The sequence below is a fragment of the Verticillium nonalfalfae genome (assembly GCF_003724135.2).
Source record: "Verticillium nonalfalfae strain VnAa140/NRRL 66861 chromosome Unknown scaffold_67, whole genome shotgun sequence".
NCBI classification, from domain to species: domain Eukaryota; kingdom Fungi; phylum Ascomycota; class Sordariomycetes; order Glomerellales; family Plectosphaerellaceae; genus Verticillium; species Verticillium nonalfalfae.
In genome coordinates, this window is record NW_021167292.1 from 1 (window position 1) to 66,768 (window position 66,768).

The following is a 66,768-nucleotide window of genomic DNA, read 5'->3' on the forward strand; positions in this document are numbered from 1 at the left end:
GTTGGGCGGTGGGTTGGTGTATGTACGGGGACACGGGAGACGCGGCACGTCGGTTTGGCGGGAACGACTCGAGCGAGAGCGCGCGAGAGGGCGAGAAGAACACAAGCTAGATAGAGGAAATGTGGTGGTGTGTGGGGGCGAGCCTCGCTTTCTTCCCAGGGTTCCCCAAGGATGAGAGGCGGTCCGAGGGTGTCGTATGTTCGACGTTGACGAGGAAAAAACCTTCCGTGTCTGTACCTGTTGGTGGCTTGACGGGATTCGCATCGCATTCCATCACATCAGAGGGGGTAGTGAAGGGGGGGGGGAGGGCCTCGGCGCTGCCTCCTCGTGTTGGAGAATCAGGGGCCGGGCTTTTGACAGTTCGGGCTTCGTCCCGCACCGTGACCGATGCTACCGTCCCATTGCAGGGCCACATACCCAACTACCATATGTACATACACGACAGTAATCGTCATTTGGACACGCAGCTTCGGTGACCAGCCCACGAGTCAAGCACCTCAAATGGAAGCGCTCGTCTTCACAGGCAATGCCTAAAAATGGCACCATGACGACGGGCATTCAAATTCAACAGTGAAAATGGGTTGCGGTAATGGAGGTGAATAAATCGTCATCCCAAGAACCAGAAGAATAAATATGGGTAAAAAAAAAACGGAATGGTCTCATCCCTCCGGGCGCCCTTCAAACCGTACATGCTTCGACTTGTCCACGTGGCGCGCATACATCCAAGGCACCTCCAAATCGGTAGCTCCTCCTTCCATTGAGACGGCCAAAACAAGAGAGCCCTTTCCCCTTTCATTGGGATAAGATATATGCAGGCTGTCAGTCCCCCATCCGTCTATACTCTCTAGATCGTACCGGACAGTGAGCCACGCGGATGGATATCCTGCTAGGAGCAGGCAAGCACAGAACCAAAGAAGAGCCCTTTCCAAGCCGTGGAATAAGAAGCCCCCTTTGCGCAACTGCCACAAAGATGTTCCCCTCACCGAGTCCAGCCCTCCTGTCGCCAACGACCGCCTCGCCCGCTTTCGTCGGCCGAGGCTATGGCATGCGATTCCCAGGTGAACAATAGTGACATTGTCCGGTACGTTCATCTTCCGGCACGTGAACTGCTGGCTAGGTCCCAGGACGCTTAAATGATGCCTCCTGGAGGATCATACGGCGTACCGCCCCTTGACGACCCTGTGCCGAGGCCTGCACTCCCAGGTTGGTCGCCGTCAGCTTGTGCGTTGTTTGTCTTGCGCAGCATGAACATGGGCTTTTTGCCCTCCTTATCGAGCTGCTTGAAGAGGATTAGGGGTTTCTCGTCGAGGGCGAGGCATCGTTCCTGGTCGCCGTAGACAATGTAGAGCGCGTACTGGTCCCATGGTGCGTTGATCTGGTACTTTTTCAGAGCGGCGGGCAGGACCTTGTAGCAGGGATCGTCCATGCTGACGCGGAAAGATTTGAAGATCTCGACCGAGGCATTACTCGTGCTTGGCGTGTCCGGGGCCGGGGTCGGCCCACGCCGCGGTACGGACACGGGCTGCTCGCGGCCCTTGTGGCCGTAGTCGCTTTCGGAAAAGGTGGTGCGGGATGAGGGTGTCGGGGCTTCCGAACGGTAGGAGCGGGAGCCCAGGGTCGTGCCGCCCATGACGGGTGGTGACGTTGGCGAGGGCATGTTGGGCGAGTTGTGGTATATCGGCGACGTGGCGTTGGGACCGGAGCCGTTCATGGCGGAGAGGTGGGAGGAGGAGAGCAGCGCCCTCTCGACGGCAGGGGACGGGTCTAGCGTCTGCTCGGCTATGGAGCGTTCGTGTTGCGTCTGTAGGGGGGAGGGCGAGGGGTTCTTGGGCGGCAGGGTGCCGAGCATGATCTTCTTGGTCGAGTATTGCCGCATGAGGCCAGCGTTGGACTGTGCCGATGATGGCGTCGGCGCTGGTGGTGAAATGGTCGTCTCGTAGCCGTAGGTTGGTGTGGGGTTATTGCTGACATTGGGCAGGGGTTGCGAGGTGTCCTTGGCCATGCGTAGCGCCGGCAGCATGTCCTCGCGTAACCGCCGAAAATCTTCGCTTAGGCGCCGCAGGTCCTGCTCGACCATGCTGACGCGTTCGTCTCGTAGTCGCAGCTGCTCGACAAGGTGCTTGATGTCTTTGAGGGTGGCCGTGGCGTACTGGGCCTCGGCGTCGGCGGCTGGCCAGAAGACTCGTTAGTAAAAGCCATCACGCCTCGTCGGGCGAAAGGGCAAGAGCAGCCAGGACAACAACTTACATAGGGGCACGTAGTGATCGCTCTCTGTGGGCACATCCTGCGCTCTCTTCACATCGTAGACGTTCTTCAGGATAGTCAGGCGGTGTCCGACGCTGGTGATGCCCATAGACTTGAGGTCGTCGTGGAGGAGGGCGACGAGCGCCTCGCCGACGATTTCGTTATCTGTCCCACACGGCGTCAGTACATCCACTGCGAGGTTGCTGGCATTCGCCTTGGCCTTCATGAGACGCACCCAAAAAGTGATCAGCATATTGCGGCAGGCCAATGGTGCCGATAAAGTCGGCGCACTCGTCAGCGGTCCATTCCGAGATGATAGTTTCGGGCAGACGGTCGGCGCTGCTGCGGTGGCCGTAGGTGGTGGGCGTGTGTTCGTTGGAGGAGGGCAGCTCTGAGTCAATGGGCGAGGTCTCGCTGTCGGTGGCCAGGACGGGCGAGCTGGCGGCGACGCTGCGCTCGTACTCGTCGTCGGCGTCCGACTCGGCATAGGCAGTGCCGGAGTCAAAATTCATTTTGCTCCGGTAGCTGGTCGCGCTGAGAGTCGCCACGGTGGCGGTTGGTGACGGGGGAACTTGCGGGTGGCTCTGGTATAGGTTGATGGGGAGGGGGCGGGGACGGAGGTCGAGACAGTTGCTCGACGTCGTCGTCCTCGTCGTCGGCGGAGCGCTTCTTCAGCGCGAGATGGTCGGGCCAGCGGTTGTGATCGGGACAGGTCGGTTAGACAGCGATCGTCAATGTGCGGCGAGACGAGACGCGCTGTTGGGTTGGTGGTTTGGGCGGTTTGGGTGGTTGGGGGGAGAGAGCGGAAGGGGGGGGGGGGGGGCGTGGTGGAGGGATCCGTGGTGGAGGAGAAGATCAGGAGAGCGACGGACGGCGGGGGAGAGACGGCATCGGATCCGGGGATGGTGCGAGGTGGTTGGCAGGTGGAAAATTGTCGATGGAAATGCGATGCCTCAGGGGAGCGAGCTCAATTGAACCGAGTTGTCTGTGGAGAGGGGTGTGAGATGTCGGTCGAGTTGTGGTCAAGAGGTGTGCAGCAGTCTGGTCCTTGCGAGGTGTTTCTCGGGATCAGGCTCGATGGAGGGACGTGGAGTCTTGGACGTGTGGACCACTGGTCCATCCGTGGAGTGGAGTGGAGGCGAAGCCCCAGCCTGAGGTGAACCTGCCTCTGCCTGCCTGAGGTGAGCGTGCCTGCCTGAGCCTGAGCCGGAGCCTGAGCCTGAGAACGAAGCAGGCAGGGCCGGCGACCGCAGTGGCAGGAGCATGGGATGCACCAAAGAGCCAGTGACAGGTGAGTATGGCGCGGTGGGAGGCGAGTGGATCTCAGACGGAATGAGGCGCCGTGCCCCGTGCGTCCGACAGGCGAGGGCACGGGCCAGCTCTGCATGCCATTTTGACCTGCCCAGGGACTCAAGGGACCTAGGGGCCCCTAGGAGACTGCTGGCTGCTCGATCACAGGGGCGAGATCGACACCACTGGACCCCCCTAAGCACACAGCGGACTTTGCCCTTCTCCAGCAGACAGCCCGCGCTACAGCGGCCAGAAGCCTTCTAGCGTTGCAGCGACAGGCTCCCCTGCCCCCCTGACATGCCAAGCCTCGATGGACTCGCCTCTTTCCCTTCTCCTGGCTATCGGTTCCTCAATTAATCTTGAAGAGATTGATTGGTCTCCCCTCGTGGCCCTCGAGAGACCTGTCTGGCAGGTGCACAACCTGGGTACTTTCAGGCTTGACAGGCCTGCGTTCGTTTACAGGGACTGTCACGGGTATCTTCCAAGTAGAACCTGGGTACGTTAGGAGGTACACCTACCTACGTCAGGAGGTACCTGCCTCGGTGTTGGCAACCACACCAGTCTCATGCTGACCCCTGAGTTCACCTCGATACGCTTGGCATCCCAGGTCTACTTCGCATCACCAATCCACACCCCTAACAAGAGGGAGAGAGAACGAGAGAGAGAGAGAGCCTCCTTCCAAGCTCCCGACGGCATGATCGACGGGCCAGACCTTTCCCCCTCTCATCCCCCACCCCAAGCCGACAAGGTCTCTCCAAGCACTCATCAACCACATCTTCAGGGAACATACCTCGAAAACCAAGCTATGATCCTGACGATGACCACCTCATTGGCAGCTCCTCCACCAAACGGAACATTCCCCTCCTTGAATGTTATCCTAGTCCACGCTCATCCAGTCGTCATGCATTCATGCACTTGCCTCGATCGACATCAAGTGCCGAGAGCGTTCACCAACTGATCCACGATGATATGAAAACAAGGAAGAAGGAAGAAAACAAATCTTTCGAGCTTGCCCAGACTACACATCCCGCCGTCGTCACACATGAATTGAGCGGCTTTCATTCTCCGGAGTCGTTTACCGCCGGACCCAACCTCATGAAACATGGCAGCATCATCGTAGCCTCTGTGGCCGTCGGGACAGACCGAGAGACCAGGCACGAGAGAGGCACAACGAGAGAGCCCGCAGCTTTGTAAGGGGTTTCAGTATCCCGCTGGAATGCAGCTGATACCCGCCCACCAGACCACTCTGCCCTGGGATCTCAAGTTCACGAGAGCCGAGGGCGAGGGGAGAGGAACAGACAGGAGAGTGACGACTTGGTCTCCATCCCCCTCCCTCCATCTAGCCACCCCAAAATTCCTCCAAGGTCTGCTCTGCCGCACCATGATCCCTCCTGCGCCGTTCAGATGATCCGAAACAACCACACCCACAGGCTTGCGGCCTCCCCCCTCCCTCTTCCCCCTCCCGTCGCAAGAGAGCGTGTCTCTGCTTCTTGTTCTTTCTTCATCTTGTTCCTGTCCACCTTTAAGCCAACCCATTCGCACGCCGAAACGCCACGCCAAACCCGCCCTGCTCCTGTCTCGAAAAAGGTTCATCTCAAAAATTCCACTTCCTAAACGCTGTGCCACGCCCACCCTCCATGTGACCTCGTGCTTTCCCCCATCGCCTCCGTTTGCGCAAAGGCTAGAAATCACTGCATCCTACTCTGTATTGCATAGCCTCTTTGCCGCCTCCCCAACGCAGAGTGTGCGAACAGGCCCCCCTCCCCCTCCAGTGAAGATATCCCGTACCGCGTGCCGCACATATTGTAGCGCATGTGTGCCTCAATCCCAAACACCCGGGTCTCGAACCAAGGCAAATGAAGAAGCAAAGAACAAAAACATTCCTCCGAACCCGACTCGCCCGGAAGCCAAACACCGGGGACCCGCAGCGCAGCGCCCCGCACCCCACTCATGCCGCAGCAGCGGCTTTTTTCGGCAGAGAGCGTTTTTTTCCCCCTTCGACGCGAATCGCCGTACTGGCAGTCTGACACAACTGCATGCCATCTTGAGCTGTGAGCTCACCCTCTCACAATGGGCAGGGATTTCGTCGTCAGACCTGGATTAGACCCTCTACTCCCTTCCGCCACGGGGACCAGCCAAATTTTTTCCAGAACGCCTCGTTGAGACGACAGAAGAATGTTCCTTTCGGGGGTCCGACGACGTGAAATCGACCCTGCCGTATCATACACCAGTATGCATCTCTACCCCGGCTCCGCCATAAAACTCCGGCACCTGCGGTTTGGGAGTTTGAAGATCTGTCGACGATGATATGCAACGTCAGCACGACAAGGGACGAGGGCCCATGCCTTGCATAAAAGGAAGAAATAACCGTGGACAGACTCGTGTGCGCCTTCCCGATGTATTCTGCATACCCGGAACGATAATGTCCGTTGTGCCGCCTTGCTTTCGCTCCGGCTGCTGGCCTGATTGTCACACTGCTTGTCCTCACTCGGCTGTGCAGCCCCAGGACTGATGTGACGTGATTCATATCAAAAAAAAAAATATACGCTTTGCTTTCCCTGATATTTACAACATGGTATAATCTTTGCCCTCACAGGCAGCGAGCCTCGATCAATTCGCGCTCGCGTCGCACCGACCGCCCCATGCGGCTCCCGTGTGCGGCGGCAAACCCCACAAAGCGGGCCGCCAACCCCCTAAGTAGTCAAGGGCGCGGCAGGCCTGACCCTCACCGCGAGACAGATAACCCGGCAATACAGCCCGGCCATGTCTGTTTTCCTCCTTACACCCGATTGTCCAATTTGTTCTGTTTGTACAAAAATAACGCAGACATTGACCAACGTCACTTACAGCCTGGCCTGAGCCTTCTCAGCGTTCAGAGCCTCAGCCTCCTCGAGGATCAGCTCGGCGCAGCGCTCACCGACACCAAGCACCGTCAACATGGGGTTGATGGAGGGAATGGTGGGGAAGACACCAGCGTCGGCGATACGCACGCCGCGCAGACCACGGAGCTTGAGATGCTCGTCAACGACAGCCATGCCGTCCTTGTGAACGTCACCCATCTTGGTGGTGCCGCACGGGTGGTAGACGGTGTGGGCGGCGCGGCGGGCGTACTCGGACAGGGCCTCGTCGGTCTGAATATCAGGGCCGGGAGCAACCTCCTTGGCGATCCAGTCCTTGAAGGGAGCCTGCTCGGCAACCTTGCGGGCAGCGCGCATGCCGTAGACGAGAGTGGCGGCATCGTAGCCCTCGGGGTCGGTGAAGTAGCGGAAGTCAAGCGCGGGCTTGACCTTGGGGTCGGCGGAGGTCAGGTAGATGCGACCACGCGAGCGGGGACGAGGAATGTTAGGGGTCATGCAGAACGTGTAACCGTCCTTCATCTCGGGGTAACCGAGACGGCCGGTGTTCAGAGTGAAGGGGATCTGGTAGCAGTGCATCATGACGTCGGCAATCTGGCCTTCGGCGAGACCTTGGGGGTTGGCGGCGCTCTGAGTGGCACCAGCGTTGGGAGCCTCACGGCGCAGGAAGATGCCGGCGTCGGAGTCCATGGTAGTCTGGTTTTCAGGCACCTTCTTGTTGAGCTCCCAGAGAATGATGCTCTCAGGGTGATCCTGAAGGTTCTCGCCAACGCCGGGGATGTCACGCACCACCTCAATACCGAGATCGCGGAGTTGCTGAGCAGGACCGAGACCAGAGTGCAGCATAAGACGCGGTGTGTCAACGGCACCGGCGCAGAGGATGGTCTCGGCCTTGGCGTTGACGGTGTGGCTGGTACCGTCCTTGAGAGTCAGGTTGATACCAGTCACGGCGTCATCCTTGACGTTGATGCGCGAGACCCAAGCGTTCGTCAGGACAGTCAGGTTGGGACGCTTCTCCTCGCCGCGGAGGATGGGGTGAATGTACGCCACCGAGGCCGAGGAGCGCTGGCCATTGTCGGGGTTGTAGGAGACGGAGAAGAAACCAACACCCTCGGTCAGCGAACCGGTGTCCTTGATGTGACGGTTGAAGTCGGGAATGACGGGGACGTTGAGAGCAGAGGAGCAGGCGAGGACCCAATCCTTGCACAGCTGGTTGCGATGGCGGGCGTGAACGGGCTGGACGGTGTTGCGGAGGCGGTCGAGGACGCGCATGAAGACCGGGAAGGTCCAACCCTTGGCACCGAGCGACTGCCAGATGTCGAGATCATGCTCAAACGGGCGGAATGAGATTAGGGTGTTGTGAGAAGAGCAGCCACCGAGCACCTTAGCGCGGGAGTGACGGATGTGTGAGTTGCCTGTGCGTGTGAGAGAGAGAGGGGCCGCTGTTAGCTTGCGGCAGTGAGGGTGAAAGATAAGGGATAGCACATACCCATGGGCTGCTCGGTAGTGGGGTAGTCGTAATCAAGCTCGCCGCCAAGCAGACCCAACCACTTGCGCAGATCGAGAACGCGATCGTCAGTGAAATCGCTGGGACCGGCCTCGATCAGGAGGATGTTCTTGCGAGGGAGATACTCGGCGAGGCGAGCAGCAATGACACAGCCGGCCGTACCACCGCCAACAATGACATAGTCGTACTTGTTGACGTCGGCTGCGGGAAGGTTATCGGTGGTAGCCATGGTGATGGTGTCTGGCGTGGACCAGTGATCAGATGCTGGTGGCCGGGGCGAGGGTGGTCAATGGCGATCGTCAAGTCGTCAATGGAGAGGGGAGGGGGGGGGTATCTCAGATGGTAGACGACGACGCTAGGAGAAGAAGTTGGAGAAGTGAGAGCAATGGGCAAGAAGAAGGGGGGGGGGGAGAGAAGAAAGAGATGATGGCGGAATGTTCAGCTTTTTATCTAATACGGTGTCCATGAGTGGTCGACACCAAAGGCGAGCTGACAGACCGATTGACTGATCGATCAGACCAGGGGCCAGCTAGCTGGGTGCTGGTGTCTGTCCGTCCGATGCATGAAGCCAGTACCGCCAGCTACCAGCACCGGCATGCCGAAGCAGCAACAAGGCGGGGTGACATGATGGTCCATGTTCGCCGTCTCATGGCCCACAAAAGCCATGGCGCCAACGCGGGCAATCGGGTGAAAAGAGAGATGGCCGGGGGCGTAACAGGGCGGCGAAAACGGCGCAGTCTCGTGATCTTGACTCGCGGGCGGGCACTCGATTAGAGGCCGGCGCTGTGGAAAATCAAGGATGATGATGTTTTGCTCGATGCTTGGTGGTTTGGACCATGGAGTTGAGGGTAAAGAGCGGGGGTGGGAGAGGGCCGGGCATTTCGGGGAACCCTGGATATGACGGCGACTCTTTTTCTTCTTGTTGCTGTCAGTCGACGACCCTGATTTCATCCCTCACCGGGAAAAGGGTCGCGATCGACGGCCACCATGGTGAACAGTTCTCTGGGCGTTTCCGTCGACAAGAAGGCTTCCATGGTCAATCAAGGGGACGGGACTTCGGGTTTGGCCTGTAGAAAGCCTGTGCCGGCAAGCCCGAGCTTGGTGGTGCCTTGGTCTTGGTACTAAGGAGCCACTGGGATTGAGGAAGTGACAGTGGAGCAGAGGTAGCAGATCGATGCAGCAGGAGCGGAGCACCACACAGCAGGAGGTCCCCACAATCTTACGAGGCTACCAAAAATGTCCCTGCATGTCGTGACGTAGTGGTTGCTCCGCTATGTGGGCTGCCGAATGACAGGCAGAAGGAAAAAAATCTGCAAAGAGACTGGGCACTTGCACTGACACCAAGTTTCGTTCTCTCTCCACCTGGAACCATCGCTGTGCTGACCATTGCCAGCCATTGGTTGCTTGTCTGACGGGCTGCAACGCTTGCTGCCAAGCACCCGTTTCCAGCCTTTCCACTGGGGAGACTCCCAAGGCTCGAGAGCTCCACGAGCGAGGTATGTGCGGTCTGTAGCGTGTAGGGTGGCGCCATTAGCTTGAGGTAAGAGCAGCAAGAACAACGGTACGTATCCTTTACGTGGGCGGGCAAGTGCAGCCCACACAGCCCAGAGCAGGAAGCTGCAGCCAACAATAAGACACCAGAGCAAGGCAGCGTCGGCAGGCACGACTCATGGCCGAGCGGGGCCCGCCAGGTGCTTGTCGTCTTCGATATCGACTAGCTGCAATCGAGTACTCAACTCGGCTCACCATCTGACAATCACTTCTGCATCTCCAAAGACAAACTCGGCTCCTCCGTACCGTCGTGCGTCACACGCAATCTTTGTCTTCGTCCACCCTGTCTGACCCTGGAACCCCAAGACCCAGTTTGACACATGCACCCCTGCTTACTCGAAGCCATCTCGGGCATCTGATATCGGAGGAAGAGCTCTCTCTCTCGTCAACACCACACCACGACTTGGCCCCAACCATCATCTCAAGATCGGCCGGCAGCTCCACCGCCTTGACAGCTTCACCCGACTCCCTCGGCTTTACCTTGCCATACATTGCCTTGTCTGTCCGTCTCACCTGCGATTCTTCCCTCTTCACCTCTCCACACATCAGCCCACACGCCAGACATCGACTTCCTGTACCGCCCGCCCACCATGGTCACAATCACCAAGCAGGCCGACCGCCATACCATCTACAACGGCCGCCCCCAGCCCGCCAGTGATTCCCCCGCCTCCATTCCCTCCATCGATCCCTCCACCGCTCGTCCCGTCTGCAACGTGCACACCTCCTCCAAGACCTCCATCGACGCCGCTATTCGTTCCGCACAAGCCGCTTTCCCCTCATGGGCGGCGACGCCACCTCTTGAGCGCTCGCGTATCTTGCAACGTGCCGTCTCACTGCTTCGCACGAGAAACGATGAACTCGCCCGCACCGAGACGCTCGACACGGGCAAGCCCTTCTCCGAGACGCAGGCTGTCGACGTTGTCACAGGCGCCGACGTCCTCGAGTTCTATGCCAATCTCGCTGCCGCTGGTGGTCTTGCAGGCGAGGCCTTCCGTTTGAGGCCCTCGGCCCTCGTGTACACGGCCAAGGAGCCCCTCGGCGTGTGCGCTGCCATTGGAGCTTGGAACTATCCCATCCAGATTGCTCTATGGAAGTCGGCCCCTGCTCTCGCTGCTGGCAACTGTCTCGTCTACAAGCCGTCCGAGTTTACGCCTCTGCACGCCGAGCCTCTCGCCGCTCTCTTCGCTGAGGCGGGCGTGCCGCCCGGTGTCTTCAACGTTGTCTACGGTGCCGGCGAGGTCGGTGCTGCCCTGACGGCCCACCCCGCCATTGCAAAGGTCAGCTTCACCGGCCAGGTATCCACCGGCAAGAAGGTCGCCGGTGCCGCGGCCGGCAGCATGAAGTACGCCACGATGGAGCTCGGCGGCAAGTCACCTCTTGTCGTGCTTCCCGACGCCGACCCGGCCAAGGCTGCCGACGTCGCCATGCTCGCCAACTTTTTCTCCTCTGGCCAGGTCTGCACCAACGGCACGCGTGTCTTCGTGCCCAAGGCCATGAAGCCCGCATTTGAGGCCTCGCTCAAGGAGAAGATGCCCCATGTTCGCGCTGGTGATCTCTTCGACCCTGCCACGAACTTTGGTCCCCTCAGCAGCGGCCCTCACCGGGAGAAGGTCCTTTCATACATTCGCGCTGGCATCAACGACGACAAGGCCACACTGCTCGCCGGTGGCGCCGACCCCATTCCCAGCAGCGAGCTTCCCGCGGGCCTCAAGAACGGCTATTGGGTCCGCCCCACTGTCTTCACCGACTGCACCGACGACATGCTCATTACGCGCGAGGAGATTTTCGGACCTGTCATGACCATCCTGTACTACTCGACCGTCGACGAGGCTGTCACCCGCGCCAACACGACCGAGCTCGGCTTGGCCGCTGGCGTGGTCGGCAAGGATATCAACCTCTGCCACGATGTTGTCGCGCGCCTCGAGGCCGGCATCACCTGGATCAACACATGGGGCGAGTCGCCCGCCGAAATGTCCGTAGGCGGCTGGAAGCAGAGCGGTCTCGGCGTCGAGAACGGAAAGAAGGGTCTCGAGGCCTGGGTGCGCAACAAGAGCACGCTTGTGGACATGAGCGGCGAGGTCGGCACGCCCTTTACCAAGCTGTAGAAAAAGGGAGAAAAAGAGAATGAATGTTTTTGATGCTTGATGATTTGGGTCGGAGCCTAGGTGTATCTGTTGGATTGGCTGGATCGGAGTACATACCAAATTTGAATGTCTATGCAATGAATTCTGTGCTGCGAGGAAACGACGGATGCACACTGCCTGACCGGATTGCGAAAAGCCAAGCTTGTTGATTCAGACATCACCTGAACATCACAAAGGGGTACATGAGGCGCACTCAGTATGTACATTCATGCTATTCTATATAAGCCAGCTCATGTGGCCCCACAAGCCTACCAGGCAGTTGAAACCGAATACCCAGCCGTCAAAGCGGGTGAGCAAGGGAGGAGGAGGATTCGGGATCCTTCAATGAGGAGGGGAAAAAAAGAAGACAGAAAAAAAGACCAATATCAAAACGACAGTGATACTCCATGACGGAAGGGGAGGAAGATTCGTCCCAACCCAAGTACCTCCCAGTAAGCCGGAGCAAGTCCCCCCTTCCCCGATTACATTTGGTTCCCATGACTCCGAGTTTCAAAATGCGTGTTTCTTCTCCCCTTCTCTCATTCGTTGTGCCTTCTCATCTTTGCTTTGCAAACGGGGGTTTGTTTTTCACACAACTTCAGCAACATGGTCTTTTAACGCCGTAGCACCGCCCAGACAATCTCGTGCAAAATCCGCCACCGCCTTCCGCCATCGTCGTCGTCAGATTGTACACGCACACGCACACGCACACGCCCGCGCACCAGGTCGCGCCTGCGTCTGGGCTGGCGAGCCTAGCGCAAGCGCATCTTGGAATCTTGCACGCCGTGCGCGAGAATATCCTTCATATTCCAGCGTGGCGGTTTGACGACGGCCTCGATGCCGTTGGCGCGGCGCCACTCCTTCTCGCCCTCGGGGGTTACGCCCTCAGGTAAGGGCTCAGCGCCGCCGGCGATGCCCGTGGCGAACTTGAGCTGCAGAATGTCGCCGACCTCGTCGCAAGCTTGCAGCAGGCGGTCCATGTCGTCCTTGTTGTGGGCGGATGAAACGCAGAAACGGGCGCGGGAGCTGATGAGGGGCGTGGCGGGGTAGCCGACGACGACGACGGCGATCTTGCGCTTGAGCATCTCGTGGCTGAAGGCCGACATCTTGCCGGGGTGGTACAGGGCGATGGGGATGATGGGGGAGTCGTCGTGGCCGTACACGATGAAGCCGAGACGCTTCAATCCGAGGCGGAGATAGCGGGAGTTGAAAGCGATACGCTGGAGACGCTCGTCGCCCTGGCCGAGGCAGAGCTCCCCAGTGATCATCCTGAGAGAAGAAAGAATTTGCATGAGGACAGAGGGTGTCGGGGCTTCACCGAGCATCGTCGCGGCATTGGTACTCCTCAGCTTGTCAATGATGTTCTTGTTCGCGGCGACGTAGCCACCGTTGGCACCGAACGACTTGGTCAGGGTTCCCATAAGGATGTCAACGCGGGCAGGGTCGACGCCAAAGTAGTCGCACACACCACGGCCGCGAGGACCGAGGGCACCAACACTGTGGGCCTCGTCGATAAAGAGGTAGAACTTGTACTTGTCCTTGAGCTCGAGGATACCGGGGAGATCGCACATGGTGCCCTCCATGGAGTAGAGGCCCTCGACGACGACGAGAATCTTCTTCCACGGGCGGTGGGTACGGGGCTGGCCCTGCGAGATGGCCTCACGGAGCTTCTTCTCGAGATCGTGCATGTCGTTGTGCTTGAAGGCGGCAATGACAGCGCCGGACAGACGCGCACCGACGCGGATAGAGGCGTGGTTGAGCTCATCGGACAGAATGAGACAACCCTTGGAGACGAGAGCGGGGAAAGAACTGGCGTTGGTGACGAAACCCATGGAGAAGACCATAGCATCAGGCTTGCCGACAAAGGCAGCAATCTCGCGTTCGACCTCCAGGGACAGGTCAGAGGTACCGGCGTCAGCACGCGTGCTGCAGAAGCTGACACCGTAGCGCTTGACCGTCTCCTCGACGGCGTCGGCACAGGGACCGTCGGACTGGGCGAAACCGAGGTAGTTGTACGAGCTCATGTTGAGCGTCTCAGTGGTGGTGCCGGTGTAGTGGTAGGTACGGTTGAAGTCAGGCGAGGTGCGGTCGAGGAGAGAGATGAAGCGGCCGGGAACGCCGGTGGTGATGCGGGCGAAGCAGTCATCGAGACGCAGCTTCAGACGACGGGTGTAAAAGTTGTCAAAGTCGTCGTTCAGGGAGGCGTAGCCGTTGTGGGGCTTCAGGGACTGATAGTGCTTCTTGTTGCCGAAGCGCTTGCCGAAGAAGTCGCGGATATGGCCGAGGAGGATGAGGAAGAGGTAGCTGATGTAGGTGGTGATGAGGAAGTAGTAGGCAGGGTCGTCGACAATGGGCGCCTCGAGGGGCTCGCCGTGGTGCATGCTCACGTAGAGATGGCTGGGGTCGGACAGGGGCGCGAACTGCGAGTCGGCCCTGCGCTTGTTCTCGGACTCGGCGGCGGAGGGGGGCGAGAAAAGGGTGGTCGAGTCAAGATTGCTGTCGGGTTCACCGGCAGAGGCGGTCGATAGGGAGATGGTCGGCAGAGCCATGGCCGAGGGGGTGATGTTGCCCTGCTGCATGGCGAGGAGGGCCTGCTGGGCAGACTGTTCCTTGTTCTTGGGGGACGAGAAAAAGTTGGCTATCCTGTTGCCGGATCTTGAAGGGCGCCTCTCCTTGTCGGATTGGGTATGAGGCATGGCGGGGGAGGAGGAGGACGTGAAGGGGAGCTTGATTCCTCGGGGCATGCTGTGGTTTGTTCTTTTCGGCCGGCAAGGTAGGAATTACGCGCGGTAGATAAGCTCGCGGGAACGAACGTCTATCAAGGTGAACTGCAGCTTGTTAGCAGGCTGATCATTGCAGTGTTGTGGTGCTTGACGAGCAATAGACGCGTGGCGGCGTGGCCACGAGGGAAGGAGATGCAAGGGGGCATTGAGGAACCAAGAAGGAAAATGGCCGACACCTCGATGAGGGAGATACTGACGAGCCACCAGGAGATTCGGGTCCCAATGACAGGCAGTAGTCGATTGAATTGAATCTCAGGGGGGGGGGAGAGGTTGTTTGCCACAGCTCGAGAGATCTCACCGCCCGGTGAGAGGGGAGAAGAAAGGGGGGCAGGACTGACCTCTGAGCAATGCAGTTTATCGTCTTTGGCTAATGAAAGCTAGAATCGATTGTAGGGCGCGTCGAACACACGAAGTCAAGTCGAGGTGCAGAGACGACACGGTACTGTCAGGTCGAGCAGCCAGGCAAGCGAGTAGCAAGCAGGATTGCGCGTCGCCTCGTTGTCGTTGTCGTTGTCGTGATCGACTTGTGTGTGTGTGTGTGGGAAGGCTGTGCCGGATCCTGTGCCTGAGCCTCTCTCTGTGCCGCGGGAGGGTGGGAGGTGCAGGTTGCAGGTGCAGAAGGCTGGTGCTTGCCGTGGGCTGTTTGGGGGAGGGGGGCAAGGGGGGGGAGTGGGCAGGAAGGCACGCAGTTGGGGCGTCACAGCCGAAAGCCAAAAGCCAGGGGCAGATTGGCAGGTGGGGTTCGGGTTCGAGAGGGAGCCACTGGGCGCAGAGCCGGCGGAAAGTAGCTGCCAAAAATTTCGACTTTTCGATGCGAACCGTGTTTGATTAGATTCGCCACCTGCAGACAGCTGGGCTACTAGGTAGGTGCAGTGCAGTCCTGCAAGTACGTTGTAGTTGGTACTTCGGCGGATGAGGGGGGGGAGTTGTCGTTGGGGGAGATCCGACGTCACCGATCTCGAGGAGAGGATTGACGTGCTCGAAATTTATTTCTGGAAGAAGGAGAGACTGGGGTCGGAAGAAATGGTGAGCAGTGAGGCCGGAGGAGACGACGGAGAGAAGAGGGCGAGGGCGAGGGTGAGAGAGAGAGAGAGAGAGAGAGGGTCGAGAAGGCGGATCGAGGAATTGCGACGAGCTCGATGGATGATGAGTGATTACGGGATGGGCCAAATCGACAGGGCCTCTCACGAGCACAGGCCTTTTTCTTTCCCCTTGGATGCTCGGGAGACGGGAGACGGGGACGGGGACGGACGGGGGGGGGGGAAAGGCTGCTGAAGTACCCCGGCGAGTTTCTGATTGTCTCTTGGGGCTCTGGAGAACAGGCCTTGGAGAGAAGACAGGGCCTTGAAAGAGAGTCCCATGGGCCATCCCCATGCACAGGGGCCGCATATCCAGTGCATTCCCATCCCGAGCAATCCGAACCGTCAGCGGCGGTCCGACCACTCAACGCGCGCGTCCGACGCCCCAATCTCGGTCTCTGCAGCCTGTCCCAAACCCCGTCACGCGTGATACGGCTTGGCGGTCGCGATGCACAGAGGCGATGAGCGATGTTGGAGGTAGTAGGTTGGGGGTGAACGGCAGTCGCGGGATGGGGCCATGATCTGAGCACTCCGCCTCCGAACCGAGTCGACAGTCCTGACAGGCCGCGCGCAGTAGGCACTGTAGGGAGCTGCAATGCCGAACGCAACCTGATGACCACAAGGAGCGACACGTTGGCCGGCAAAACGGACATCTCGGCGCCGACGATACTCTCTCTACCTCTGGTGCCGGATGTTCGCAAATAAAGAGGTGACGGGCATTTTCTGGCGGCACCAGTCTAGCTACCTAAAGCACCTGGCAGGTAGGTACGAATAGAGCGTCCGGGATGGCCGGGCGCTGTACCATGTACCATGGAAGCTCCCGTTGTCCGCTTATTATTTAGCCCACATACTTCCCCATGCAGTCAGATGGTGAGCGAACTCTCGGCATCATGCCATCATCGTCCTGGGTGCTACTGCGAAAGAAAAGAACCGGCGTGTGTGCCAACGCATCATCAATCTGCCGTTTGCGCGCGTGAAGCCCTGCAGCACTACTGTGCGGCATATGCGTTCGAGCCGTAGCGAGAGAGCATCACGGGGTCATTGCTGCTGCTTATGCTGCTGCTGCTGCTGCTCCCAAATCAAGGTTCTTGTTCATCTGTTCGTCCCTCTTTGGGCCAGACACCCATACAGGGCGCCACTTGAGGCATTCGTGTCTGGCACAACATGGGCATGGCAGGCATGGCAAGCATGGCAGGCATGGCAGGGCAAAGCAGGACATGGGGGCATGAGGTACGAGGCATGGAGGGGAGGCTGAGTGAGGCAGCAGGATCAGGAATGGAAGCGGGCTGAGACACCCCCTTCATTACGCTTAGTAGTGGTGCCCGCAACCCGGGTGGCCTCCAACTTGGTTGGGTTGCCTTTCTTGCGGCATATTTGCTGACATGATCTGCCAGTGCCAGGCCGATATGAACTGCCAGGCCGATATGACCTCCCAGGCACGGTTTGCCATGATACGGCGCAAGCCACTGCATGAGCCACAAAATAAGCCACACGTCGCCCGGACTTCGGGTCGGTGGTGGGGGCGGGGAAACCTCGCTCCCAACAATCACCAACACAAATCACCCATCTTCTGGTTCTGGCCTTGGCTATGGCCCTGGCCCCTCGGCTCGGAATGCGGAATGCGACGGCCCAACTGAACGGAAACCCAAGGGACCTGCCTATCCCGCTCTTGCTCACCCCCCTTTTCGGGTTTTTGGGGATGCAGTGAACTCCAAGCAGGGCCATCCTTCGAGGCCGAGAATTTCCCATCACGACGACGTCTTCGAAAGAGCCACTGGCCGCCAAGCTCGAGTGCATCACCTGCAAACACAGCACGCTTCCTCGTCACCATCATGGCCGTCAACGGCCATTTTTCAGCCGAGGCCTCCTCGGCACCCACGCGTGAACTCTGGAGACATCCAGACCCCACCTCAACACCACTCTGGGCCTTCACCCGCGGCGTCAACGAAAAGTACGGCCTGCAACTCAATGACTATCCTGCCGTCTACCAGTGGTCCATTGACAATGTGGCTGCCTTGTGGGAGGAGGTCTGGCACTTTTCTGGTGTCAAGGCCTCCAAGTCGTTCGATGAGGTTGGTAGTCTCGCTGGCCTCCTTCCACTACCCTATGCCCAGGATAGCTTGTGTGCCTCACACAGTACCCCTGACTGACACGCCTGCAGGTCCTTCCCAAAGCTGCTCCCATGTACCCGCGCCCGGATTTCTTTGCTGGTGCGCGTCTCAACTTTGCGGAGAACCTCCTCTTCCCGGCGAACGTTGACGTCTCCCCTGATGCCGTCGCCATCATCACGACGACTGAGCTCGGCAACCCCGTGTCGACGACGTGGGCCGAGCTTCGTGATGCTGTCCGCCGCTGCAGCAACGCCCTGCGTGCCCACGGCGTGACCAAGGACGACGTTGTCGCCGGCTATGTCTCGAATCACGTTCAAGCGCTCGTGGCCTCGCTCAGCGCTGCTTCTGTCGGTGCCATCTGGACGGGCATCAGCCCCGACAACGGTGTAAGTGCCGTGCTCGACCGTCTCGCGCAGATCACGCCCAAGGTCCTCTTTGCCGACAACGGCACCGTCTACAACGGCAAGGAGTGGAGCAGCACGAGCAAGACGACGGAAATCGTCGGTGCCCTCAAGGACAAAGGCCTCGAGCTCGTCGTCGTCATTGACAATGTGCGCTGTGATTTGGCCTTGGATGACCTCAAGGCCAAGGATGTCAAGACGGTCGTCGAGTACGAGCGCTTCCTTCAGTCGTCGTCCGACGACAAGGCCCTCATCTTTGAGCAGCTGCCCCCGGCGCACCCGCTCTACATCCTCTACTCCAGCGGCACGACCGGCCTGCCCAAGGCTATCGTGCACACAGCCCTCGGCACGCTGATCCAGCACAAGAAGGAGCACCACCTGCACTGCTCCATGACATCGGCGTCGCGCATGCTCTACTACACGACGACGTCGTGGATGATGTGGCACTGGTCCATCTCGGCCCTCGCCGTCGGCGCCAGCCTCGTCCTGTACTCGGGGTCCCCCTTCAAGCCACACGGTTACCTCTCGCTGCCGCGGCTCCTCTCCGCACTCAAGGTCACGCACTTTGGCACGTCGGCCGCCTACCTCACAGCGCTCGAGGCCAACCAGGTGCGCCCTGTCCGCGACGAACCATCTCTCGATCTCTCGCACCTCGAGGCCATCTACTCGACGGCGAGCCCGCTGCCGCCGAGCACCTTCAACTTTGTCTACGAAGCCTTCCCGCCTCACGTCAACCTCGCCTCCATCACGGGCGGCACAGACATCATCTCCCTCTTCGGCGCCCCGTCCCCGCTCCTGCCCGTGCGCACGGGCGAGATCCAGTGCGCCGGTCTCGGCATGGCCATCCGCGCCCTCGACTCCGTCACCGGCGATCCCCTGCCGGCCGCCAACCCGGGCGACCTCGCCTGCGTGCGACCGTTCCCCTCGCAGCCGCTGACCTTTTTCGGCGCCGGCGGCGACGCCAAGTACCGCGCCGCGTACTTCGAGCGCTTCGCCGACGTCTGCGGCGCTGCGGGCCCCGTGTGGCACCACGGCGATTTCGTCCGCGTGCCCGACCCGTCGACCGGCAGCCTCGTCATGCTGGGGCGGTCGGACGGCGTGCTCAAGCCGGCGGGCGTGCGATTCGGCAGCGCCGAGATTTACAACGTCCTCACGCGCTTCTTCGCCGGCGAGGTCGCCGATGCCGTCTGCGTCGGCCGCCGGCGCGAGACGGACACGGACGAGACGGTGTGTCTCTTTGTCGTCATGGAGGAGGGCAAGGTGTTTGACGAGGACGTCAGGGCCCGCATCCAGAGGACAGTGCGGACGGAGCTGAGCCCTCGCCATGTGCCGGGCGTGGTGGAGGAGTGCGGTGGCGGGGTTCCCAAGACGGGCAACGGGAAGAAGTGAGTGCCTGCTGCGTTGCCCCCCTTGCTTGCCTCTCCTCTCCCTTTTTTGTTTCCTATCTTCTCTCTTTGATTTCGCGAAGACAAATGCTGACAATCACAGAATCGAAGTGGCAGTCAAACAGATCCTCTCGGGCATGGCTGTCCAGACCAACGCCAGCGTTGCCAACCCCGAGGCTCTCGACTGGTTCAGGGCGTGGGCGGCGAGCCACTAACGCTTAGAAAGGGTAGACAGAGCGCGATGACAATAGACGAGCCCCCACGATTGGAGGCAGGCGTGGAGAATGAATACATGGGTGGGTGGCGCTGTCCCGGGTTGTCGGCATGACGAGACGAGACGGCAGCATAGAATGGGGTACGATAGACAAAACACGGCACGGGGGATCTTCACATCGTGTCAAGACGTCAAGACGCAGTTGACGCAAGGGCTTTCTCCTGGGTCCTCTCCTCGCTGCTTCGGTTCGGGTGTCTCTGCTTCAGGGATCTTGGTTTCAGTGGAGAGAGGCGATGGAGGAGAAGAAGCAAAAGGCATCCTTGATTTTTTTTTTTTTTTTTTTTAAAAAAAAGTTGTTGGAGCGGTGAGGGCGCACCTTCAGAAGCCGTCGACAGAGACATGCAGATGGGTTGGTCACCGAATTCTGTGCTCTGCTGTGCTCTGCTGTGCTCTGCTGTGTCGCTGGATGCTGGATGCTGGTCAGCAGCTGGTCGTCAGCCTCTCTGGCATGTGCTGTGGAGAAGCATGTCAGGGATTTGTGCGGTGAAAGGGGCGATCGCGATGATGTCTGCTTGAATTCAAATCCATCCTTGGGCGCATGGTACCGTGTGCTGTGAGGTACTTGCATGCACGGCGGCCACGGGGAGCTGGTCGGCGTACACCGGGCGGCAGCTGTGCAGATCTGGCTCGACTGGTGTTTGTCTGTCTCTTGCTGCCGTTGCCAGGTATCTACCTAGGTAGGTACAGTATCCTCTGCACGGTCGAGACAGTAGGTGCCTGGCTTACTGAGTAGGTACGTGTACCTAAGGTACCTACCTAGGGAGGCAGGCTCCAGGTGCCTAGCGTCCCAGCCCAGCCCAGCCCCTGCCGCTGCTCTGCCTCATGTTTCAACATCGCCCCGACCCTGCCTGCCCTTGCTTGGCGGAGGCACCTTGCCAGACTTGCCAGGTGCCCAAGCCCCCGGCTGTAGGCTACATGTACATGTACACCAGAATACAGCGACCCGGATGCCTACAGCGCCTGGCTGCCGCAGAAAGCAGAAAAGCAAGGCGCCATCGGAATTGCCACGTACCTCTAGGGGGCCAAAGACGTAGGGCGAACTCAATCCTCGGGTCCTTCACCACCATCACCCATCATCGTCCATCGTCACCCGAATCCTGTTCTTGGCCACGCTTCTCCATCGTCCATCTGACATTCCCATCTCGGCGATCCAAGTTCGGACAGAACAAAAGAAGAACAAGTGCGCTGATCGACGCTCAATTCTCCGATACTCGTCCTCCCAGAAAGAGGTTGGCTGTCATTCCTTCACTGTCCCCATTCCTTGGCTCAGGCACAAGCACAGGCATAAGCACAGGCACACCCAGGCACACACCCAGGCACAGACCAACGACTCTCATCCTGGTTCCTCCTTTTTTTTCTGGCTGCCTCCACCTCCTGCCTCGATTCAGCATCACCACAAGCCCCCCCCCTCCCCTACCCAGCCCAAGACCCATACCCAAACCCAAACCCAAACCGACGACCAGCCCCCTCTCCCGTCAAGCGCCCCCCCCCGAGACCCAGATCGAGAGAAGTTGGGAACAGCACCTTACAACCAAGGGCCTGGGCTGGATCATTCAAAGAACACAACCACCGACAACCCGACGACACGCCCGACTCATACCACCGTCGACAACCCTACCCAATTGGCACCGCACCAGCCACGAGACCATCCTTCCTTGCCCGTCCCCATCGCCTCCTCCTAAACGCCCCCCGCCCCATGCGACAACACTGACGATCCGACCAACGCAATCTCCCCAGCTTCACGAAACGAACCGGACCAGCCTCGCCCACATCCACCTCGACCGACACCTTGGCACACCACCCGCCCTTCCCCGGCCCAGCCTTTGTTCCACAGGAATTTGTTGCTACCGTACAGTCGCTGCTGCTGCTGCTGCTGCTGCTGCTTCGCTTCGCTTCACCTCGCCTCGCCTCGTCTTGACTTGCCGGACTCGATTGCCACAAAACATTCGGGATAGTCACATCTGCTTCTTTTTCCGGCTCTCTGGCCGCTTCATGACGACGCTCTCGACCCAACGCGGCTGGCTTCCGGGGTCACTCTGATTCGACGATACTGTTCACAACGGCGGAAACCCAACGACTCGCCAACGCAACCTGCGAACCTCGCTGTTCCATCACGAGCTAGCCCACCATGACGAGACCCGAGATTATTCGTGCTGGTACGTTCTGTCGCGTTTGCGCCTTCACACCTTTTTTATGCGTCGCGCGTGTGCTTGTGTGCGCCTCTGTCTGCGCCGCGTTGCATCCATCCATCCCATGCCTGCTGTGCGCTGCCACCCCCATTCCTCTTTTTGCACTTCCCCCCTGTTTCCCGTGTCTGAAGCCCGCCGCCAATCTTAGTCACGTCCATTCTCGCAACGTTGGCGATCACCATCTCTGGTTCTCTTTTCCCCCTTCGCTTCGCTTCGCTGACGCACCCACGACAGACTCGATCGACCTCCAAGACGCCGATGCGCCCTCCGCCAAAGACCACACGCGCACCGAAGCCAGCGAATCCTCCTCCGCCTCCCTCGGCGCCCACCAGGCCGAAACGTTGCGCGAAGTCGCCCAAGAAACGGCCGCCGAGAACAGTCGCAGTCCCAGAATCTCCTGGACCAACGGCAACCCCGATCACCAGAGCTACGACGCCGACGACCTGGTGGCCAGCGTCACCAACAAGCTCGCCGAAACGAGCGCCGCCAAGACCATGCAGGCGCAACAGCACCCGTCCGCCTCCCAGGACAGCCTCGCCGTCGCGCAAAATGGCGGTCTTTCCACCGACGAGAGCGATGCCGACGGCGACACAGACGAGAGCATGGACGACGACATGATGGATAAGATTTCGAGCTCCCCCTCGATCGAAGATGGTAGGTGTACCTCTCTGCCGCCTCTCTGGCCCCGGCGCGTGGATTCCCTGCCGCCGGACCAAGAGCCCGGTGTCCCCTGCTCCCCCGCTACCCTTGACGAACCGAGGTCTTCCTCGCCGTACCTCGAGATCGCGACCTACATGCCCATACACGTGTCCCGGAACCAGAGCAAGACATTCACCGGCCCCTCTCCTACCGAGCCCTTTCCCACTGCCCCTGTCTCGCATCATCATCGTCATCTTCGCGGTAAGTGTTGCGACTAGAAGTCGCCGGACCTGAAGCCGACCGACGCACAATATGACTGCGCCGAACTGGGGCCATATAGTCACGACGAATACGACGACCATGCGTACGACTTTGAGCATGAGATCTTCTTTGACGAACTCGACGACGCGCATCATCCAGAGGCGCATGGTGACATGCTTGCCCTCGACGCCATGGGCGCCCACAGCCCTCCGTTGCTTGTTCGACCGCTGGACATCAGGAAGGCGGTAAAATCAGTTCGATGTGCTGCCTGCAAAGAGAGCAACAATGTTTCCGCTTTCAATCGAGCTACGTGCGAAACGTCGGACGATGCGCCTGCCATGATACCCTACGAAGCGACCGAAGATGATGATGACGACGACTTCCCTTTCCCCTCAGACCCACGTTACATTGATGCTGGCTGGAACCCTGAAAGCTTACACGATACAGAGGACATTGATTTTGACTTTGTCTATGCGCTTCACACTTTTGTCGCCACAGTGGAAGGTCAAGCCAATGCCACCAAGGGCGACACCATGGTGCTGCTCGACGACAGCAACAGCTACTGGTGGCTGGTACGCGTAGCTAAGGACAACAGCATCGGTATGCGCGCTGCTCACCACCACGAGCACGGGGAACCACCAACTGACTGATCATCGCAGGATACCTACCGGCCGAGCACATCGAGACGCCCACCGAAAGGCTAGCGCGCTTGAATAAGCATCGGAACATTGACGTATGTCGGCCGACCCCCCCACCCCCCCTTGACCAGAACGCGGCTGACATGTCCCCAAAGCTATCAGCCACGATGCTGGGCGACCAAGCGGGTAAGGAGTCTAAGAGCACTTTCCGCAGTGCGCTCCGTGGCAAGAAGAAGAAGACGGTTGTCTTTGCCGAGCCGACCTACGTCGACTACTCTGACTTTGCCGATTTCTCATCCGATGAGGAGGATGCCGAGGAGCTCCTCAACACGCAGCAGGATGGCGCGCGCCAAGAACAAAAGGCCAAGGCCACAGAGCAGGCGCAGAAGGCTGCCTCTGATGAGTCCATTGACGAGACGGCGAAGGTGGAGCCTCTCAAGCCCAGGGCACCGAAGGAGGTCAAACTTGCCGAACCAGTCATCAAGGAGGTGATCGATGAGGACGAGACGCGGCGCAGCAGCGAACAGTTCTTCGAGGCCAAGCCCGAGGGTCCCAGCAGGTCGAGGAACGGCACGGTCCGCAACACCGACTCTTTCTTTAAGGACGAGACAGTCGAGACGAAGAAGATCACCCTGACGCCGAATTTGCTGCGCGACGACACGGCGCCGAGATCCTCCAATGATTCCAAGGAGCTCAAGCAGCGGGCCAGTCTCGACAAAATGGAAAAGCTGGAAAGGGAGCTGCAACCGGACAAGAAGGACGACAAGAAGAAGAAGGAGAAGAAGCCCAGCGCGATTCGCAGCTTCTTCTCGCGGAAGGACAAGAAGAAGGCGAGCAACGACGACGATGACGACTCGCTCGGCAAGCGGTCGATGGACACGGTCAACGAGGACCACGACGACGAAAGCGTCCAAGACTCGCCGCAGAGGGGCGGTCCCCAGAGGCACCCGAGCAAGCTGCAGAAGCCACAGCCCCGCGGCGAGCCGTCGCCGACACGCAAACCCGGATCGGCGCCCCAGAAGAGCTCGACCCGCGAACTCGCCGAGTACATTGCGTCCGAGGGCAGGACAAATGACGTATCCAATGTGCCACCGGCGTCTGCGTCGATGCGCATCGTTCAGGAGCAGGATGCTGCCGAGACGTCGCTCGCTTCCAGCATGTCCAGCGCCAGCCGGGACCGCTCGCCCGAACTCGCCCGCTCGGCATCGCAGCAGAAGGAGGAGAGGTCGGGCCTCGCAAAGATCAAGCTGTCACGGTCAGGAAGCAACGACAAGGGCAACAAGGTCGAGAAGCCGCAGAAGGTGACCAAGGCGAAAGCTCGGGTGGAGCTTGATGACTTTGACTCACCCGACGAGGAGTCCGTCTCGTCACCCGTCGAGGCGTCGCAGCAGCATCAGCTACAGCAGCAACAAGCGCAGGAGGCGAAGACGGAGGATAAGCAACTGCGACCAACCCTGCCGGGGGCGTTCCCCGACAGCTACCTCAGCACACAGACAACCTCGAGCGCCCAGTCGGACAAGACGATCACGCCGGGCGATGTGTCGACAGCCGCAAAGCCCAGCGACCGCCTCTCCGAGTCGCCCGTCGAGGTTTCGCCCGTGGGCGCCAGCAACCCGCCTGCGCTCATGGTCGACACGTCCAGCGGCCATTCGTCCGACTCGCCGTCACCCGAGCTCATCGAAGCCGACGAAACGACGCGGCGCCACGCGGCCCAGGACTCCATGACCACCAGCTCGAGCTCGGCTGGCGGCAGCCAGACCAGCAACTCGTGGAACGATGCCAAGCTGCGGGCGTTCTTCGACTCGAGCTCGGACATCCGGGATATGCTCGTCGTTGTATACGACAAGAGCGATGTCGTTCCGGCGGGACCGGAGCACCCCGTCGTCGGACCCTTGTTCCGGGAACAGAATGCCAAGTTGGCGGAGATTACGACGGTGAGTTCTTGACCTATGCCTTCACTTTGAGGATCGCAGCTGACAATCATGAAGCAACTCGACAACATGCTGGGCGACTGGCTCGCGCGCAAGCAGCGCATGCGCGGCACCGTCTGACGGGTCGGTCGTAAGCCCTCCGAATGATTGATTCCCTTTGTTTTCATGACCGGCGTATGAACAGGCGCAAGGGCCTGCTGCTTCTTTGACGTATTTGCACGTCACTCTGGTTTTCTTGCATCACGCATACCCATACACGCAAACTTACACACACACCAACACACCCGCCATGGGCGCTGATATGAACCCCAAGCCCCATGCATGGATACGCTCTTATGCCCCGGCCCCCCAACTGATCTGTTTCTGGTTACTGGTTTCGCTCTTTTACCTTGGCTTTCGATGTCGCACTTTTGGGTGTTGCAGCGGTCGCAGAGCAGAGTTGTGCTCTGTCCTTTTCCCTCATGTTTTCTGGACAGGATGCGGGTCGCAGGGCGTGGTACCTGCGCCGGCCCAGCTTTTTTTCATCTTATTTTCGGAAAGAGGAGTTCTTTTTTTCGGTTCCCGAGGAACGACATGGACTATCGTGCCCTCCTTTTTCTTTTGCTGAAAGGTGTGTTTGGGTTCTTCATACTCATGCCTGTTTGGTTTCGATTCTTTCTTGTTTCCATCCTTCTCGAGACTTTTTGTTTCCCGGCCTAGGGAGGCGTTTGGATGCATGGTAGGCGGTGGAGTGAATGCAAGGTGCCTTTTTCCTGCTTGACTCTGTTGGTGGAAGAGTGATGTGACGTGATGATGTGTTTGATTTGAAAATTGCAGCTTCTTGTAGCTATGGAAGTTTTCGCACTTGCTTCTGCATTATGGGCCGTCGCGTCGTGTTAACGAGTTGACTCTGCGTCATTCAGGTTGAGCTTGCATAGATGCATCTTGAACGACAAGCCAGTCGGCATCAAGTAAGACGACATTGCCCCACGATTTCTTCATGTCTGAAGGTGCCATTGTCAGGCGCGTCACTGGACGTCAGAACTGGGGAGAAAGGGCCGAGTCTTCCCGGCTACGCCTGTGAGCCGCTCGCGCAAACCGACAGGTCGTCGACTGGCGAGAGAGGGATCCTCGGGTCCTTGCTTGACAACTGTCACAAGATCTCTGCCTATTGCGCAACCTTATGACGCTGACGGCACACCGAGCCTCCTTCCACGGCCTCTCGTGTGACGTTGGGGAGGCTTGCTAACGCGCCTTGCTGTGGTCAGGCGAGGTCGAAGCATGGTATTACGGCGACGAGTTCAGACTTCACGGCTCCGACAGAGTAGAAGGACGCCAATGCCGCGATCTGTTGCGCCTCTGCGGCTTGCGACCACTGGCATCGATGACATGTCCGGAGTACTGGAGGGGGCGCAATGTCGTTCTGGGTGAGGCATGTGCTGGTCTCACAGGTACCACCTGAGCACCGACCGATCATCTCCAAGAGCACGTATAGGTTGGCCAAAAAAAAAAGAGGACAGAGTAATGGCTGTATCGATAAAGCTATTGGCCGCATACACCCAAGAGTTGACCTTGCACTGGCGCGCGAACGCGCCCGCGCCGCGCATGTAGAGAGATGACCAAAGCACAGCCAGCCAAGACGGCCGGCTCGCCGCGACGTCATACCTCCCGACACCAAGGTCTCGGCGGTGCCAGAAGAAGGCCTTGGCAGTCTCCAACTCGGAGCATTTGGGCATATTATGTGTGGGGAAGAAGGGAACGGCGCGACGGCTCGTGTCCAACCGACGACGTCGCATGCGTGATGATCCCGGCTGGCTGAGCCCCCCAGCCGCCATCCTTCGCTCTTGGGACGGGTCCGCCTGACGGTTGACGGGTGCGGACGGTGTGTTGTTGCCTGCTTGACACGAGTGCTGTGCTGCATGCCCGGCCCTGGGCGGCGTGGGTTCTCTCCCATGGTCGGGCTGGCTGGGCTGGGCTGAGGTGTGCCGGGGCTTGGAGAGGGGAGGAAGAGGTATATCAACCGAGTTGTCGGTCGTCGAGCCATGTCGCTGTGTGCTGTCCTCCGTTTCTTCTCGTCTTTGATCTTCCATCTCCGACAGCTGGTGTCTCCCCACGTCTTGCAACTCACCTGCCACCATCACGTCCACCACCATGAAGCCAGCCACGTCCTTCTTCCTCGCCGCCCTGGTGTCGCGCGCCCTCTCCCAGGACGAGACCAGCACAGTCACCCAGTCCATACCAGCAACAACCACGTCCTCGGGCGAAGCAGCCGACGGCTCCGCCGCCTGCGCCGCCTCAGCCCTGTCCCTGCTCGCCGCCCTCCCCACCCTCCCGGCCGGGGCCGCCTCCTTCGCCCTCACGGCCGGGGCCGCGACGACCAGCCCCTCACAGGACCCCTGCGCCCTGACCTGGCCCGCAAGCCTCTCCTCCGACGTCCTAGGCTACGAGTCCGCCGTCGCCTCCTTCGTCTCCGACCGCCGCAGCGAGCTCGACGCCCTCGCGGCCGACTGCACGGACCTCATCGACGGGCCCGCCGGCAGCGTCCTCTGCTCGACCGAGGCGAGGCACGTCTTCACGGGGGACGGCACGACGACGACTGAGTCGGTTGGCTACACTGTCTTTCCCGCGCTGGCGACGCAGCAGACGAGCGGGACCGTGACGGAGACGGAGACGCAGACGCAGACGCAGACGAGCACGACCGAGACGACGGGGACCGAGACGGGCGAGGACGGCGCGCAGGAGACGGGCGGTGAGGACGGGGATAGCCTGGCTGGCCGCGCCGGGGCCAACGTGTATGCTGTTGGGGCCTTGGTTGGCGTTCTCGGTGTTGCTGCTGCGCTGTGAGGGACGTTTTCTTTTCGGGATAAGGGGTCGAGGAACGATTTTGCGAAAAGGTAGCGGTCGGTGGAAAACGATGTTTGCAGAAAAGGAAATCCATGCATGAACTTGTCGTAGATATCTGCAGGCCTGTAGGGTTTGAGAATGGCACATACACTTCGGTTGCTGAGCTTTATGTTCCAGTTGATGGACCATGAGCATAAGACAGGCTGTGTGACGTGAGTCTTTTGGGAAAAGATTCGTTTTGTGACGCTAGGTTGCCTGGTGCTATCAGCCCTGCCTTGTTTTGTGTAAGACGTCGGACAGCATCAGGGGGTGCAGCCATGACTCTTGGTGTTGAAGCACGAAACGGATTTTGGTATGCCTTCACTAGACACGGGCACGGCAGGTCGAGAATGACCTCGACATGATACCTGCCGCGAACTCGGAAGTGTATCGCAAGGTCTTGACCGCGTCCCGGGCAATGGTGCTGGGAAGTCAGCCTCGGCTCACTCTAGTTTGCAACAGCAAACGTCTTCATCTTTGAAGTGACATGACAAATATCTCTTGCGTAGCACTGTTGGAGGCCATCCTTGACTTCGAGAAATACCGTATGAGGGAACCAGGAATACTCTGTCGTGCTCGATAGAACTGGTTGAAGACCGTGTTGACTCCCACCAGGGTTAAAGCACTCACATCGTCTACGATAGTACAGAAGACAACCAGTCCCATGCGTCCAAGAATAGGACGCCATATTGGACCATAAAGAAGCAACCGATGCCGACACGGCCAGACCCACGCGTCATAATTGTTTTTAAGATCATCGCTTCAGGCTATGTTCGACACTTTCGCTGAATACGGAGCCCTTCCGCTGCGTCAATCGTGTGCTCAAGACATGCCGCCTCACATTGATGACTTGAAAAAGACACCTCCCACTTTCTACTGCTAACAAGGTCTATGATCGCCGGCGGAGCCTATACTCCCTTGGCCTCTTCATGAGTGCCCTGCTCTAGTTTTTCCCACACTCATAGGAGGCTGCCGATTGACATGTCGATGAACTACCCTAACGCGCATCAGCATCGGCCCAAGGCCTGACATGAACGAGGTCATGACCACCAGAGCCAACGATGGCCTTAAAAAAAAGTGTGTTGCTGTACAAACAAGCCGTCCTTAAAGTTGCCGAACCGTATGTCCAGTCGTAAACGGGGACTTGACTTGATCAGAAATACCTGTCCTCGCTACACAAAGATGAATGTCCATGAGCCCCTCTTCAGCACTTATAGTTGTTACCCCTGCGTCATGTTTGGAGACAGCCCGTGCGGCTGTTTAGCTATTCATATTGTGAGTCTGTGCCGAGGTCCCATCAAACCCGGTACTCGCCTCTCCGGCGTACAGGGGCATACTGTCGCCGCTGTACATGTAGTCCAGACCGAGCGAGAAGGCGAGGTCCTGATCGTAGAGCGCCATGAACTGGTCTGTATCAAAAGCCAGCGGACCAGGCAGGAGGGACAGGGCCTGCGCGCCGCCGGAGAAATCTTGCCAGACAGAGGGCGCAACCGAAGAAGGCTGGCCGTTCGGACCAGGAAACGTGAGCCGTTCAGCGTTGCCGCCGATCCCAGGCCCTTGTTGCGCTGATCCGGATGCCGTCGCGGCGGCAGCAGCGTGCGAGAGAAGATGTAGCGGCGTCTCGAGAGACTGCTGCTCTTGTGCTTGGTCTGACCGCGCCGGGGGCCCATGACCGCCGCGATTGCTCCCCATGCAGTCCTTCAGCATGGCGAGCACGACAATGAATTTGGCGGCGGTCCTGCATCGGTTCCCCTCCGCGGCGGCGCGGAAATGGTGCTGCAGCTCGTCGATGCAGGGCCCGGCTCGGAGGTCTTCCCTCCTGAACGGGCTCAGGAGCTGCGGATCATCAACAAGAGTGAGATGTAATCTGACAAGCATGCTCGCTGCCCTGACGGCGCGCATGATGCCGAAGGTTGGGAGGCTTCGGACGACCTCGGGGCTCAGGGACAGAAATGCGCCCAAAACCATGTCGACATGCGAAAGACAACTTGAAATGGCGTCGGTGTTAGCCATGGTCATGAAGGCGGAATCAGCCATGATGACGCTACGGGGCGCTCTTGATGGTATGGCGGCGACGTTTGTCTTGTGTTGCCTTTCCTCAGGAGGCTGAATCCGAAGCACGTTATTGTAAACAGTAAGCGGAATGGCACTGAAGACCATTCGGAGACTTCCTAAAGGCTCGTCAGATGATGCAAGCCTGTCTGTAAGAAGGGCATAAAGCGGGGGGGGGGGAGACCTACCCTGTGCCATGCCCTTTGGTAATGAGTCCCTGAAGGTGCACAGATCTTGCTCGAGTTTCCTGAGGTAATACAGGGTCTGCGGTGCCTTGAAGATCTCATCAGGGTCATCCGGCAAGCCGCAGTACTGGTCAATATCTTCGGCAAGACGGCTCGCCCATACGACCGCACAGAGATATTCATCCGTCTCGTACCTTTCGGGCGATGTACGAAGTACCTCAAGGCTCTCGGTCATTGCTCTTGTCCAACGCAAGAGAAGCGGCCGCTTCATGGCATAGGCAGTGTTGGATGCCATAAAATAACACATCAGCCAGGTTCTGCGGGCATCAAGCGCCGTCGGGTCTATCGCGCTGATCTGTGTTGCGCGGCTGAATGCATATGCCCCGTATGGCACTGTCGGCTTCAAGGGTGTACAGCCGCCCAATCCAATGTCAATGGCCATGGAGATGCAGGTTGTCGTCAAATGGTAGATGTGTACTTGGTCGTATTCATCCGGCAACCAATACCATGTGACTGTAATTTGCAAAGCTTGGACGAGCTCGAGGTTCTTCTCTGCGCGGATCATGATCTTCTCGGCGAACACTCTGGTGAGTTCGCGCGAGAGCAACCGCTGCAGCTCCGGTGTATCGGTCGACGCGGCTGTTGCCACGGCGAGAAAGAGCGTGGGCCTCGTCTCGCGAAGCTCTGTCGCAGTAAGATCTAAGGGAAAGATGACGGCCGGCATGTGCGGGACGAGCTGGGTGTTGTACCGTGACAAGAGAGCGTCAGCCTTTTGAGAACTGATGATGCCGCGATCAACGATGTCCCCGGCGGGCATTCCTGCAGCGCCACCAGTAGGAGGTGTGTTGCTTTCGCCGCCACCTCCTGCCGAGCTGTTGTCGAGCGAATCTACGGCGGCTTCGGCGCCCCCCGCGCGTAGACTGGCCGTCAAGAGATCAATCTTCTTCTCAAGCTCCGTGACCCTGCTCACCGTCTTCTTCCTCATCTTCCTCGAGCCAGCCGGGGGGACGGTTGTGACGCATACTCTTGTTGCCTTGCGACATCGGAGGCACGGCCCGTGTGAGTCGTTGCTGATGCAGCGCACCTTCAGCCCACGGCACGAGTCGCAGGCCCTCGCACGCTGAACGGATTGGCCGACCGTCTGACTCTGCGTGGTGGTAACATCACCGTCCGGCGGCGCCACCCCGGGCGAGACCATGTCGCGGGAACTCAGTGTCAAGAACAAACGGGCTTCGGAAACTCTTTTCAGACGTGCGGGCTCATGGTTTGCTGCACCATGGAACGTTAGGGTCTTGGCTGTGAGAGCGATTTGGACAAGACAGAAGATTTCGCCGATTGCCGATCGGGACGGAAGAGACGGATGTGACCCGATGCCGATCGCCACAGAATGCCACCTGTTTTGCGCATATGTGCTGCTTAACTCCGTAGTGTACAGTGTTTAGAAGAATGTCAACAACTAACAGTCGACGGCGTTATCGAGGCATACGTTGAGTTAGCGTGGATGTCTTCGTCCATCATTGTCGTCTTTCCGCTTTTGGCCTGGATGTGTGGCCAGGTGGTGAAGCCCTGTGTGATACGCCTTTATTGGCCGTCCACGCCGAGGCCAGTCTACTCGGCCAGGTCGCGCCCCGGGTAGCATCTACTCAGACTGCTTGTTGGATAAACAACAATGCATCAGCAGGCGCAGGTCGGATTGCAAAGTGTACGCTATCATCTCGAAGGACATCAGGCTGTAAGCACCACTTGGACACGAAATATCGAAGTAATCTCATGGACAGGAACCGTCACGTAATGCCACGGACAAGATGTGATGAGTGTGAGACACACTTTTGAGAGGCCGAGCATGCATCATCCTGATTTCGCTCAATCTTCGTGGCCGTTGCTAGTGTTCCACTGAGGTCCTACGACTTAGGAAAACACAATGCCACTTGGGATGCAGGTTCGCGTGTACACCCGCTGCCGAGACTCTGTGAGAACGCGTCTTGCTATTTCTACATGCAAAAACCCTTTGTAGCCCCAATGGGCTGTACTCATGTGTTAAAAGAATAAGGGAATGCTGTCGTATGTCAGGAGTCACAAGTGGTGGCGTGGAACGAGCCCAACCACTAGCAGCAAGTATGGATCGGAACACGATCGCGGATGGAAACGGCAGTTTGTTCTTTGATTCGAGCTCAAAGGAGAACCATGGTGCACTGCTGCTTCTATGTTTCAAACGACTCGTAGAACATATCGATGTGACTTTTTTTCGAGGCCGCGTGGGACCGTCGACGATGCAGTAACGATACAGGAAAAAGGCTCAACTACGAACTTGAAGTATAAAAGGGTTGTTGATATCCCCAGCTCGAAGTATGAACGCTCCTATCCAACAAGCCACTCATCGGTGTCCACACCTGCGTCAGACGCCCGCATCAGACCTTATTGCACTATTCCCTCAATATTGCTCAAAATGCCTTCTTCTGCCGAGCAGAACATTGGTAAGCCGTGCCATGGGTGCAAGCCTCGATGTGAACTGGGCCGCTAACATCTCCGAAAAGGTGCCGTCATTAACCTCACAGCGCCGGAGGAAGGGAACACGCAGTGGGTTGCTACACAGGTTGATGTGCATCGTGGCCTGCCACCAGGCAACCCAAAGAGCCGCCATGAAATTGATTGGGGCATGGGTCCCATAAAAGTATGCTGGAAATGACCTTTGACCGGGGGCTAGAGGTTGCTAAAGACTTTGCTAACCAACTTCTAAGATCAGTGGATACATTGATACAGATACGTTCGAGATTGGAATCAGTGTCAGCATTCTTGGCATCAATGTAGGAAACATCTACGGCAATCTCAAGGATGGTGTTGGCCTCAACATTGATCTTTTCCTTGCTGAGGGCAGCATCAAGCTGTATTTGAAGAATGGCAATGAGGTCTGGATCAATGTAGATGTCAGCGTCAAGTTCGATGGAAGCTTCCAGGGCGACTACAAGATCATTTCCTTCTAAGCTTGAAACAATACACAGTGTAGTGTAGACTAGTTCTAAGATCAAGTCAAGAGATCATTTTACAGAGTAGGCAAAAGCCATGGTCGCGATGTTTTCATTCACGTGGTACAAAGCGAGAAAATATTTGAACTTTGGGACATCTATGTGGCCATGACTATGCTTAGCAGTACTAACCTACTTCCTCAAATGACCTCTTGGTTCATCGACTCGGGGTGCAAGATGCGGTTCATTTCGGGGAACTCTGCCGCATCCTGGTTCAGGCGTGAGGTGAAGTCATGATCGATGCGATGAATTGAAGTAGATCCATGCACGATCTGTAAACCATGAACTTCGGAACAGTGCCGTAATGACTCCTCGAGTGTACGTCGCAAAGTTCTCATGGCAAGAGACAAATCGCCTTGAGCTTGCTGAGTACTGCGCCAGAAGACAGTTGGCCGTCACTCTGCTGATACCGTGAAGCGCAACAAAATCCCTCCGCATTCTCGCTGTCCCACAAAATGAGACTCTTCAGCTTCGGCATGCACTGAAATGCGATGCGGTCTGCCATGACCATAAGATTGACAAACTCAGGTGCGCGGCAATGAAGGTGACGCTGTAGTAGAGCCGACGTCAGAACCTAGTTTTCGAGACGGGGGAAATTTGGCAACCCGACTACAAAAGCACTAGCCATTTTTTCTTTTAGCTGACATAGAGTGTGTTGCATAGAACAAGCGAAGTCGAGTGGCAAGATTGATGATCGGTGGGCCCATTTCTGCACCTGTGCTTAGATGTCCTGTGAAATGGCGATGCCTCTAGGACCTTAGCGAAGTCGAAAAGCTGATCATATCGTCTAAGTGGGCGCTGGACTCGCACGCGATATTGCATTCTTCCATTGTGGCTGGTAAGGCCCCCAGCACTGCGCGATACCCTCGGGAAAAGCGCTCCGATTCTGCATGATCCAGCTTAGTCCACATCTTATGACGCAAGCTCCGCTAATTCGGTAAAACTTGACGTACGAGACATGCGAGGATTTGAGGAGACATTGGCGATAGTAGTGACGCCTGAGGACCAAGGTGTTGATGATGGGGGCAGGGGCCATATATCTCTGTCTCATTTGCCCGTTTTGCGTCGATGTATTCTTTGACGAAATATTGAGACGGACGACGGCCTAGCACAGACAAAGATTCGTTTCTTGGCGCCCAAGAGAGGTACAGGGTGCTCTCCAGAGCAGTTCCGGTCCCATCCAGGCCATGTACTGTTCCCTGCTGTGGTGATCTTCACCTAAACGAACGTCCCTTGATGGTGGTGCTAGACTGGTCACTGTGCAGGCAGGTCATGAATCCCTTCGAATCTCTGCGCTTGCTGTTACATCTGCTGTCGCATCTGCTGTCGTGTCAAATTGATCTGGGATACTGCCTCCCTAACGCTTAGATATCATAAGCAATGAAGCTCCGACACACACTTCCTGCCAGAGAATCCACTCAATATCCTAGCCCTCCATCCCTTTAGCAGCGAGAACGGTCCCAGGTACTTTAGAGCCCAGGAGAGCGGCTCGACCGCCTACTTGAAATATTATTATCTGATAGAGTGCGATCAAGCGATATTATATGACTGGTCCGGAAGCTGAATTATGCCATAATATCTGGAGCGCCTAGTGCGTGCCATTGTACCTCAGGTCGTTCTCACTCTTAAAGGGATGAGGCAACTCTAGGCATCTGGGGTTGGTGCTAGCTCTGTTGGGCGATCCTAAGCGCCTCTAGCGAGCCAAGTTTGTCTTAGACCACGAGGCCCCAGGATCGGCGCTTACCCCAGACGCGGGGAAAGGGGTGTTGTCAGCGGTTCGCGATTCCGTTTCTGGACAATCGAACCGCCCATCACCCCGGAACGAACAGATCGCGGGCTTGTCATTTAGGTCATCGGCAATTTCATTTCACGTGGTAATAGAGATATTCGACTTTATAAAGTTATCGACCAGCGACCAGGTATCGCAACCACCCCCAACTCTGCGACCACGCAAGACAATTTCTACCCCCAATCACCATGGATCAAACCAATAGGACAATCGCCGACGAGAAGGCCGAGTCCTACCAGCATGAAGATACGCAGGATGCGCAGCTAGCCCATCTCTCTGGCCAGGAAGAGCACGACGAAGGCATCTGGAAGTCCTTCGTGAACAACCCCTGGGCCTGCACCTGGTGTATCTATGCAATTTGGTGCATTATTCTCATCAGTTTCGATTTGCAGGCCGCTGGCGCAGTTGTCGGAATTCCGCAGTTCCGCAAAGATTTCGGCTTCGAGTACAACGGCGATTTCGTGATTCCCGCTGGATGGCAGTCAGCCTTTAGTGGCGCCCCAGTCGCTTCGTCAGTCAAATTCTCAACTATGCTTGATGATTGTAGCTAATGAAATGCTAGAGCTGTGATCTCATCACTCGTTTCAGCTGAGATCGCCGATTGGATTGGACGCAAGAAGGTTCTTGCTGGTGCCTTGCTCATCTCCTTTGCTGCCGTTGCCATTGAGTTTGTTGCAACTACAAATGCCGTCTTTTTCGCCGGAAAGCTGCTGAATGGCTTCATGGTCGGCGCTGTGGCTACCGTCATGGTCAGCTACATCGGAGAGGTATATCTAAAAGTTCCCCGACAGAGTTGGAAGTGATGACTCTAACCTTAATGCAGATTACCCCTTTGGCCTTGCGCGGTGTTTTCACCTGCGGTATCGGAGTAGCCTACGGGATAGGGCCCCTTGTTGCCTTCATCGTTATCAACTATACGGGCAACGTCGAGACACGTTGGGCCTACCGAGCCGTCTTCTGTGCCCAGTGGGGTTTTGCTGGAGTCGCATTTGCCTTGGTTCCCTTCATGCCCGAGTAAGCTACCACGTTCCAGGCGCTAAATCCCCAGCTAACCGGCAGATCACCTTGGTGGCTTATGTCTAAAGGTCGCGCCGAAAAGGCCCTCAAGAGTATGCGCCAGCTCGGATATTCAGGAGAAGAAGGCCAGAAGAGGCTTGCACTCATTGACCAGACGCTCGAACATGTTCGCGCCGAAACTCACGGCGTGACCTACATTGAATGCCTTCGCAAGTCGAATCTTCGCCGCACCATGATTAGCATTATGCCCCTCTGTATCCAGGCATTTTCAGGCATCGCCTTCGTGGCTGGTTACTTCACCTACTACCTGCAGCTTGCCGGTTACTCCACGGAGATGAGCTACCGTATCCAGATCGCACAGCCGGTTCTGTCCATTGTCGGCAACCTGATGGCCGCCGCTATGGTCGACAGGATCGGCCGACGTGACCTCACTTTCTGGGGCCTTGTTGTGCTGACTATTTTCCTGCTCATCACGGGTGGTCTGGGTCTAGGATCCTCGCAAGCAACGGTGACAGGCACCGTCGCCTTCATCCTCATCTACAGTTGGTGGTACAATGTGTCGATTGGTTCGACGGCCTTCTCGTTGCTGTGTGAGGTATCGACGTCCAGACTCCGTGTCAAGACTATCGCCATAGGATACGCCGTGCAGAACTCCATCACTGTGGCCTGGCAATTTTTGATCCCCTTCATGTTCAACCCCGACCAAGGAAACCTGGGTGCCAAGATTGCATTCATCTTTGGTGGCCTGACTCTCTTCTCGCTAGCCTACCTGTGGTGGTGCCAGCCGGAGACAGCAGGGCGGTCGTACCAGGAACTTGACGAAATGTTTGCGGCGGGTGTGCCTGCGCGAAAGTTCAAGTCGTACAAGACGAACGTACAACTTCAAAACGAGGTAGCAGCTCAAGGGCTGGCAAAGGGGGGGCTCTAGGCTCGGCTGTCGGCTGGGTGTTACATATTGATGGTGGCATTGACTTGGTCAGTGGCTATCACGCGGTGCCAGGTGGCCTGAACCCGTGCCTCCTCTAGCCTCGTCCTAGGCACCCTCCTGCCCTATAGAATAGCTTCTCAATACTACACCCTTTCTTCCACACCACTCGATCTCCTCTAACACTAAAAGCTTCGATTTTGAGACTGAATAATGTATACATATTTAGATCCATCTTGAAGTCATTGCATGTATTGGATGTTATGATGATGTGTAGTCTTGGAATACACGATCGTACCTCCATAGTGAGACTCAACACTCTCAGGCTTAAGCTGCATTGGCGGGCGCAACTATCATCCAGGGAGTCACTCATCAATGACGAAGTTGAGATTTTGGTCAATTTAGACTCTAATACTAGGTGCTCTTCCAATCCTTATCAAATGGCTGAAGAATCACCCTGCGATAGCTCGTTAATGCCGGTGTTCCACTGTCTGTCACCTCGAGAATCAGATGCAGCAGCAGCCCTCTCTCAATCTGCTTCTTCTCCCTGAACAGCACGCACGACTTCTCCCTCGGCGCTATCGTCACCTCAACCTTGCTGCCTTGCTCGTTCACCGACTTAATCTCAAGCTCTGACACCTCGGCTGTGTGATATGTCTGCTTGGCACTTGGCTCGCGGTACTGAAACCACTTGAACGTGAGTGTGTCGCCGTCAGGATCATAAGACGATGATGCATCGAGAGTAACGGTGCTCCCGGCCGCGACGTCTCGGCAGAGTGGCTCCAGACCGATATCGCTGTCGATGGAGATGATAGGATGATGATTCGCTTTTGTGAAATCGGGCGACAATGACCATTGCATACGCGCCGCAAAATCGTCCTGAAAGGCTGCCCGCCAGCGCCAAATGGTGGCCTTATTGCTGACGTACACATTGCCATCCTGACCGATGACCATGTCGGAGACGTCAGCGTGGTGGCCCTTTGAAATGCCGTGCTCGGAAACATTAGTGGGTAGATATCGACCGCCCCAAGAACCGAAGGAGGGCTCCTCCGGGACCCCGAGGCCATTTTGAATGAGATAGAGGAAGGTTGGGGTATCGCCCTCAATGATGAATTCAAAGTTGGGGTAGCATGCGCCCAAGGGTCCGATCTGAATGTTCTTCTTCAACCACTCCGCAGTGATGCGCGATGTGTCGGGGCCAGTCTGGTCGCAAGGGGCGGATATGCCGGTCCATGTGGCATTTGCATACTGGTTCCAGCCGTGGACGGAGCATATGTAGAGGATTTCGGGCCACTGTTGGCGAACCCACGCGCCCGAGTCGTCCTGGTCGGAAATGCTGTAGACGCGAAGTTTTGAGCGCAGCGAAGCGGCATCAGGGCGGTCGCGGATGTGATGAAGGACTTGGGCGAGCACATTCGTGCCGCCCCAGACGAGGATCCAGAGGGGGCTTTCTGATGACGAGGTAATGCTTTCAAGAAGCAACTTTCCACCTTCGCTAAGGGGAACATCGTCACCTACAGCAGCCATGCCATAGACTGGAGGGCCAGATTTGACTATGTTGCGGAAGTAGTCGGCTGAGGGATAAGGATGGCTCGGGTGAACGTGAGCGTTCAGGTTGTCAACTACTTGGGCGTACCCGTCGATGATTTGATGGAGGTTTTCCGGAGCCACACTATCCCGGAGCCATGTTGATGTACAGGCAACGACACCTTCTGTTCGGAACTGGTTGGCGTAGGTCAGGTACCTACAGAACGACTCAGCATCATCTGGTTCATTGGTGATGTCGGTCAAGATGAAGACGCGAGGCTTGGTTGTGAAAGAGATTGAGCGGTCAAATGCAGCCATGGTGATGGTCGGTGTCTTGAGATGGTTCTTTTCGTTTGTGTATCTTGTGTTTGATCAAATTGCTTTGCTGCGATACAAATGGTTGTCTTGACCAGAGGGGAGCAATAAAATGGTCGGATACAAGTCTCACATAGTATATCATTTGAGTAGTTGGACAGATGGCTGGGTCAGGGGCCGATTTTATCCGGGCCATCGTAGGCTCGTGGGGGGTTGACCCGACCCCTCAATCTGGAGTTGTGAATGGCCCAAAGCGGAAAGTTTAAGCACCACTAGCCGGACCATCGGATCCTGTTTCGGCTAGGAGTCATATCGGAACCTCGCTGCTCTTCGCACACCGAGCTGTTTGACCACAACCCACAAGCGTCAAGAATGATCCAAATAACGCAGCAGACATGTCATGTTGCTTATCTGAATGTTCATGGATTATCAATCATCAGTTGCCACGATACAAGCTAAGGTAAAGACAGCAGCTGGAGAAGACGAAACAAAGATCGGATCCTATGAAAATTTACAGGCGGGAATTGAGTGTAAACTCTCCCGGAGCGTGGTAGTTCGGGACCTTCATGTTGAGAGCGTCGCCTGAGTAGCCCAAGTCTTCCGCAACGAGCATGGCTGCCTTCTCGCCGATCAAAAGGGCAGTCGAGTATCTTCTCATGTTAGCTATTGTTCTCACTCCAGACATCTGTAGATGGTAGCTTACGTGTTGCAGCCCACGTTATCAGGGCAAATACTGAGGTCAGCAACCTTGAGGCCCTTGACGCCATGTACATTGAGGCGTTCGTCGAGGACGCCGTGCTTGACGATGCTATTGCCCTCGCGAGGCGCCATTGAACAGGTCTAGAGATTGGTCAGCTGGCATGACAACCCGTAGAATCTTTCAGTACTTACCCCAAGACTGTGCCAAGTCGTTTCGACGTGCCTCTTCACCCACTCCTCAACAGCCTTGATGTCGTCGTTGCTGTACTCAAGTGGCTTCCTCACGTCCTTGCAGCTGCTCGAGACGGTGAACTTCTTGTCCGCCCTCGTCTCGGCTTCGCAGAGGGGCTGCGTCCAGCTGCCATGCTGGATGCCTGCAGTCAGGTTGCCAGGCAGAGCGTACTGATTCGTGGAGGCTAGATCAAGATCAAGTGCCTTGGCGGGCGATGAGTAGTTGAAGGTAGGGTGCATGTTCGCGACTTCGCCAGCATAGGCATCCATGCGACGCGCTGTCTCGCGCGATTTGATGTAGCCCCATACCATCGGGACCATGTCGCGCTCATCGTTCATGAAACCAGCGTCAAAGTCTGGGTTAGCATAAGGGTCGGCCGAGGTGATGTGAGTGCTTCCGCGCGAGAAAGGGTACTCGAGGAAGTGAAACATTGTGAAGAAGTTTCCCGGGGGCCTGTTTGAAGAGGATTAGTGCCCGACCTATTGTGGAAATCCGAGCGATACGTACATGAGCATATGGTCTCCGAACCACCCAGCAATGACGGAGTAGTGCATCACCGGCTTGTCAGGTTTGTTTTCAAAGTACGACTTCCAGCCGTCCTTGAAGTGAGGGGTCGGCCACCTTTCGAACTCTTCGAGTTCTTCCTTTGAGGGACGGATCTTGACTCCGGCATCAATGCCGTTTGTAGCCAGAGGGCCGGTGCCCTTGATGTTCCACTCATCGAAGACGCCTAGAGAATGTCAGCGAGGCCCAGCAACGAATGACACAAATACTCACGTTTCTGAGTCTCGGGGTCCCCTCTGACAAAGTTATCGAAGCTCTCCGTTCCAGGCTTTGCTCGGAAGACCGAGAAGGTCAGATAATGATCCTGGAAGTTGAGGCCGACGCCAGGTAAGTCGACGATGGGCTTGACGCCAGCTGCCCTGAGCTTTTCAGGGTGGCCTGCGAGTGGTCAGAGCCAAGCTGACTAGATAATCTCAAAAGGACTTCAGAATCTTACCAATACCAGATCGCTGAAGGACAAGAGGAGACGACAGCGTTCCGCAAGAAACCACGATCTGCTTGCGAGCTCGGAAAATCCGAGGCTTAATCTGTGCGCGCTCGAGTGGCTTCATTGGTCTTGACAAAAGTTAATTGATGCCCAATCTGAATTGAAGGTTGTTCTTACACAGTCTGCACTGCTACAGCGCGGCCGTTCTCGATGATGACCTTGTCGATCTTGGTGTTGCAAGCTAGATAAAGATTCGAGTGCACAGCCCGCGTGGAATGAATGTAGGCGTGAGCACTATCACTGCGGCGGCCAGTCTGTATGGTTTCGTCAACTCCTATGATCTGGAAAATGCTTGCATGTACTCACGTCGCGGTTGATCCACTTGAGCCAATGCTCAGCACCATGGCCGATGGACAAGTCCTGGAGATCATCGACCACAGGAATGTCTTGAGACTCGGCAGCTCTGAGGAAGTCTTCCTTAATAGGATAGGTGCTGGTTGATATTGTGAGTACAAGCCTTCGTCAACAATCCAGTAAGTTATGCTTACTAGTTGCCGAAAGACACCTTGATCGGGCCTTCAAAGCCGTGCGTGTCCCTGGTTGTGTGTCAGCATGAGCTTTTTACTTGGCAGAACGACCATATATACCGGTTATGAGAAGCCCGCTGATATGTCTCGTGCTTCTTCATCAAAGGGATCAACTCCTTCGTGGACCAGCCCTTGGCTTGGAAGTCGTCGTAATCCGAGGCTGACGCACGGGTGTACATCTAGCTCTCGTTAGAAGGTGGGAATTTTCAACATCATCGCTCGAGTGTTCTTACCATGAAGTTGATCGAAGACCCTCCACCAAGGATGTTCGCACAAGGCACAATAGCCTTGCGGCCCGCCAGATGCTCCGACGGCCTGGACTCATAGAACGTGGCCGTCTTCGAGTCCAGCTTCATGTTGCGTGGGTAAATACCAGGCCGGAAGACCCATGGATTGTTGAGATTGTTCTCTCCGCCCTCAATGAGGAGGACGGAGAGATTGTGATCCAAATTGGCAAGCCTACAGAAAGGCGTCAGTGACGTAACCTGGAAGTACATTGAACAAGGGGACTGACCGCCCAGCAACGACACACCCTGTGCTACCACCTCCGCAAACGATGATATCAAACTCTTCAGGAATTGCACCGCTCATGGTCTGTTTCTGCCCTTGGCTGTTGGCTATTAGTTTACTTTGGATCAATTTCAGAGTTTGCAGCTGGAGGATAAGAGCTGCTTCATGACGAAAGTTTGCTGATCGAGACTTGGGAGACGAGTTTATGTAGAAAATTAGAGACCTTCAGTAGGCACAACAAGCCGATGAACCCCAACCGATCATTCCATCCGGTGCAGAAACCAGAGGCTGCCGCATGACCGACCCCTCACGATTGTCTCAATGATCCAGGCAGCTCCATGCAGGCTTGATGCCTGAAGCTCCTCGCCAACATCACCATCCAGCCTGCATTATTGGCCAATTGATTCATTGGCAGATCGGTGGTAGTCTTGGTTGGACACGCGCGTCCTAGCCTCTGGAGAGTCTTCCTGTCCCCCCTCCTTCTCCTCAGCAGAACCCTATTCGCCCGGGAGGAGGCACATCAAACTTGGCGACGTATGCATCTTCTGGTCCCAGAAGGATCGAACAATCATAACCAGTCATTTATTTCCGAGTGTGGAGGGTTATGACCAGTCAAGTTGATACATAAGAAGAGGGGTAGAAAGAAGATGACCGGGCAGGTCATGGCACTCGGGCCGGACAAGTCAGCGGCCCAGATGGAAGCTTCGGTGGTTGCAGCGGATACAGCCTTGTACGGACATTTCCCGGTGACTGTGAAGATCATCTTGGAATTCATCAGCATCTCTGGAACTCCAGGCAGCCTCTCAAGCACTTGACAGTGTAGCGGCTGCAGACATTGATACCATGAGGACGTCTTGCAGCATCGTTTTCAAGCGAGCTTCATGTATGTCCAAGATGCAGGAGACTGAAGATAGACAATGGCAAAAGAATAAACCACCAAAAGCTTCCACATACAACAGAGAAATCCCCTTGACATGAATCCCCGGAGCTTCCGTTCGGTGATAGCTCGGAATGCATGGACAGAAACAGCTTCCCCAGAATCTGCACCCCGCAACCTTGGCATCGGTGAAGAGGATGACAATGCCACACTGATCGGATAGAGGTCTCCTCCATGAAGGAGAAGAGACCATTGTTTTCTTGGCGATGATACGACTTCGACGTCAGGAAACATGGAGCTGCGCCCGTTTCATGACACGGCGGTGCTGGTGTGGTCGAAGCTAGCTGAGCCTTGATTCGTCAGTAGCCAGCGTCGCAAACATGGGCACGGGATTGGATGAAGCTTTCCTGCAGCTACGCGGCTGTGCGCGAGCTTCCTCCCCTCCCTAGGCTCTGGCTGGAAGCTGGGGAAAGGAGGGGAAGGTCTCGGCTAGTGCTTTAAACATGTCCGTGTAGCCGTGTGTCGTGTTGGTGACGAGTTGGTCCTCTGTCGCTTTTCCCCCGCACGTTGACGTTGCATGTAAGTTGGGGAACGTCGGCAGTTAAATCTGGTTCAGTATGCTCCGTTTCCCCGGATGAATAGAATGATCATCTGAGTAAGACATTAGTCTCGAAGTTGCTTCCCCAATTTTACCCGCCGGCGGCGGAGATGATGTTCGTGGATCGCTCGGGTCTGGCCATTCGGGGCAGTCCAAGTGTTACTGCATCCATCAGCCCTCTCTACCTTGTCGACAGTCAACGAGGTGGGGAACTCCTCCTGCTGTGCTACCTTGCGTGCCCTCATGTGAAAGAGTTGTTAAGCGTGGCAACCCCTTCAGGCTGACCATGTTCTGATCCCATTTGATCAATTTTTAGGGGGCGTGTTTGTTGGTCACCAGGAAGGTCGACATGGAATGTGATGCCTTTGCAGCATGGTGGCTGAGCTAGGCCGAGCCGCATTACACGTAAGGGAGGTTATAGGAAGAGCCCCGAAGTGCTAAGGTGAGCGGCTACGGGGCAGATGAGACGCTGATCCCCGACAGCTCAGGGGCCTGGTTGGTGCCACAGCGCGCGCCGAGATTCCATGGGAACTCTGGCAAACTGGTAAGGCCGTGGCACCTCATGTCTCGAAATCGATCTGCGCACCTCAGTTGGGTCAGTCGCAATGAGCAAATCAATGTTCCATTCCCATGCCTTCAAGTCTGGCCGCTGTTGTGTTCCGCACCGCGACCTACTGAGTCTCGGTGTATAACCGCTCCAGGCTATCTGCAAGCTCGACCATTCCCCTTTCCGTCCTCCCGTCTCCCTTGTAGTCGCCTGCCATAACACCCCCCGCCAATGTAGCCGTAATCATGTTCACATAGGTCTGCACATGCGACGGTGGCATGTGCTTCGCGAAATGCTCAGCCAGCTTCTCCGGCTCTACCGGAACGATCGAAATGCTCTTCCCCGACGCCTTCTCAAGTGCCTGCCGAACATCAAGCGTTGAGTAGTGCCTCGGGCCGAACAATTCAAAGACGTAGGGGCACGAAGGCAGCATCTGGCCGGTTTCCAGTAGTTTCCGGGCACACGCGCGACCAACATCGACAATGCTCACCTACGCATCGTTAACCACAACATTTCATGACACAGAAAATTCTTGTTGACCGACCATTGGGATCTCGTAGTCTGCTGGTGTAAAGACAGACTCAAAATGAGCGGGCTCCTGCTTCACTGTTGCGAAGGCTTGGGTCCAATTTTCGTGAAACCAGCCCGGCTTGATGACCACTACCTCAGGCGCGCTTGCAGCGAGAATTTTATCAGTGATATGATTGATCTTCAGAACACCCTAACAAGTGTTAGTTGTCTTGGGAAAGAAATCGAAGCCCAATGTCGTGGTGTGCTGCCTACAATGGCATCGGGATCGTATTGAGAACCCATCGCCGAGAAGATAAGGACCCGCTTCACGGAGGCGCGCTCAAGGCCGGCCTTGACATTGTTGGCGGCATTGGTGGCGAATTCGGCAACATTGACGTCCTCAAATGTGGGCGGCGGGATGTACAAGACAGCATCAGAGCCGGAGAAGTCGGGTGGGGCCTTGGAGACATCGCCTTGAACAGGCTCAAAGTTGGCATTGTCTGTGAACTCGGCGGGCGTCTTAGCTATGTCGCGGTAGACACCACGGACTCTGGGCTGGCTGGCGTGGCGGAGCAGGTTGCGGATCGTCTCTTTGCCGCCTTGTGAGGAGGCGGGGACGACGGTGATGTGGAGCGACATCTTGACTCTGCTAGTTTCACGAAGTTCGTGCTATCAGAGATGGCCTTTTCACTGATACTGTAAGCTGGGTGGCTTTCTTCTCGGCGCTGCATGTATTTAAATTGTTCCCACTGCCCCAATCACCCCGATCATGGCTGGCCATGGTGCTGCTCCTGGGTCAGAGCACAATGACGCTGCTTATGGAATACTGGATGACCGAGCAAGAATCGAGGCGAAAGCTGACCAGTCAGTTGGCGACAACAGCCATTCGTCGTCTCGCTTCATCCTCCGCCAAGGAGGATCGGCCTGACAAATGCGATACGGGGCTAATTGGTGATGAACTAACTACTCTGGAGGCCGTGGGCTGCCTAGTCGCTGCGGCACAGCGCTGGGCGACGTGCGGGTTCCGGCCAGAGCATCATGCCGCATTCCTGCGGCCCTGTCCCACTGCGCCTGGAAACCGCCCCAGCAGAATATGAAGGTGCAGCGCTTTGAGCACTGGATTTGACAGCTTCAGAAATGCTGTTCGAGAGCCCGGGAACTTCAGGGTCTGGTGTTATTCTGTTTCGATTGATGATGTTGTGGGAATCTGGTGCGTGAGCTATCAGGCGTAGTGGGTTGCCATCACAGGCCATTGTCAGGAGTTCACACAGCTACGTAGTGGGTTGGTGCAGTGACTGCCCCTAGATCTACAACCGAAAATTCCGATAGCTCGCTGATTATGAGATTCATTCAAGCGATTGCGTCGTTCTCCGTGAGGAGAGGAGGCGTTGGTCAGATGTCTTGGTGTGTGCCGCAGCCCTTCCGCAGCCTCGACTCCCATCCCTCAATGACTAAGAGCACGTCGTGTAGGGGGCAAAAGAAAAAACGCCCCTGCTGTCACAAGGAAAATATTCTGTTGTAACTCTCATAGGGCTGAGGCTAGAATATAGCCCGCGGCCTTCATGTTGTTGAGCGCTGTGCCCAGTGCCGCTCCGCTGATACAGGCGGGGCTGAAGGCCGCGGACTTCGGCCTTCAGCTGGCACGGGCGCGGCGTCCAAGTGGAGGTGCCGCGCTTTACCCTCCGTCGCGCACCTCAGTCACGTTACTTGCAGTGGGCGAAACGACAGCCAAATTGACGATGTCGGCACAACTGAGACGCGTAAAAGGCGCTTTCGCTCAACGGGGATGGAAAACGCGGCCACCGCTAGAATGAACTATCTTCCAATCCATTATGCGGCTGGATGGATATAAACAGGTCGTTCGTCGCTTCGTAGTTCATCAGAAACACTAACTCTTCTGCGGCATCTGACTCGACCCTATTACACGACAAAGCTGACTACTATCTCGGACGAGACTGCGACAACTATAAACTCAAGAAAAAAAGCCCCTGGTACTAGGCCAGATCAAGAGCCCTCAGTATGGCGGTTCGAGAGACGTCATCTGCCCAGCCAACATGGCTCGATATCGGTACCATGAATCCTCAACACCCCACAGAAGAAAATATATTCAACACGACAGATAGTGGCCCGGATGATGCTGAAATCAGCAATCAAGTCGACACGTTGGCTAGACAAATATCCAGAGCCTCTAATACAATCATCCAACAAATGCACGAATTGACGCCCGGTTCCGGGTCTCGTCTCGACCCTGCATCGGTATCTTTTGACGGCAGGGCCTGGGTCAAGGCTTTCCTTCAACTCGCACAGTCAGACCCCCAGGCTGCCCCGATGCGAGTCCTTGGTGTTGCTTTCAGGTCCCTCAATGTCTTTGGCTGGAGCACCGGCACCGAAAGTCAGATGACGGTCACCACCCGCATCACAAACTTGTTTCAGTCAATTGCTCAGTTGGCAACGGGAAATAAGCAAAAACGCCGAATCGACATTCTTCGCGACTTCGAAGGTGTTGTGGCTGAAGGAGAGCTTCTACTTGTCCTAGGACCTCCAGGTTCGGGCTGTTCGACTCTTCTGAAAACGCTGGCTGGCGAAACCTCTGGGCTCCAAGTCGCCCCTGAATCTTATCTCAACTTCCGCGGCATTCCCTCCCAAAAAATTCGATCGTCCCTTCGAGGCGACGTGCTCTACAACGCCGAGGTCGACACCCACCTCGCGCACCTGACAGTTGGCGAAACTCTCTCCTTCGCTGCTCGTGCACGATCGGTTCGCAATGTTCCCAGCGGACTTTCAAGGGCACAAGCTGATGGCATGATTCGCGATGTCATCATGGCCGTCTTTGGTATCGGCCATACCATTAACACCCGCGTAGGCAACGACTTCGTACGCGGCGTCAGCGGAGGTGAGCGTAAGAGGGTTAGTATCGCCGAGGCGGCGCTCACCGGGGCCAAGTTCCAGTGCTGGGATAACTCCACGCGAGGATTGGATAGTGCGAATGCGGTAACGTTCTGCCGCAACTTGAGGGTGCAATCTGATCTTTTGGGTGTTGCGGCTGCTGTGGCCATCTACCAGGCCCCACAGTCGGCCTACGATGTGAGTCCACGATGCCCATGAGGTGAACTACTGTCATTTACTGATGTGTGTTTAGCTGTTCCACCGCGTCACTGTATTGTACGAAGGGAGACAGATTTTCTTTGGAAAGATCGAAGAGGCGAAATCTTACTTTGAAGACTTAGGATTTGAGTGTATGATTCTCCATGTTGCCCACCCACCCTTTGCAACCTGAGTCGATCGCTAACATCATTGGATAACAGGTCCTCCAAGACAGACGACCCCCGATTTCCTTACCTCTATGACAAGCGCAAGCGAGCGACGAGCTAGACCCGGATACGAGGACCAGGTCCCTCGCACGCCCGACGAGTTTGCTCAGCGTTGGAAGTCGAGCCGTCAACGACAATCTCTGCTCCAGGAGATTGATGGCTATGAAAGATTACATCCGACAGAGGAGAGGTTTGCGGAGTACGAAGCTTCGCGCCGCGCCGAGCAAGCCCGTTCCCAGCGTCCCGGTTCACCCTATACGATTTCCTATCGGCAACAGGTCGAACTGACCCTGTGGCGCGGCTGGAGAAGACTTCTTGCCGATCCATATTTCACCATCGCCCAGTTACTTTTCAACCTCATCATGGCGCTCATCCTTGGCAGCATGTTCTTCAACCTCAAGGAAGATACATCGAGCTTTTACTATCGAGGCGGCATCATTTTCTTTGCCCTGCTTCTGAACGCCTTCGCAAGCCAGCTTGAAGTGCTCACTGTTTACGAAGAGCGTCCCATCGTCGAGAAACATAACCGCTACGCCTTCTACCATCAGTCAACACAAGCTATTGCTAGCTACCTCATGGATCTCCCCTACAAGATGGTAAACATGTTTATATTCAACCTCATCGTTTACTTCATGGCCAATCTTCGTCGAGAGCCCGGTCCGTTTTTCTTCTTCTGCCTGACCAGCTTCATCGTCACGCTCATCATGTCGTCCCTCTACCGCACCCTCGCCTGCGTCACCCGAACATCGCACCAGGCGATGGTCCCAAGTGCCATACTCAGCATCGGACTCATGGTGTACACAGGTTTCACTATCCCAACAATGTACATGCGCGGTTGGTCACGCTGGATGAACTACATCAACCCTCTTGCTTATGGGTTTGAGGCTCTAATGGCAAATGAGTTTCACGACAGGGAGTTTCCTTGCGAGGGTATCATCCCTCACGGAACTGGGTACGATATCCTCCCTAGCGACTCCACGGTTTGTCCAGTCGTTGGCGCCTTGCCAGGCAGTGCCACGGTGCAAGGTGACAGGTACATCAACATGGCATTTGCTTACTATCATGGGAACAAGTGGAGGTAAGTCATCATTGGAGGCTAGGGTTGGCGGCAGACATGGCTAACTGCAAGGGTCAGAAATGTCGGTATCCTTATCGCATTTCTCATATTCTTTCTGAGCGCCTACACCACGGCCGCTGAGTTCGCCAAGCCGCCGAAAAGCAAGGGTGAGGTGTTGGTGTTCCCGAAGGGCAAGCTTCCGTCAGAATCGACCAAAACGGCTGCAGGTGACCTTGAAGGACAATCTATTGGCCGGACAGCTATTTCGAAAAAACCCGCTAGCGATCGCTCGGCTCCAACCCTAGTGACCGGGACGGCTGTGTTTCATTGGGAGAATTTGTCGTACGACATCAAGATCAAGAGTGAAGACCGGCGGATTCTTGATCAGGTTGACGGCTGGGTGAAGCCCGGCACGTCTACAGCGCTCATGGTATGTTCCTTCTCCCTTCGATCGTAGTTTCGAGATCAAGCTAATGTAACAGGGCGTTTCTGGTGCCGGAAAAACCACCCTTCTCGACGTCCTCGCCACCCGGGTTACGATGGGCATCGTCACCGGCGATACCCTCATCAACGGCATGCCGACGGACTCCTCTTTTCAACACCGCGTGGGCTACGTGCAGCAGCAAGACCTCCATCTCAGCACCGCCACTGTCCGCGAGGCTCTCTCTTTCAGCGCTATTCTTCGCCAGTCTGCCGAAGTTTCCCACTCTGAGAAGCTCGACTACGTCGACCAAGTCATTGATATGCTCGACATGCAGGCATTTGCCGATGCCGTTATTGGCGTGCCGGGCGAGGGCCTCAATGTTGAACAGCGGAAACGACTCACTATTGGTGTGGAACTCGCAGCGAGACCGCAACTGCTCTTATTCCTCGACGAGCCGACTTCAGGCTTGGATTCGCAGACTTCATGGTCAATTATTGAGCTGATCAAGAAGTTGACGAGAAGTGGACAGGCTGTTTTGTGCACCATCCATCAGCCATCGGCTATTCTTTTTGGTGAATTCGATCGCCTGTTATTGCTTGCGCCAGGAGGCAAGACGGTATATTTCGGAGGTGAGTCTGGCGAATCATACCATCATGTCAAATGAATGTACTTACATAATGCAGAGCTCGGAGATTCGTCCAAGACCCTCATAGAGTACATGGAGCGAGGTGGTGCCCCGAAGTGTCCTGCTGAGGCAAACCCAGCTGAATGGATGCTCAATGTGATAAAGCCTTCGACGAAGGATAGCTCCCCTATCGACTGGTATCGAACCTGGCGAGCTTCTCCCGAGTTTGAAGCCGTCAAGCGTGAGCTGGACCGGCTTCGGGCTCTTGAGAAAACCATGCCGACTCCTAACGAAGACCATGAGTCCCAATATCGGGAATTCGTCACATCATTCCAGACGCAATTCTGGCAAGTCTTTGTCCGAACTCATCGACACTTCTGGCGGTCACCCACTTATATCTGGTCCAAAATACTGATGATATCTATTTCGGTAAGCGGTGTACTCTGCATGTGTCGTATCCCAAACTAAGAATATTAGTCCATATACCTCGGGTTCAGCTTCAGGGCAGCCAACACGATGCAAGGCCTGCAGAATCAACTTTTTGCAATTTTCATGTTTCTTGTTCTTTTTGGAAATCTCAATGAGCAGATAATGCCCATGTTTGTACCACAACGTGATCTCTTCGAGATTCGAGAGCGGCCATCAAAGATTTACCGCTGGAATAGTGAGTGCCAACCCGATTGTCCGTCTTAAATCGAAAGCTAACCGCGTAGCTTTCATTCTCTGCAACATACTTATAGAGGCCGCTTGGAACACGCTCATGGCTGTCATCATTTTCGTCTGTTGGTATTATCCGGTCGGATTTGTCATGAACACTTCGCCGGGGGACGAACACTCCCGTGGCCTCCTCGTGTTCTTCTTCCTCTGGATGTTTATGCTGTTCACCAGCACTTTCTCGCACTTTTCAATTACGTGGATCCCCACTGCCGATACTGCTGGTGTGTTCGCGAGCCTACTATGGATGCTCTGCCTCTGTTTCTGCGGGTAGGTGATCAAACTTGACTCAGAATACACCTCAACTGAATCGCATTACTAACAAAGTCAGTGTGGGCGTTGCTAAAGCGGACCTTCCCAGTTTCTGGACCTTCATGTACTATATATCTCCCGGAACCTACCTCGTCGGCGGCGTCATGTCCTCTGCCATCGCCAACGCAGAGGTTACCTGCGCTGCAAGCGAGATCCTGCGCCTTGCACCACCAAGCGGGATGGACTGCCTTGAGTTTCTCGGTCCCTTTGCTGCGGCTGCGGGCGGAAACCTTTTGACACCTAATGCGACGGAAACGTGTCTCTACTGTTCCATCTCGAACACGAATCAATTCTTGGCGCGGTACAGTATCAAGTACGCCACCAGGTGGCGAGACTTTGGCGTCTTGTGGGCCTATGTCTTGTTCAATGTCGGCGCTGCGTTGGGTCTATACTGGGCGTTTAGAATGCCGAAGGGCAAGGGCACGAAAAGGGGTTAGACGGGAAGATGAGGTGCAAGTTTCAAAACCGCGAGGACCGGGATAAATGTTCGTACTAATGATGTGGAAGTAACCCCAACCCATAGATTTCCTATTTCTTGTCTCCCCATTTTGTTTCCTTTTGTATCGCTGAGTAGGCAATCCTTCTTACGTGTTGAACAGCTCAGCCATCCGTCACGTTTGGTTGTTTCCGCTGGCTATTAATCAGGTATCGAATTTCACACATGAAAGAAAAAAGATGATAATGCTTCAATGGGAACATTTCGCCCAAAACCATTGATATCGCCACAGTGGGGAGCTTGACAAGCGTACTGACTCAAAGGAACCAAGGATGTATCAGGATCTCTCCGGCCGAAGGGCGCTTCCTAGGGTCATATTGTAAAATCCAACCCAGAAGCGATAAGACAACAGCCTCCTCAGGCCCCTCCAAGTCGTCCGGCTTGCACTTTCAGTGCTATTGTTCGAGAGACATATAAGACTTAGCAGCCGCAAGAGACGACCCTCTTTCTGACCAAACTCCATTGCCCTGTGAGCGGTTGTCGCCTGACTCCAGTGTTGCCTGGCTGCTGTTTTCAGCATTACTCACATCGCTTTCTCCGTCATGGATGAGGAATTCTCCTTTTGGCCCGTAATGTTGCGGCCCTTGTCGCCAGTGGGTGAACAGACTGGCAGGCAATGGCCCCAGGACTCGAGTCAATTGGATGAGATGTTCAACATTCGTTTTTTATCGGATCAACATGATGGCCACAGCTGTTTAGTTTCGATGGTCAAATCTCGATAAAATAGAAGCATTCCAACCTTCAAACTAGGTGACCATTGACTGTGTGCGCTCTGTACGATATCAGTTTCAAACACTCTTTGAGTTCTGCATTCCTCCTTTGCTTTGTTGGAGCATCCTGTCGACGACTCTGATATTGATTCCTCGCAATAAGCCCAGCGACGTACCGCTCTCTTTGTTGAAAAGAGTCCACACATGGAGATGTTAATATTCAATCTTGCCTTTCAAGAAACCCTTCTATCGCTGTGCTTTATGTCAGTCTTAACCCTTTGCATCACCCGCCTGCCACATCCATTCCCTGCTGATCCCTATCGACCTGCCTGCCCTAAGCCGAAGTTATACTCCCTGTTTGAAGCTATTGCATCCAAACTAAAATTATCAGCAAGAGCTCTCGTCTCTAATAGGACCTGTGTCGCTCTTGGTCTCCTTGTGGCTTCAATCTGCTTGAGAACAGAGGGCACATTCTCTCGAGAGATGTTCGGACCAAGGAGCAGGCGCAGGCTCCCAGCGTCTTCCATAGACATGTTAGCTCCCTGACCCTGAAGTGGCGTCATTGCATGGGCAGCATCTCCAATTAACAAGGCCTTTCCACTCGTCCATGTCGGAAGCGGGTCGAGGTCTTGGAGATCCCACATCTTCACCTCTGTTGCAATGCTTTTGATCGAATCAGCGCCCGCTCTTGCCCTAGTGAACTTCTTCAACATCCTCAGATGAATCAAGGGTTCTCACCGTAAGAGTTCAACAAGCGTTGACGAGAAGTCGGAAAAGACTTCCAGCATCTCACTGCGATCGCCTTCAGCATACCAAGTGGAAGCAGTGCTGCTCTTGAGTCGTTCAGGATTGGTTGGGAAGATACACGAAAGGTTCATGTATTCAAAATTGCGAAGCGGGTAGGCAACGATGAAGCGGTTGGAGGCATCTCCAGATTCGAAGACCACCCCACGCCCTTTGCCAGTAGAACGGTCCCACCATTCAGGTATTTTTCCGAGAGCCGCTTCAGCATCCTGAGCCGATACAGCGATGCGAAAGCACGAAAGCCCCATTTTCTTCGCAAAGTATTCGGGGCCAACGATGCAGGAGCGTAAGCGTGAGTGGACACCGTCAGCAACTGATGTATGTATGTTAATGATGTTTCAACCGTCCTATCACTCCCACGGTTGGACTAACCAATAATGACATCGGCTTCGGCTGATGATCCATCACTGAGTGTGACCTTGCCCCGGTCAGGGTCCATATCCGTGACTGCAGAATTGAAGTTCAACGTTGCTGGCTCCCCTCGAATATTCAAGTCTTTTGAAGGCGCCGTTGCGAGTCTGTATAGTTCGTTGCGTAGATCACTCCGCAGGTGTTGCAATGCGTCTGCTCCGTATTGTTCCATAAAGTCCGTCTCGTCGTCGTGCTTCAAATCGCCGTGCTTATCGTATGCTCGGTGACCAGTCTGCACCACAGCCTTAGTTCTAGTGCGGTCATATCCATGAGCTTCCAAGACCTTGACTCCGTTTGGAAAGATACATATGCCTTGACCTCCAGTCGCCACTGCGCGGTCACCTCGTTCAAACACAGTGACATGATGCTGTTCACGGAGAACCCGTGCGGCTGCCAAGCCAGCAAGTCCAGAACCAACGATGATAACGCCTAGCTTAGCGGTTTCCATAGCTGAGGTATCGAAATTGCCAGAATGAAGTTGGACGAATGATTGGCTTGTATTAAAGGTGGACTACTCGACGTACTTTGACGAAAGGCGGAGCAGCTTTATAGTTATGTTAACTTGGGCGTTGGCTCCGATACTTCCGGGATCTGGAGTCAGTGAATGATGTGCTAGGTTGTCTCTTGGGTGACTTATTGGGCAATTTAAGAACGCTTAGCAAGCAACTGTCGATCGTCCAAGGCCCGAGCCGAGGTTCGGGCCTTTCTATCGAGGTACTCTGTTCCTTTCGGTGAGCTCCCCGTTGGGCTGCCATGGGATCTCGGTGCCTTCTATTCTGAAAAGCCTCTCAATGAAGATTCGACATTTCTCGAACCCATTCGATGTCATCTTCTGATTTTCCTGCAAGTTGGGCTCGTAGCCTGTGATGGCCTTGCTTCCCTGGCCTTCCTTTATACCTTCAACGTTCGCCCACCAGCATTCTGACAGCGAAGTCTGTGGCTTTAGTCAAACTCCGCCCCTATCCAAACAGTGCGGCAGAAAAAACAGCCCGAGCACTCTGAGCTGGTTTTAGTCCGATAAACCGAGCGGCGGTATCTGTTTCACCGTACGAGCAATGTTGGAATGGTCGCTCGTCGCGTGACGAGCAATGAAACGTTACAGTATTCATGTACGCGCTGAGGCGGACATTGTCCCCCTTACAGCCGAGGCTGTTCCTACTATGGGTTGATGCTGTAATTCCTTCAGCGGCTTCGCTGTTCGCTGCAAAAAAAAAAGAGCCATTGGCGTTGGCGTTGACATGATGTCATGTGTATGGAAGCAATTTATCTCCGCACTTCGGGTGCAAAAAGCAGCAGAATAGTTATACGGAACTCCGCCAGTCACCGACACACTGTGTATAACGGACAAACAGAATTACAAGATCGAGTGCGGAGCGGAGTTCCTACGTCTTCAGGGTCATCTATCGAGTGTAACCTGTTTCCGTCGGTACATTCATTCTCAGTATTCATGCAATGTAAGGTAAATGCGCAGGGCATCAATGGTGTATCTTAAAATTAGTGCAGCCCTCCCGATAGTCTGATACAAGGGCTATGGGGTATGTCATTGGACTCCTTTGTTCTCCTTATATAACAATAGTTCATTCAAGGCCTCTTTCCAACGAGAGGCTAGGCAACCAGCTGTCAGGAGACCCCTGCGGAGCCACGGTACAGAGGGCTGGTCAGGAGCTAAGGGTTACGAGGGCGTCTGTATGAGGACCGCGGAGGGCCAGAACTCAAATGTATTCCCACCCCCTACTATATTCTGTTGCCTGTGGACCACGCGTGTAAGACCTCTTCCCTCTATTGTATACCACGCATTGACACTAGCGTCTCATAGTGATGGAGATGCCATGTTCTTACGTCTAGGTAAATTAGTCTATGATTATCCTCAGGGGCGGAGTATCTGCCGGATAGTGGCGACTATTCTACTTTGTACAATCGACTTCATCAACAGTTCCGAATCCAGTGGCATAAATCGATGAGCCCGCACTGTCAAACGACCTTCCCACACCATATCGAAGCTTGATATCTTTCAAATTCTCAAACGGATCCCCGTCCGTCCGCGAACTGCAGGTGTCTTGGAGAGTCTTGCTCGTGCTTACCGCCGTGGCAAACTGCAACAGGCTTTTGCCGGCCGGTTGTCCATTCTTCCACATGGCCCAGATGCCATGAATGTAAACCACGCCAGCCACCAGCAGACACACACCATAAGGCAAGAAGAATTGCAGCTTCGAATCAAAGATATATGTTGCGCCGCCCTCGAGAGCCGGAATATCAGGCCCGTTCGTCCAGAGCGGCTTGTTCTTTGGATTAAGCGACAGTGTTGATATGACAATGTCTTGGAGGTATTTTTGAACCGTCTCGGGCGTCAGGGATACTTGCGGGTTGAACCTGTCGGTCATGCCAATATATGGGCTACCAACCACGTAAGTCATGTTGGGCCATAGCAAGGCGGTCTTCGTGGCACCTCCACCATCAGAGACTACACAGACAGGTTAGAACAAAGCAATAGAGAAGACAAGCTCATGCATAACTCACATCGTCTGACATCGCCCACCAAGGCTTGAACAGCAGCCTCTCGAATAGCGTATGCTTGTGTATTGGCATACACCTTGTGCAGCTGAGTTTGGTTGACAGCCTCGTCCATGAGGTTCCCGGACTCACGGTCGTAAAAATAGTCGTAGAAGCGCAGGGGAATCGGGTTCTCGTCGTCCCAAAACTCCCTTTCTCCGGTCACTTTTGTGTTGAAGATGCGGGTTCCATTCTCCTCATTCGTCATCTTAACGTTGTAGGTCGCGAGTTTCACGGAACAGTCCATGGTCCGGAGTGTCGAGTTTCGGCAAGCCTCTTCGTCGTTTCTCTCAGTGTGCCACGATAACCGCACTGAGTTGTTGCGGATCAAAAGACCGTCCCTTACGCTCTGCGATTTCGCCTTGAAGACGACATCCGTGCAAGGCTTAAAGAGAGTGTACTTCGTCGCGTTCACCTGTTTGCATTCGAAGCTTGGCCCGTCGAACTGCATGTCGTATGTGCAAGGACCACTGCATGGCGTGGGAGGTGCAACAGGCTCGCCTTGCGCCAGAACCGTGCGGGCTAGAGTAGTAAGCTTAGGCTGGACATTGCTGTGCATTGGTAGACTATCAGAATCGGAGATGACACATTTCAAGGGTGATGGGACGCTCACATGAAATCCAGATCGGCGTTGAGGTCGAAGAGGGCGTGGTCGACAAACCCACGATAATTGCCAGGGCCCCAGTAGGAGATGTTCAGGGTTGGCACTGCTGATAGCGTCACTGGCACGATGCTGTTGCGGAACTCGACCGTCAAACAACCAGGAGGAAACATGCCGGCTAAAGGCATCAACACGCAAATCAGGGCCGCCAGCCAGGGCCCAATGGCACTGATAATAACCCGAGGCCGAGCAAGATCCCAAGGGCTGTCCGGCAGCGAGACGAGCTTGTCAATAACAAAAGCGCTCAGTGTTTTTTGGCGGAAGAACCTCCAGAGCAACTGGGTGTAGGCAATGCTCACTCCAGAGACGAGAAGTAGCTCTGCGACAAGTGCCATGAAACTGGCCATGGCATTCTCAATACTTTGCGTCAATCTCGTGGACCGGACGGGCGTCCCGTCAAGGTACTGGAAGAGGCTCAGATGAGCACCCATGACTGCCACCGCTGTCTCTATGTCAGTCCCCCCAGTACTGTGAAAAGAATCGAGGCGCCGAACCGAGGGTGTAGAACAATGCCATCTGTAGCAGAGTCATGATTGTCCGACGTCTTGTGGCTGGCGGCGCTTGTGGCACTGCATGGGGCAGGAAGGAATCTGATGGCAGCGAGACTGCCGACGGTGTGGCGGTCCATTTCTCTTGGTCTTTGCGTACTGCCATGATGCCTTGCCAAAACCGTTGCTCAAACCGAGATTCGAAGGAACGAGGGTGTTTGTAACGTTTGGCAGGTGTCAGACAGGATAGTGGAAGTAAGCCAGGATGCCTGAGTGCGTACCGAAGACTGGATATAAAGAAACTACTTCGGCTTACATATCGAGCGCTCAGGAGGATTCAGGGCCATGTTGCGTTTAGTACCCAGCGGCCCAGCTAAAATCCCCCATGAACCCTGCAGCGACATGCTTGGCATCCAGGGTTTGGAAATCGTGCCCAAAGGGGCCAATCATGAGGGCCACGAAGACTGACCCATGTCCATAAATGGACGGAGGATTCTTATCGATGTCCAGACCACAGATTACTGTTTCGACGCAATGCTGCAATCCGTTAATTCAACAGGGGCTGGAACGAACTGGAGCCTGAGATCTCACGAAGGATTCTTTTAAATGGAGCCTGAAATCCTACCAAAGCAGCAGATCCCAGTCACGTGTGTGCGCTTCTCATTCGGCAATGAATTTTGTGATGATCCCGGCCGGCCGGTGTGACAGAACAGAAAAAGGAGGGCTGGTCGCCATACATAGATTCGTGATCAGGCCATCTCTCACCTGCCGAGATCTGGACCCAGTTCAACACTCTCTACTTCAACTCATCCATCAACACAGCGCTCAACGGCCAGCCCAATTCCGCACCAATTGCTTCACCGCACAGCAGCTAGAGGTCGTTTTGTCGTTGAGTTGGGTGATGTATACAGAAGGGAACGAAATTAGCGTACCAGTCCTTCATGCATCCAGCATCCAGACGTCTTTGCAAGGAGACCTCCCACCATATCTCCTCCTAATTGCCCTGACCCAGGAGAACAAGGTTGGCAACGTTCATGCTAGCAATCGCAATCCACACCAGAACAGCAATGACAGTGGTGTACCATGAATTCGCCAGCTGGACGGTGATGATGCTGCGTTCCCCGGCCGCCACATCGCGAACACCACCAGCATGCTCACCCTCATCGCGCATCGAATCCACCTGAACCGTCATGAACTTGCCGCAACCGGTAAAGTAGATCAGTGGTGCCGTAAGAAAAGGAAGGACGACACTGAGAACGACCTGTGATGCGTTGAGAGCAGCGCTGATCCCCTGCCGACCCACCGCCCCTGCGATGATGACACTCGGCGTGATGCTGATGCTCCTCGTGACTAAACGACGCAACCAGGGTCGCATCTTCCAGTTCAGCGCACCCTCACACACCATCTGGCCAGCAATAGTGCAGACTATGCCAGCTGAGACGCCCGATAGCAACAGTGCCAGCGCAAACATGGTGCCAGCCGCGGTCGAAATTGACTGCGACAGAAGCTCGTGAATGCTGAAGATATCGGCATCGGAGGCATTTGGAGCTCCATACAGGGAATCGCCTGCGACGATAAGGATGGCTGAGTTGACAAAGAGAGCGAAAGTGAAAAGGGCAATGCCAAGTTCGAAGGAAGACATGGTCATGGCATGGCGTATGGCTTTGAGAGAGGGCACATACCGGCTTTTATCAACATCCTCTCCGTCCTGTTGGGCTGTAGATGCGCTTATGGAGAGCAAGCCGTTCTTGGCGTCAAACTCCCGCAGGCGGGGCTGCACAATGCCGGAGCCAAGATAGAGGCTGTGCGGCATGACAGTTGCACCAAGAATTCCGCAGGCTTGGTATAAGCTTGGCGTAATTAGCGCTGTTTTCAGTCCGAGACAGGCTGCAGAAGAGCGCCAACATACCCTTTACGTTGTATAATTGCCTTGGAAGGTAGGTAGCCCTTGAAGATGTCTCCAACAGGTGTTTCCTTGATCATCGATAGTTGAATACAGAAGCAGACTACGACGCTTAGGACCAGACACGCAATGAAGCACTCAAAGATTCGAAGTCCCTTCATAGACCCTTGTGGATTATAGAAGTAGAGCGTCACGAAGACGTCTAAGATTGAAATGGCGCACCCAACCACCAAAGGCACCGCGGGGATGAGAAGATTCAAAGCGATTGCGAAGCCGATAACCTTCCTATTGTTAGAAATCACGACGCTGCAGGATGGTAGACAAGAGAAAAAACGTGAAGGAGCTGACCTCTGCAATATCTGTTGCAATTATTGCTATCTCAGCAAATATGTATAGCACCAGATTGAGCCACCAGGGAAGAAAGGCGCGGCAGCACTCGGCGAGGTTCAGTCCCGTAACGGTCCCCAGCTTTATGCAAAGCGTTTGGAGGAATATCGCGAAAATATTCGCAAGGAGAACGACGAACAGTAGCCGATATTCGTAGCTTGCGCCTGCAGCGACGTCCGTTGCATAATTTCCGGGATCGACTTGCGATATCGTTGTCAATATTTCTATCAAGTCGAGCTCAGCATCTGGGGCTTACTGTATGCAACAGCGATCATAAAACCGGGGCCAATGAATGTGCCAAATTTCATCAAGCTATCTTTTGTCCACTGGAGAGCAGATTTGCATCCAGAAGCATATCGATGACTTCTGCGCATGGAAGTCGGGGGGGAATTAGGGAGGAGGGTCGGATCATGAGATCCGACCGCCCCTCCCGAGGGCTGACCAGCGGAATCGCCGGTCAGCCCATGGTGTCTATTTTCGCCGGACGGCGTAGTCTCGCCATGATTCTCATACCAAGGCGGCCCGTTCTTGAATCGCAAGAGCTCATCTTTCTGCCTCGCTTCCCGAGCATTGGCAATGCCGTTGAGATCCTCGTTGGTAGTCAGGTCATTGGGCAGAGAATTAGGGCTCTGATTGTGCCCTTCACCCTCGTAAGGCTCGTCAGTTCGTGAGGGGCGGTTCATGGTTTTTGCGGCCGTCGTGAGTAATCGTGGTTGATGGAAAATGAATTTGGCGGGAAATTGATCACAGAAGATGAACAACGGCTGAAAATCCTCTATTCAATTTGAAAATGGAGGCTACGTTTCGCGTTACATGCGAGGAGTCTACCAAACGGGAGAATCAGTGTTTTGTTTTGCTGTCCACGTCACCATTGCTGCCGGCTACCCGTGCTAGGGATGCCTAACCCGCGTAGGATTGCCATGGTTCTCAAAAGCGGCCAACACGACAATGTTAGCGCCTGTTCTTTGGCGACAGGGAAGGTTTTACAGAGCACGAAGTGGGGGGGTCAGTTCCGTCACCTCACGGCTGCATGACACCCGTGTGTCCTTTAGCTGCGTTTGCACGGTGAATGGCGCAAGAATGATGTTCTTAGATCGTGTATTGGTAAGAAAGACGTCGAACCCGTGTTTGATCGCGTATCTGATCACACTCGAATGGCTGTCAACCCCATAACACTGCTTCCTAGCCGTCGAACATAACCTAACGACCACCATCAGTCAACCCCAGCGATCCCAACGCAACGTCGGGACCCATGGCCCACTCCGGGAACGCCGTGCCAAAGATGGACCGAAAGTCACCGGCATCCCACATCTGCATGTCGGTCGGGACCTCGAAGTTTGCTGGCGTCGGATAGCTGAGATAATCTGATCCGATCGTATTGGCCCATGATTCCTCGGCTGCGGGATCGTCCTGCTGCATCTCCGTTGAGGGCTCTCCCGCCTTTTCTCGCGTCCCTGGGCTTTCCTTTGGCCCGAGCGCGTCATCTTTGGCATCTGATGCGCGTTCGGCCTCAGTGATGCCTTGCGTCTGCACTTTGATAAAGTACTCACGCGCAATCTGCGCAAACTCGGGGATCACTCTGCCAGGCAGTGCTCCCTTGGACGCAAAGTCGATCATGCTGAAATATCCTGCTATGGTGTCCAGTAGCGTAAGGTTTGCCCTCGTCTCTCGATGGAGAGGGTTGTGGATGATGAAGTCAAACAAGATGAAAAGCGCCGTCAGCGGCATGATGCATGTGATTCTGACTTGGTCAGCTACACGCAAAGAATAAAAGTAAAAAAAAAAAAAAAAAACATTTCAAATGCCCATCTGGGAAGAATGCAAAGAACGGCTAAGAGAAATGGCACTTACGCAACAGGAACGTATGGCTCAAGCTCGATGTACCGTGAGAGATCCACAATCGTTCTCGCGGCATTCATCAAGTTGACCCTGCTCCGCTGGCTCGCGGCACCTCTCTCCTTGTCGAGATGCAGAGTAAGGCGCTCAATGGAAATGATGAGACCAAGGTAGAGATAATGCGTCTGGAGCACGGCAAGCCTCGTGCTGGCGTCCGTCAGAGCGTCGAAATTGGCCGGCTCGCAGGGACGGAACGCAGCCGGGATGCCCATCCTCCACTCTTCCAACAGGCCTCTCATGTGTACAATGGCAGCCTGCAGGACCGGCGCGGACTTTTGCGCCGCCGAGATGGAAAAAAGGGACTGGTAGGCTACGGACGAGATGCGGCCAATCCGGACGAAAGTCAGGAAAGCGTTGTACGCCCCGACAACAGATTCCGGTGTGGACGGGGCTGGGCAGGCAATGTCTTCGTCGGGAATCATGGAAGAACAGCGACTGAGGAGACATTGCTGCTTCTCAAGGGCGTAAATGACCCAGAAGACACGAGCTTGGTCGGACTGAGCGGCCGAGGAGCGATGATAGCGGAGAACGATGGCCATGCGAGCAGCGTGGGCGACGAGCGCGTCGTCGATCTGAAGGCAGCACGCGTTGAGAGCATAGATAGACTGTGTTTGTCAGGAAGTGTCACTGTGAGTGGCAGAGACGACTGACCATGGCGGTGATAGCTTGGACGTTCTCGAGTGACTCTCGTGGGAGTATGATCTCTGCCATGTGGCCTAATGATACCTGGAAGAGCTCCCATGATTTCCCTGTGCCTGGAGAATAGGTCCCCTGACGGAAGAACTGGCTTCCTAGTGCCAAGACAGCATGGTATAGAGCCGAGAAGATGGGATTTTGATCAAGCACATGTGGCAGCTGCGGACTGAAGGCTTTGGTTTCGAAGATGTCACGGTCCAGGAAAGGGTAGACGGGATGTAGGTTTTCGAAATAGGCTAGATTATCAGCACTACTGCTGCCGAGAGGAAGAAGACAGCTCACCTCGAATGTAGTCTCGTGCCTCATCGGAAGTTACCTGAGGACCCTTTGGTGGCTTCATGAATTGAATCCGCGTCCATGGTGACGGCCTTGTCAAGCTGAGCCTCTCGACGATGATGTTGTCAAGCTTCTCAATCAGTTCACGTAAGTGGGCGCTGCCCATCCTACTGGTCAGGGAAGCGACCCTCTGCTCAGAGAAGAAAGCGAGACCACAGCTTGAGACTGGCTACATGAGCAAATGCTACATCGTGAAGCTTCGGATGAACTTACTCTGCTCATCGGGGACCTAAGATGGGGATTAGTGCACAATGGAGTAAAAGATGGTGATAAATGTTGTCACACCTTGATGACAAAATCCTCATTAAACAGGATCGGTTCATTGGGCTCCTCGAGACTATGCAAAATGCGATCGACGTAAAGGTCGCCTGTATCGGGATTGCGGCCTGATGGCGGCACGGAGGAAGACACGTCGGGTTCTGGAACTTTGGCGCTGTCAGCGAAGCGGCGCGATCCAAGAGTGGGGGACCAAACCTTGAGCTTTGGGCTTCCGTCGAAAGGGGCTGAAGTGGCAGTCATAATTGCGTGACTTCAAACAACAGAGCGAGGTGAGTGTCAAGAACGTCCGACTAGCACGCGGCCAAGAACCCGGCGCGCGAGGAGCAGAGGGGCACTTACGGCGCAGTAGGCACACACTGGGGGCTTTCCGAGTGCCGGTTCCGGTGCTGACGATGAGGGGAAGGGCGGTTAGGAAAGGCTGCGAGGTTCATTTGAGAAGAGATCCGACTCACCGATGCACCGTATCTTTCGACGGCGACATTGGTCGCATGTCCGGTTGACTTTGTGCATTTTACAAGCCGTGAGTGAGGTGGTGCGTTCAACTGCAATCGCCCTGTGCTCAAATAGTTAGAGTCGACTTCGCAATCTTGAAGGGCAGAGCAGCAAGCGTTAGGGAGGGCAATGATTGAACTTCCGTGATCCAGGCAGGCAACACTTGGATTATTCGTGGTTGCACCAAACCGTCATTTTGGACTAGTCTCGCGGAGGAGCTTACGTTGACAGCCTGAGGACGGTGTCCCGCGGGCTCCGAAGCCTACACGTGCTGTAACATGCTGCACTTCAGGACCCTGTTGACTAAAGTTGGGTGAGCACCACAGCTTCAAGGACAATCGCCAGCCACTTGACTCAGTGAACTGACCAAAGTTTCTACTGGTTAAAGCGATAAGAAGTACAGATCTTGCTTTCCTTGTTTGGAGGTATTCATGGAGTATTCGCCAAGTCTTGCCTCCATGTGTTCAATGTCCCATCGTCGATGGGTGTTTGTACTACTATTAAGACGGTAAGACGGTAAGACGGTAGGTAGAGCGAAGATACTGATGCATGCTGAGCTGAACGTTTACAAAAAAAATCGATTAACAGTCTTTCTCGTGAATGCATTGCCTACACCAATTGCTTATCTCATCCCTCTCATGCCCACATTTGGCTCCAGTACATAGAATGATCACCACCTACCTAAAGAGCTTTGTTCTACATCTAAGCAGGTGCTACTTCAGTAAAAGTAATATACAGGCAGTTAGATTTCTAGCTCGCTATGTCCCTTGATCTAACTGGTGACCCCTTTTCTACCACTCAGCTTTCGATCATACGACGTACTAAGGCCAAATTCAGGCGGTAAAGGGATAACTACTCCTTAATCTGGAAAATCGTACAAGTAAGACATGTCCGCTAGGCTTCTTGAGACGGCGCTGGATGGAAGGTGGTGCGATTCAAAGTGGGTGAGTTATACAGGGTGAAAGAGCAGATTCGAGGTCTGGAAGACGCTGCAATTGGCGCATCGGTTACGTTGAAGGTCTCCAGATGGAATAACGAATCAAACATGTGTTTATTCAAGCAGGGAAATAGCGCGAATGGACGCGGCTCCGAGAAGTAGCAACCGATAGGAACGAACTCGCCACTACCGCCAGACTCGGCAAGCCATGTGTTGGCCAAATACCCATTGTCCAGAAGACGATTTCCGTCTCGTGGTGCCCGAAGATCGCCATCGTCAGACGAAGACTAAGAAAATGAGAGGATGGGCGACCATCGATGTATTAGGTTTAGTCCTCCGCCTACCAGGGTCTACAGGCCGCGTCAAATAGGTCGTGCTGATGAACAACCCCTCCAAGATTCCTCGTCTCTTCCACCACCAAGAGCGCACAGGGCAGTGCATCCTTCAGCTGACCACCGACTGGAGGCTAAGCTCCAACGCCACCGGCTCTCGTCGAGGCAGAGACATGAGGCCCCCCCCCCCGGGCCATTCAGGGTCCGCGGCATGCTGGCCCGATACGCGGAACTGGATGTCATGGTGTCACAATCACCCTAACGGTAGAGTGACACCTCAGCAATCTTTGCCCCAGACGGATGTGCACAAGGGTGCACCGCATCCATCGCGCCAAACACGCAGCCCCAGGAGACGTCATGGGGCGCCCAGCGAGGCTGATCGAATCTGACTTCTAGAAGGCGTCTACCTGATTCGGGAAGCATTCTCGCGGTCCTCGCATGACACGTTGTGATGATGGGGTCCTCGACGCATTTAAAGGCCCTCGATCGCAGCACCCTTCGTCGACAAAATGCTCATAAATCTCATGACACTCCAAGTCTTTCCACTATACCAAACTACAAGTACACTCGAACAAAACCTACAACCAAACCAAAGGAACCAATCATCTAGGCCTAAAAATAAAATCGCCTGAGATTTCACCTTTAACAATCATCACCTTGATCCCTACCGACCAACCCCATCCAGACACCATGTGCTTCGGCAGCAGCAGCAGAAAAAACAACATGTACGACTACAGCCCTCGCCCAGTCATGGCCGACGCATCAAGCTACCGGCGCCGTCAGCCGCGCAGTCGATACGGAGGGAGGCACGGTCATTACACAGGCGGTTACGTTTTTGCAGGCGATGCTGGCTATGGAGGCCACCACGGGCACAGCTACGGTGGTGATGGCGGCGGCGGGGGCGGCGGCTGCAGTGGAGGTGACGGTGGAGGCGGCGGCGGCGGCGGTTGCTAAGGGGAGTTGGACATGGTATAACTTGTATTACGATACCCTCAGCGATGATTCGCGAAATTTTCTGTTTTTCTCAAGACAATTGGGCTTGTCTCATCCCAAGGCCTCTTTTCATGTGAAGTGCTTAAACCTGTTTCGCCTGCCCGTCGGCCGCACCAGATTCAAGCAGACCCTGTAGAATCGCCAGATCCTTCAGTGCCTGTGCAGTGTTCTGCCTCTCATCAGCAGTGCTTTTTCCCAGACTCGCGCCGAAAGCCTCGAGCTCGGCCGGTACGCCCGAAGACCTCGTAAACTCCCTTCTCTCCTCCACCTTCTTTCCATCTTGACCCCGCTTCGCTACCTTCACGTCCACTGGCGTCATCGTGACCGATCCCTCCGTCGTGACAACCTGCACCTCAAACCCGCTTCTGAACTCGGTCCCGAACGATATGCTCATCGTGCCGAGGGCACCCCTTTCCGTCTTCGCCACAGCATGCACCGTGTCTACGGGCGCCAGCTTCGCCTGCAGCAGCGCCGTGTGCGCCGAGACCTCGCCGACATCGTCTCCGACAGCCCCCAGCAGCATGCGGAGCCCGGCGATGAAGTGGACGCCGCCGTCGAGCAGGAACCCGCCCTGGTACGCCGGCGTCTTGCGCCACGCCGTGTTGAAGTACTTGCTCTCGTCCGCGACGAGCGAGAACATGTCGAGGCGGAACGTCACGACGGCGCCGCCGATGGCGCGCAGCTGCGCGACGCCAAATGTCAGGGGGTCGACGAAGCGGTAGTTCTCGGCGACGGCCCAGACGGGCGCGCGCGCGAGCGACTGGTGCCAGGACACGAGGGCGCGGGCGTCGGCGACGGAGGGCGCGATCGGCTTCTCTGAGAGAACATGCTTCCCTGCGGCGAGGGCGAGACGGATGGCGCCAGGCTGCGCCGGGATGGGCAGACAGATGATGACGGCGCTCACGTCGGTGCGCGCCAGGAGGTCGGCGAGCGAGCGGGACGGCGTCGGGTGATCGTCTGCGTAGGTCGTCACCGCGTCGGGGGATGACGTGTTTGCGGCCAGGGCCGAGGCCGACTTGAGGGAGCGCGAGTAGACGGCTCGGAGCTCAAAAGTTTTGCTGGACTGGACGGCGGGGAGGTGTTCTGAAGCTGGGGTCAGCAGGGGGGTTCCTGTTCGCGTGTCATGTGTTGACGGCGATGAGGGATGGCTCACGCTCCTGGGCGAAGAGGCCCGCGCCGAGAAGGGCGATTCCAATCATGATGCTTTGTTTCGCGTTCCGTTCAGCGACTTGGATTTGAAGCTCGCGGTGAGGCCTCTTTCACAGAACCGACTTCAGTATTTAGCGTGCTGGAGAACACGTTACCCTCCCGATTGACTAGACGCCATGTTGGCCCGCATCCGAGCCAGCACCAGGCCCTCAGTGGTGGTCCCCTACCTCCAGCCATCATTTAGCGCATCATCGCCGCACCTCTATCGTAGCGCAGCGTTTTAGCCGGCCTCGGCCAA

At 55.7% G+C, this 66,768-nt stretch overlaps 19 protein-coding genes across 19 annotated transcripts; 7 read left to right on the forward strand and 12 right to left on the reverse strand.

Annotated features, from left to right (window-relative positions):
- Positions 1-1,129: 1,129 nt before the first annotated feature.
- Positions 1,130-2,756, reverse strand: STE50 (the record flags this gene model as incomplete). Its single annotated transcript, XM_028641991.1, has 3 exons — positions 1,130-2,169; positions 2,248-2,409; positions 2,480-2,756. 3 exons carry the CDS (start codon positions 2,754-2,756, stop codon positions 1,130-1,132), a joined length of 1,479 nt encoding a protein of 492 aa, XP_028494050.1.
- A 3,621-nt stretch (positions 2,757-6,377) lies between these two features.
- On the reverse strand, positions 6,378-8,125 carry D7B24_007889 (uncharacterized protein; the record flags this gene model as incomplete). The annotated part of the gene is made up of 2 exons (XM_028641992.1): positions 6,378-7,804; positions 7,879-8,125. 2 exons carry the CDS (start codon positions 8,123-8,125, stop codon positions 6,378-6,380), a joined length of 1,674 nt encoding a protein of 557 aa, XP_028494051.1.
- Positions 8,126-10,037: 1,912 nt separating this feature from the next.
- On the forward strand, positions 10,038-11,552 carry ALDH9A1 (4-trimethylaminobutyraldehyde dehydrogenase; the record flags this gene model as incomplete). The annotated part of the gene is made up of 1 exon (XM_028641993.1): positions 10,038-11,552. One exon carries the CDS (start codon positions 10,038-10,040, stop codon positions 11,550-11,552), a length of 1,515 nt encoding a protein of 504 aa, XP_028494052.1.
- A 770-nt stretch (positions 11,553-12,322) lies between these two features.
- On the reverse strand, positions 12,323-14,314 carry LCB2 (serine palmitoyltransferase component; the record flags this gene model as incomplete). Its single annotated transcript, XM_028641994.1, has 1 exon — positions 12,323-14,314. One exon carries the CDS (start codon positions 14,312-14,314, stop codon positions 12,323-12,325), a length of 1,992 nt encoding a protein of 663 aa, XP_028494053.1.
- A 2,950-nt stretch (positions 14,315-17,264) lies between these two features.
- D7B24_007892 (uncharacterized protein) lies at positions 17,265-19,544 on the forward strand (the record flags this gene model as incomplete). The annotated part of the gene is made up of 3 exons (XM_028641995.1): positions 17,265-17,504; positions 17,594-19,329; positions 19,433-19,544. The coding sequence occupies 3 exons, from the start codon at positions 17,265-17,267 to the stop codon at positions 19,542-19,544; spliced, it is 2,088 nt and encodes a 695-aa protein (XP_028494054.1).
- Positions 19,545-21,731: 2,187 nt separating this feature from the next.
- Positions 21,732-25,381, forward strand: D7B24_007893 (uncharacterized protein; the record flags this gene model as incomplete). Its single annotated transcript, XM_028641996.1, has 6 exons — positions 21,732-21,759; positions 22,027-22,664; positions 22,713-23,292; positions 23,352-23,425; positions 23,486-25,264; positions 25,319-25,381. The coding sequence occupies 6 exons, from the start codon at positions 21,732-21,734 to the stop codon at positions 25,379-25,381; spliced, it is 3,162 nt and encodes a 1,053-aa protein (XP_028494055.1).
- A 2,010-nt stretch (positions 25,382-27,391) lies between these two features.
- On the forward strand, positions 27,392-28,084 carry D7B24_007894 (uncharacterized protein; the record flags this gene model as incomplete). The annotated part of the gene is made up of 1 exon (XM_028641997.1): positions 27,392-28,084. The coding sequence occupies one exon, from the start codon at positions 27,392-27,394 to the stop codon at positions 28,082-28,084; it is 693 nt and encodes a 230-aa protein (XP_028494056.1).
- Positions 28,085-29,383: 1,299 nt separating this feature from the next.
- Positions 29,384-31,878, reverse strand: D7B24_007895 (uncharacterized protein; the record flags this gene model as incomplete). Its single annotated transcript, XM_028641998.1, has 3 exons — positions 29,384-30,294; positions 30,364-31,629; positions 31,815-31,878. The coding sequence occupies 3 exons, from the start codon at positions 31,876-31,878 to the stop codon at positions 29,384-29,386; spliced, it is 2,241 nt and encodes a 746-aa protein (XP_028494057.1).
- Positions 31,879-32,806: 928 nt separating this feature from the next.
- On the forward strand, positions 32,807-33,341 carry D7B24_007896 (uncharacterized protein; the record flags this gene model as incomplete). The annotated part of the gene is made up of 3 exons (XM_028641999.1): positions 32,807-32,834; positions 32,895-33,031; positions 33,099-33,341. 3 exons carry the CDS (start codon positions 32,807-32,809, stop codon positions 33,339-33,341), a joined length of 408 nt encoding a protein of 135 aa, XP_028494058.1.
- A 2,019-nt stretch (positions 33,342-35,360) lies between these two features.
- On the forward strand, positions 35,361-37,117 carry D7B24_007897 (uncharacterized protein; the record flags this gene model as incomplete). Its single annotated transcript, XM_028642000.1, has 4 exons — positions 35,361-35,683; positions 35,735-35,939; positions 35,996-36,186; positions 36,232-37,117. 4 exons carry the CDS (start codon positions 35,361-35,363, stop codon positions 37,115-37,117), a joined length of 1,605 nt encoding a protein of 534 aa, XP_028494059.1.
- Positions 37,118-37,528: 411 nt separating this feature from the next.
- On the reverse strand, positions 37,529-38,959 carry D7B24_007898 (uncharacterized protein; the record flags this gene model as incomplete). The annotated part of the gene is made up of 1 exon (XM_028642001.1): positions 37,529-38,959. The coding sequence occupies one exon, from the start codon at positions 38,957-38,959 to the stop codon at positions 37,529-37,531; it is 1,431 nt and encodes a 476-aa protein (XP_028494060.1).
- Positions 38,960-39,467: 508 nt separating this feature from the next.
- On the reverse strand, positions 39,468-42,056 carry AOX1_2 (Alternative oxidase, mitochondrial precursor; the record flags this gene model as incomplete). The annotated part of the gene is made up of 12 exons (XM_028642002.1): positions 39,468-39,606; positions 39,660-39,796; positions 39,848-40,340; positions 40,395-40,617; positions 40,665-40,829; positions 40,888-41,006; positions 41,056-41,192; positions 41,245-41,371; positions 41,427-41,474; positions 41,526-41,644; positions 41,699-41,924; positions 41,998-42,056. 12 exons carry the CDS (start codon positions 42,054-42,056, stop codon positions 39,468-39,470), a joined length of 1,992 nt encoding a protein of 663 aa, XP_028494061.1.
- A 2,455-nt stretch (positions 42,057-44,511) lies between these two features.
- Positions 44,512-45,146, reverse strand: D7B24_007900 (uncharacterized protein; the record flags this gene model as incomplete). Its single annotated transcript, XM_028642003.1, has 2 exons — positions 44,512-44,718; positions 44,781-45,146. The coding sequence occupies 2 exons, from the start codon at positions 45,144-45,146 to the stop codon at positions 44,512-44,514; spliced, it is 573 nt and encodes a 190-aa protein (XP_028494062.1).
- Positions 45,147-46,715: 1,569 nt separating this feature from the next.
- Positions 46,716-51,387, forward strand: D7B24_007901 (uncharacterized protein; the record flags this gene model as incomplete). The annotated part of the gene is made up of 9 exons (XM_028642004.1): positions 46,716-47,591; positions 47,647-47,743; positions 47,813-48,896; positions 48,954-49,305; positions 49,358-49,928; positions 49,983-50,353; positions 50,402-50,588; positions 50,665-50,908; positions 50,970-51,387. The coding sequence occupies 9 exons, from the start codon at positions 46,716-46,718 to the stop codon at positions 51,385-51,387; spliced, it is 4,200 nt and encodes a 1,399-aa protein (XP_028494063.1).
- A 1,503-nt stretch (positions 51,388-52,890) lies between these two features.
- D7B24_007902 (uncharacterized protein) lies at positions 52,891-53,819 on the reverse strand (the record flags this gene model as incomplete). Its single annotated transcript, XM_028642005.1, has 2 exons — positions 52,891-53,273; positions 53,333-53,819. 2 exons carry the CDS (start codon positions 53,817-53,819, stop codon positions 52,891-52,893), a joined length of 870 nt encoding a protein of 289 aa, XP_028494064.1.
- Positions 53,820-55,275: 1,456 nt separating this feature from the next.
- Positions 55,276-57,236, reverse strand: D7B24_007903 (uncharacterized protein; the record flags this gene model as incomplete). Its single annotated transcript, XM_028642006.1, has 4 exons — positions 55,276-55,832; positions 55,889-56,472; positions 56,535-57,030; positions 57,077-57,236. 4 exons carry the CDS (start codon positions 57,234-57,236, stop codon positions 55,276-55,278), a joined length of 1,797 nt encoding a protein of 598 aa, XP_028494065.1.
- Positions 57,237-58,064: 828 nt separating this feature from the next.
- D7B24_007904 (uncharacterized protein) lies at positions 58,065-60,043 on the reverse strand (the record flags this gene model as incomplete). The annotated part of the gene is made up of 3 exons (XM_028642007.1): positions 58,065-58,920; positions 58,980-59,258; positions 59,874-60,043. The coding sequence occupies 3 exons, from the start codon at positions 60,041-60,043 to the stop codon at positions 58,065-58,067; spliced, it is 1,305 nt and encodes a 434-aa protein (XP_028494066.1).
- A 517-nt stretch (positions 60,044-60,560) lies between these two features.
- On the reverse strand, positions 60,561-62,807 carry D7B24_007905 (uncharacterized protein; the record flags this gene model as incomplete). The annotated part of the gene is made up of 6 exons (XM_028642008.1): positions 60,561-61,101; positions 61,212-61,861; positions 61,908-62,188; positions 62,235-62,453; positions 62,502-62,517; positions 62,574-62,807. The coding sequence occupies 6 exons, from the start codon at positions 62,805-62,807 to the stop codon at positions 60,561-60,563; spliced, it is 1,941 nt and encodes a 646-aa protein (XP_028494067.1).
- Positions 62,808-65,403: 2,596 nt separating this feature from the next.
- Positions 65,404-66,520, reverse strand: D7B24_007906 (uncharacterized protein; the record flags this gene model as incomplete). The annotated part of the gene is made up of 2 exons (XM_028642009.1): positions 65,404-66,404; positions 66,475-66,520. The coding sequence occupies 2 exons, from the start codon at positions 66,518-66,520 to the stop codon at positions 65,404-65,406; spliced, it is 1,047 nt and encodes a 348-aa protein (XP_028494068.1).
- Between the last annotated feature and the right edge of the window lie 248 nt (positions 66,521-66,768).